Genomic DNA, 72,089 nt, shown 5'->3' on the forward strand with positions numbered 1-72,089 from the left:
CATTGTAATTGCTGGTGCATTGTTTTAAAATGGTCCTAACCATTTCAGTGCTACAATCTTTTCTTTGGTTTGAGTTTAAAGGCCAAGGTATACAAGTGACACAGGTAGGTTTTCTGTTTGTGACAAATATTGGTGACCTGCTATGTCAGCACAACCAATGTAAATTCCCTCGGCAGAAGAAAAGGCCGGCATCCGATGATGAGGTGCTCTAAATGAGGAGAACAGTCCGAATAAATAATCGCCACATCCGAGCACCAGTTATTGTTCACCATAAAGCACACACCTCCCTTACTTTTCCCTGAGTTTACAGTCCGGTTCTGGCGAGAAATAGTAAATCCGTCCGGGACAATGACGGAGTCCGGGATAGAGGAGTTGAATGCAAAACATGTGGCACAAAAAGCACAGGCAGCAATGCAAAGCAATGAATTTCCTGCGTATATGATTCAGTTGTTGTGATTTGATTCTGTGCACTGGAATCTGTATCTTGATTGATACACGGCTTGCAAAATGCTGGTAGTCATAATGTTGACTAGAAATATAGCCTTTATACTAAAAAACAACCAGAAAGGTATTCAGCTCCCTCTATATTTTCACTGATGGATGGCAGTAGTCTTGCAGCCAGAGATTAGGCGGACACCTGTGCCCTGTACTAAGAAGCAGGATTAGCGGTTAGCGAGGTGATTTCAGGGTCGGTCCTACAACGCTGGTTCACTTCTTACCGGGGTAGCTTATGCTGAACACACAGCAGGTTATGTTCCAGATAAGAGATCAGCGTATAAAAGCTCTGCCTATTGACCAATGAATTCTCTGTGTAAATGAGGTCACCATTTTGAGAGGCGCACTCAGGAGGGAGAGGATATTTAGGGACAGACAAAACCCTTTGGCTTTCTCTGATGAGTATTTGTATGAAAGATACAGGTTCTCGTCAGAAGGGCTGATTTATCTGTGTCAGCTCCTCGAGCCAAACATTGCTCATGCCACACGTCGGAGTCGTGCACGTGCCGCAGACTGGCTTGCTTTGCGTTACTTTGAAACCAGCAGTTTTCTGTATGCTGTGGGTGATGCAGAGAACCTAAGCAAGAATACAGTCTGCAGTGCTATTCTTGAGGTCGCACATGCTCTGACAGGGATCGCACACTCCTTTGTTGTCAGTGCCGTCCCTGGCCAACTTGAGGCCCCACGCAAAGTTAGATGATGAGGCCCTCTGTTTCGCGAGCGTCGTCGAAGGGGGGGGGGGGGGGGGGGAACCGTGCCGCGCCACACTAATTGCGCCGCATAAGCGCATAGGTGCGCCGCATTTGCGTCTCTGAGACTCCCTCCGCAAGATGAGCCCCCCCCCCCGACGAGGTGAGGCCCCTCGCAGTCTGCGTGATCGGCCTGTAGGTAGGGACGGCCCTGTTTGTTGTTTCCTGGCACATGTCCCATGCAGTCGATCAAAGAGGGATTTTACAACATAGCAGGTATTGATATCGTTATGTGACTATATCTTTACAGTGAATGTTGTTCCTATGACGTAATAATAATAATAATACATTTTATTTGGGGGGCGCCTTTCATAGCACACAAGGACACCTTACAGGGCAAAGGGTAATATAGGGACCATTTAAAACAGTGGATTTAATGCAATGTCTAAAACAAAACGTACACTGTTGTATAATAAATGCAGCCTACTATTTCATAGGGTTTACCAGGCTGCTTGGCTGTATAGACTGTACACACATACCCATATCTGCGTGTCTGGGCAACACACTCTCACTCCATAAACGTCCAGGAGCGACGCTTGGTCAGGGTCCCGAGGCGTGCAGTTGGGACGCTCCTAGGCTCCTTCAGCTTCATAAACAGACGCAAATAGCTTTCAACTGATTGCAATGTATTCCCATCTGCGGCGGGATTTGACGCTCATGGAAGCACGGCATTCGTTTGTGTCGGAGGCTGTTAAAGGCAATGTGAGCGTCCATTCCCATTGGATAACGGAGAATTGTACACCCGGAAGTAAGTATTCCCCTTACTGTCGATTGATTTGACAGTGATATCTCCACTACTCATCAACTCAAAAACACCAGATTATCCTTGTTAATTAAATGACATTGATAGGTTTTAGTGTGTGTACAATGCTTTTGTCACGTTTTCCCCTTCAATTCTGAGAAACAAGTAGTTTTCTATGAGTTTTGGATGGCCGAAGACATTACATTACCCACAATCCTCTGTAGCAACCATAGACTGTATAAAAAAAAATTAAATAATACATTATTCCGAGTGTGCTTGCTTTTCTCTTTGAAAGTCATCACATAACGGCATTGTAATACACGTTTCGGCTGCATTCAATATTACATATCTGCCGTAGTTAACTCTATTTATAGAGCCCTGATGACAAGACTTCTAGACAAACAGGAGCTGCCGCCAAAACTGAAAACTTGACGTGGATCTTAAATATATAAGCAATTAAACAACATCTTACATTTCTTTTCACACAATACGTCTCCTTGCAGTATCAACACTAATTCGGCGGACTTTTATATTTGATCCAATTGGTAGATAGGCTGTATTTACGCCATAACGGTGCACAGCTGATAGAAAGGGACACCTACTGGTTAAAGCACCTTATTGCATTTTATAATTTTATTATTAGATATTAATAGGAGGATGTGCAAAACAGACAAACTTTATTTAAACATTAAAGAATACTTTAGGTTAAGGTCTTCTTTTGAATAAGAAAAAAGCTTTGGGGGTATAGAAGATGAATATGGAGGGATGAAACCCTCTTTGATGGTCACACATGCAGAGCACACAGCACACACAGTGAAATTTGTATCTACAGATAAATATTAAGCCTGACAAAGTACTTAACGTCTAATATATTGCTTTCCTGGAATGTTAACTATGTTTAAGCACTTATTTTAAAGTGGACCTATCATGCTATATTTAAAATAAAAATTGGCATCAACAGCACAAAAACAAAATCGGAAGCAGCTATGTTGTCAAAGTAGCAGCAAAAAGCGCCAATCTAATATACTGCTCACTTGCGACACCTTTGGACAACTTGTTTTGGTTTTGTCCAAATAATTCCCCTTTATGGGAAGTGGCCAATCGAATGGGTGTGGTAGAGACATAAAAACCAGGTACTTCTCAAAGCCTGAGTATATTTGTGCAGACGTTTCATGATCAGCTGTATTAGGGAGCGACATCATTTGTGTCTTCTATCGTTAGTTAGACACAGAAAACATTGTCAATGGCGTCAGAAAACTATGGGGAAATGAACGGGGAGGATATGTGTGAGTACCTGAGAGAAAAAGTACTTGAAATGTGGGCAGATAAATGTAAAGGTAAGTTTCTGGCTTGGTCATTTAAATTGATGGTTAGGTTTTATATCATCGTTGGCCAAATTGAATAAGCTGATGAAAAAAAATGCTTTTGTTTTTTAAAATTCAACTTAGCTTATAAACTTGTCATAAAAAACTAAAATGTGATACAGGACTGTAATTCACTGCATCTTCTTTTACCCAGAAAAGTCTGTCATCAAGCTGTGGGAGCTCAATGATGATGATTTTATGTCTGGGATGGGCATACAGTGAGTATCATCCCTTGTCAAACCAGGTTGCGATTAAAAAACATATACAACATCATGAAAAGAAGGAAGTGTGGCACTAATTTGGTGCAACAACTTCCCCCTGGCTTGACTTTTAACTATAACTATGCTCCTTTTTCACGATTTCTTTAGTCAACCTGAGGTTCGTCAGAAAATCTTGGACAGTATCTTGAAGATCTTGCCATCAGCTCCCAAGGTGATATAATATTTTGTTTTATTTATTGCTTCACACTACATGTTCAGGGCCTTCAGAAAAAATAGAGCTTGTTTTCATTTGACAGGTCTTTTTGTTGTACGTATTCTGTTAGGTGTTTAATGACGGAGTTGCACCCTCTTCTTTTCAAAATTATCGACACGCCTCAGTTCCAGAGATTAAGATACCTCAAGCAGCTGGGAGCGGGCTATTTGGTTTATCCTGGAGCCTCCCACAACCGGTTTGAACACTCAATTGGGTATGTCCAATGAAGTGAAGACTTGTTTGCTGTAAATGGACTGTATTTACATATGGCAGCAATAAACTGTTTAAAACAAATTGCATATCCTGTTCTACAGCAGGACACTCAAGTGGTAATTGTGTGATGACTTTTTATTGGTGTTTGCTGTAGGCTTTGGTGAAGGGTGGGGTACTTAGCAGGAGAGCTTGTGAAAGCTCTGAAGGAAAAGCAGGATCTCAACATCACTGACAGAGACATCCTTTGTGTTCAGATCGCTGGGCTATGCCATGACCTGGGTGAGTGATACACACCTTGTCACGATCTGTCTGTGTTGTGTTTTGTCTTGTCTTTTTCTGTCTTTGGTTTCCTGTTTTATTTTGAAAAGTGTTCACCCCCCTGTCTTGCCTGTTGCTTTCTGTCTGTTTTCCCTCCTACCTGATTACCCGATTGTGTTCACCTTGTGCCCCTGTGTTTTCTCCTCCCTCCTCACCTGTGTCTTGTTTGTGTGATTAGTCTTGTGTGTATTTAAGTTCTGGTTTTTCTGTCTGTCTTTGTTAGTTCCTTGTTTGTCTTTGACTGTGTCACGGGGTAGTGTTCTGTTTTTGACAATTTAACCTTGGAATAAAGGAATTTTCTGTGAAATCTGCATTTGGGTCCTGCCTGCTTCACTCAACCCTGACAGAAGGAACTAACCAGAAATGGACCCAGCAGATGATCCATTTGAGGTGGAGTTACTTAATTTTACCTTTTCATTGGCTTGCTGCTATGGTAGGTGGAGGGGAGCGTCCAGTGTTCAGCAGAAAGAGGCTGCTCTGGCAGAGGCTCACCAGGTGGCAACAGAGGAGCCATGTTTAGTTAAGTTCTTACCTGACAGGATTTTGGACTTCCTCTCGACATGTGATTCCCGGCCTGCTAGCCCCCTGCCTCCGAATTCCCTACCTGACACCATACGTCTCGGTTTGTTCTGTCTGGAATCAGCCCCTGCTTCTTCCCCATTTCCTGCTCCTGTCCAGGATCCGTTCTCGGGTACTCGTCTGCCTTTTGGAGGTCCACGGAGCCTCCAAAAGGCTCCTAAGAGAAGGAGTCGCAAGTCCAGGCTAGCAGCCCGAGCCCCTGAAGCCATGCTTTGGGCTCCGGTACAGGCCCCAGCAGCCATGGTTCCGGCTCCAGTAACGGCCCCAGCAGCCATGGTTCCGTGCTCCAGTGCCGGCCCACATGGCCATGGTAGCGTGCTCCAGTACTATCCCACACAGCCATGGTTCCGTGTTCCGGTTCCGTGCCCAGCAGCCATGGCTCCGGCTCCAGAAACGGCCCACACAGCCATGGTTCCAGCCCCAGTTCTGGCCCCAGCAGCCATGGTTCCGGCCCCAGTTCTGGCCCCAGCAGCCATGGTTCCGGCCCCAGTTCTGGCCCCAGCAGCCATGGTTCCGGCCCCAGTTCTGGCCCCAGCAGCCATGGTTCCGGCCCCAGTTCTGGCCCCAGCACCATGGTTCCGGCCCCAGTCCTGGCCCCAGCAGCCATGGTTCCGGCCCCAGTTCCCGGCCCAGCAGCCATGGTTCCGGCTCCAGTTTCGGCTCCAGTACTGGCTCCCCGGCCGACGCCTGCCCCCCGTGTCATGTCAGTGGTTTGGCCCACTCCAGCCCCTCGTGTCCTGTTGACGTACCGGCCGACTCCAGCACCTCGTCTCCTGTTGGCTCTCCGGCCGACGCCAGCTCCCCGTGTCCTGTCGGCGTTCCGGCCAACTCCAGCTCCCCGTGTCCTGTCGGCGTACCGACCGACACGAGTCCCCTCTCAAGTCCCCTCTCGAGTCCCCTCTCAAGTCCCCTCTCGAGTCCCCTTTCTTTGAGAGCTCTATTTCTGTTCACAAAAATGTTCAGAAAGAGGTAACCACAAAGCGATATTTAACAGAAAATACTAGGGAAATGTTTACTCATAATTTCTCATCCACACTTGCCCCTGCTAACATCTCAGTAAATGAGCTAGTAGATCATTTTAATTCAAAAATTAAAAATGTTATAGATACCATTGCTCCAACTAAGGTAAAGGAAGTGATTAGCAAGAAAATATCTCCATGGAGAAAGGCCATGACCGTGAGAACAGAAAAAAGAGAGTGTCGAAAAGCTGAACGTAGGTGGCGAAAAACAAATCTCCAGGTTCACTTTGAAATCTATAAAGAGAGACTTGGCCTTTATAATTTGGAATTGAAAAACGCACGACAGTCTTTCTTCTCTGACATCATTACCAAAAACAAAAACAACGCACGTGCCTTGTTTGCTACCGTCGACAGACTAACTAACCCCCCAGTGTCAGTAGCCTCTGAATTTCTATCCACCAGGGTGTGCAATGATTTTGCCTCCTTCTTCACTGACAAAATTCAGAAAATTAGACAAGCAGTCAGTGCCTCTACATCAGGTACAGCAAATGTTTTGTCCCTATGTCCACCTAATATCAATTCAAACACCATGACACAATTCCATCAGATTAATGGTAAAAAACTTAGAGGACATTATTCAACTTCTGAAATCCTCCTCCTGCTGCCTTGATATTATTCCAACAGGATTTTTCAAAGATGTTTTTCCTTGCATGGCCTCAGATCTACTTCATATAGTAAACACATCTCTTCACTCAGGTATTTTTCCAGAGGCCCTGAAAACTGCAGTCATTAAACCGCTCTTAAAAAGAATAATCTAGATGCCTCAGTAATGAACAATTACAGGCCAATATCAAACCTGCCATTTCTAGGTAAAATCATTGAAAAAGTTGTATTTCAACAGTTGAGTAACTTCTTGCATTTAAATAACTGTTTGGATGTGTTCCAGTCAGGATTTCGTCCAAACCACAGCACTGAGACTGCTCTTGTAAAGGTCTTCAATGACATCCACTTAAACACAGACAGTGGCAGAACTTCAGTGTTAGTATTATTAGATCTCAGTGCTGCGTTTGACACTGTTGACCACAACATATTACTAGACCGACTAGAAAACTGGGTGGGACTTTCGGCAACAGTTCTAAATTGATTTGAGTCCTACTTAAAGGACAGAAAAAACTTTGTTTCTATAGGTAAATACACATCTGAGTTGACAAATATGACATGTGGGGTACCTCAAGGCTCCATCTTGGGGCCTCTTCTCTTTAACATCTACATGCTACCACTGGCTCAGATAATGAAAACAACAAAATAAGTTACCATAGCTATGCGGATGACACACAAATTTACGTAACAATTTCACAAGGAGATTATGCTCCAATTCAAACACTGAGTAAGTGCATTGAACAAATCAATGACTGGATGTGTCTAAACTTTCTCCAATTAAACAAAGATAAAACTGAGGTAATGGTTTTTGGAGCCAAGGCAGAACGTATAAAAGTTAGCGCTGAGCTTCAGTCTGCAATGTTCAAAACAACAGATAAAGCCAGAAATCTAGGTGTAGTCATGGACTCTGACCTGAGTTTCAACAGTCACATTAAACAGTTACTAAATCAGCCTACTATCACCTAAAGAACATATCTAGGATTAAAGGACTAATGTCACAGCAGGATTTGGAAAAACTTGTCCATGCTTTTATCTTCAGTAGACTCGACTACTGCAATGGTGTCTTTACAGGCCTCACTAAAAAATCTATTAGAAAGCTGCAGCTAATTCAGAACGCCGCTGCTCGAGTCCTCACTAACACTAAGAAAGTGGATCACATCACTCCTGTTCTGAAGTCCTTACACTGGCTTCCTGTGTGTCAAAGAATAGATTTCAAAATATTGTTGCTGGTTTATAAAGCTTTGAATGGTTTAGGCCCAAAATACATGTCTGACCTACTGCTAAATTATGAACCATCCAGAACTCTCAGGTCTTCAGGGACTGGTCAGCTTTCTGTCCCCAGAGTCAGAACTAAACATGGTAAAGCAGCATTCAGTTATTATGCTCCAAATATCTGGAACAAACTCCCAGAAACCTGCAGGTCCGCTGCAACTCTTACTACTTTTAAATCCAGGCTGAAGACTTTTCTTTTTGCCGCTGCTTTTAATTGAACTATTCACATCTTAAACTGCACTGTAACTTTTAACTTTTATCCATGTATTTTTTCTTTTAATGTTTATTTTATTATTTTTTCTTTTTAATGACTGATTTTAAATGCCATTTTTAAAATGTCTTCCATTTTTGTAAAGCACTTTGAATTACCTTGTGTTGAAAGGTGCTATATAAATAAACTTGCCTTGCCTTGCCTCTCAAGTCACCTCTCGTGTTCCCTCTCAAGTCCCCTCTCAAGCCCTATCTCTAGTCCCTTCTCGAGTCTCCTCTCGAGTCACCTCTCGAGTTCCCTCTCGAGTTCCCTATCAAGTCCCATCTCGAGTCCCTTCTCTAGTCCCTACTCAAGTCTGCCGGGGGTCCTGCCAACCCAATATCCTGGTCCATTGGGGGTTCCGCTGGGGGTCCTGCCAACTCTGTGTCCTGTTTCGTTGGGGGTTCCGCTGAGGGTCCTGCCAACTCTGTGTCCTGTCCTGTTGGGGGTCCCACCGACTACTGTTCTGCCGGGGGTCCTGCCAACCCAATGTCCTGGTCCGTTGGGGGTTCCGCTGGGGGTCCTGCCAACTCTGTGTCCTGTTCCGTTGGGGGTCCCGCCGTCACCTGTCTTGCCGGGGGTCCTGCCAACTCCATGTCCTGTTCCATTGGGGGTTCCGCTGAGGGTCCTGCCAACTCCGTGCCCTGTCCTGTTGGGGGTCCCGCCGACTACTGTCCCGCCGGGGGTCCCGCCAACACCTGTTTCGTTGGGGGTCCAGCCGACACCTGCTCCGCCGGATTTCCTGCCAACACCAGATCCTGTCCTGTTGGGGGTCCCGCCGACACCTGCTCCGCCGGGTTTCCTGCCAACACCATATCCTGTCCTGTTGGGGGTCCCGCCGACACGTGCTCCGCCGGGTTTCCTGCCAACACCATATCCTGTCCTGTTTGGGGTTCCGTTGACACCAGCCCTTGCTCCGTCCAGGGTCCCGTCTACGCCTGACCCGCCAGGGGTTCCACCAGCTCCTGCTCTTGATCCCAGTGCTCTGGCGATCCAGCTGACACTGGAGGGGTCCCATCGCGGCCTACGCCGTCTTCCTGCCCGTCCTCCGGAGCTGTCCCGGCGCTGCCTTCCTGCCCGTCCTCCGGAGCTGTCCCGTCGCCGCCTTCTTGCCCGTCCTTGTGCCCAGCCCCCTGAGTTCCCCAGCTGAGTACTGGAGCCGACTAGTCGAGGGCCGGACTGGTTCAATGTTTATTGCAAAACGTATTGAAATGAACTTATTGCATATATTAAACCTGGAACTAACAAAGCTTAAATTATTGCCTATAAAAACAACATTAAATAATCAGTTGCATTCATTTCTTATGGCTCTATCTGCAGAGTCATTTCTTATGATTACATTTTTCCACAGGCCAACAACAGCTTCAAAAAAACAATTTCCCTCAAAGAAAAAAACAAACATGCCCTGCTGTCGCAAGAAAAAAAGTGCAGAAGGAAACATCCATTGAAACTCAGTTTGCTGCTCTGTGATGCTAGTTTGAGCCAGATACTTGGCATCTCATCTTGGGTGTAAGTTCATCAATGTTTGGGGTCAGGCTCTGAGCTGAGGAAATCCTCAGGATTGAGTGAAGGTGTGCGTGCAATATACCGGCGGGCCAGATCTAATAGTAATTACAAATTATCCTGCGGGCCGAAATTAAAACCACCAAGGGCCTGATTTGGCCCCCGGGCCTTGAGTTTGACACATGTGCTCTAGAGCAGTGGTTCCCAACCTGGGGGGCGCAGGGGGGGGGAGCCAGGCCTCAGATGATTTGAGGCCAAATATCATATTTAGACTCTTTTTTTTTTTACATATAATTGTAACGCAATACATGATTGTCACTAAAAGCCTTGTCTCTACATTACAATCAAATATAAAAAATAATTGATTAATTAATTTGAATAAAAAGAAATTCATCTGCTGTATTAATAAAGTTGCCACATGTTTTCAAATTCAAGTTAAGGCACTATCTGTGCAGAACATTACAAATATTTTTCATTTGCAGTATTTTATTTTAAAAGTGTTCAGAAAGACTGCATCAATGATATGCTATATATATATATATATATATATATATATATATATATATATATATATAGAAAAACGTATATTGACTAAACCCTTTATAATAATTTGCTATAATTTAGAAAGGTTTTCGTGAGAAATCATTTCAAAAGTAAACTTTTTTTCATTTTATATTTTAATTTGAAATGTTTGCACACAACATTATGAATGTATACATTTGTATCCATTTTTTAAATTATGAACCCATTTATTTTATTGTATTTCCTTGAGGCTGGGGAAGATAATGTAGTTCAACATGCAAATGTTGTAATACAAGTAAGTATAAGTATAACGTGGAAAAGGAAATAAAATACTTTTAATAGGAGGATGAGGATTTTTTTTCTTTCACCTTGTAATTACACAATCAAACCATCTATAATTTAGCTCTGGCCTTCCCTCACAAAAAAATATTTTGTTGAATTGGACACATTTTTTGAAGCTCTATTGACTGAGATGCAATGACTGGGACTGATGGAAGAATCTGCGAGGATTGAACTAGGAGCAGAGAAATAATCCTATTTAAAAGACAGCAGCTTCATAAGAGGCCAACGAGAGTGACAGGGTGTGTCAGTGTGCTGAAGGAGTTGGGACCAGCTATCCAGGCTAGACTCTAAAGACTTTCCAAGGGGTAAAAATGCTGCTGCTGGAGTACTGACTGGAAGTATTGCCAGTGGCGACTGGTCATTAGGGGCAGGTGGGGCACAGCCCCACCTAGTGTCAGCAGAAAGTATTACAAACAATGATTACAAAAAATGCAAAAAAATAAATAAAAAAATATATAAAATATATTTTAAGATCATGTTTAATCATCTGATTCGTCTGTACATTGCTGTTTTAGTCTGTGTTCTTCTAATTAGTGTGTCTACAGTCACAGTGTGTGCCTATTGAGCTGTTTAGAGCCATGTGGGACAAAACCTGATCATGCCCCTTCCTCTCGCTGTGAAGTGAACGGTGACTGTAAAAACTACACTGCGCATGCTCAGAGTATTTTCCTATTTAATGTGTGTGGCAAAAAAATAATGACCAGAGGGGCACGGAGCTACCATCCCCACCATACGTCATCTCAAATCATTCAGAGCTGATTGGCTGTAAGTACGTGTGCCGCGAAAAGTGTGGTGCTTGAAGAGGAGACGAGAGAGCTGTAGTGACGCGTCCTAAAACCAGGAAGTAAGCACAAAAAAGCAATGAGGTTTCTCCATAGGATTTTAGAAAATAGCTCGAAATAAGATCTGTGGGAAACGTACCTGTTAGATAAATGCACGTTTTGTTCAGCCGGATAATATCCACATGTCTACCCTACTTTTATAATTTTTTTATCATAAATCTATCGATTAGATTTATGATAGACTTTTGAAACTACAAGAAGATAAGGAGGACTTTTACAAAAAAGTAATAGAAATGTTTGTCCAGAAGGATAGGCAAATGGACTTCATCTTCAAGTCAAGGTAAGACCGCAATTTTATTGAAAATGGGATCTTACTAAGAGAGAACAATTCAATATTTAAATGATAAAATTACATTTTTTGGGTATCCTTTTGTTGAACTGTCTGTTTAAAATTAATCGAAGCATCAGACAAAAAAAGCTTTTGAAAATAATATTATATTTTGGTTTAGGTCAAAATATAATATTTGTAAACCTGAAGAGTCAGTGCCAGTGCCTCACCAGCCATGAACCTCACTGCACGTCACTGCAGAAGCTTATATATAGACATCTAAGTTTTTTGTGCCCCACCACTTTTGTACATATAAAAACGCCACTGAGTATTGCTGATATGTCATATCCTCTTAAAATACTCTGTCCAATAATATAAGTCTCATGAAGAAAGGTGTTTTAACGCTGATTCAAAATAGGAGAGAAACATGCATTCTTGTTCTCAGGAGGGGACTATTGGCGCGTTCGCACCAAGTACTTTCCTGTACTTAGTTCCGGCACTCAGAGCCCCGGTGCTTTTTACCCCAGGGCACTTAGTACAGATCGCGTTCACACCGGAGTACTTTTCCCTGACGGGAAGATTACGCAAATGAGCCGCTGACGTCACTTCTTCTGCTTTGGCTTTACTGGCAGGCCACAAACCACTTCACGGCGAGTACAGTAGGTGGCGGTATGCACCTTAAAGTTGTTTGCAATCCGCTACAAAACGTCGGGTTACGTATTGTAACCCTTGTTATATAAACACAGGCGGAGCCCTCTACTGGACTCTATGGGTACTACCTTATCATGCAAGCATTCACCTACTGAGATTTCTATAGACGTAGCCGGCCCCGGGGCGGGCCTACCTGAATGCGTGCGCATCTCACTTCCCTATAAAAGGAGGCCTCGCCTCCTGACCACCATCCTACACCACTCTTCAGCGAGCGGTATAGGACAGACAGTGCCCCCAAGGTAGAGGGCTCCGCCTGTGTTTATATAACAATGGTTACAATACGTAACCCGACGTTATATCTCTCACAGGCTCCGCCCTCTACTGGACTCTATGGGTACAGTGGGCGGAGCCCCGATGTATGCACGCACTGTCGTCCAGCACACCGATCCACCTCACTGTCCCTGACCGGCTTTAGCAGCCACTGCGCCTCACTCACCTCTCCCTCGGTTGTAACCGTGGAGAAGTCCGGGCTGCGGCCGATAGAGCACACCCTGACGCGCTTGCCTCGCAAAAAAGTGTGCTCAAAAATAGTGCTGAGGACTCCCGTGCGTCTGCCCATAGGCAGACAGGGAAAGTCCGCAGCCCTGTATGGGTTCACTATGCACTCTCCCTCCTGAGTCCCTAAAGAGCACGGGGAGAACGCAAGTGCCCCCTACGTCCCCCCACTCAGCCACTGACCCTGTGCAGAGTGTGTAGGGACAATAATATGGAGGGCTCTCCCCCTCCTGCCCCCAGGCAGGTGAGGGGAGCCCTTCAGCCCTGTAAGGGCCCAGAGCGCATTACATCACCCCGCGACCCTCCAGGGGTCCGGGGAAATGTAAGCGCATTTACGCCCGGGGAGGGGGTCAGATGCCCACTGACCCACAGCCCCCCTCCTCCTCACCAGTCCTGTGTTGCCACAGCAAGCACAGACGATGAGAAAGAGCCAGACATATCCAAGAGATAAAACTTTATGAAGGGGCCTGGCGTTGACCAAGACGCCGCCGTGCATATATCCTCCACACTCACACCGCTGAATAAGGCTGTTGATGCAGCCACAGCTCGTGTGGAGTGCGCACGGACCCCCATGGGACAGGCTCTCCCTGCCTGCTTGTAGGCGTGTGCAATAGTTTCACAAAGCCAGCCTGCCAGGCGTTTCTTGGACAGAGCTTTTCCAGTCACCCCGCCCCCGAAGCACACAAACAACTGTTCAGTGCGTCTCAGGGTAGCTGTGCGCTCTACATAATATGCTAATGCGCGCACCGGGCAGAGGAGGTGTAATTTAGCTTCTCTAGCCCCCCCATGGGGTGGAAGACTAAAACCCCCCAACTGAATAGCCCTCGACCTGAACACACTCCTTAGGCTCTTGGGCACAAAGGAGGGGTTCGGTCTGAGTGTCGCCCCACTCTGGTCACCCCGAATCAATAAACAGCTCGGGTGCACCGACAGAGCGGTTAACTCGGACACTCTTTTGGCTGACGTTAAGGCAAGTAGCAACGCTGTCTTCCACGACAGTGCTTTCAGGGAGGAGAGCTCAAGAGGCTCAAATGGCCCCGTGACCGAGCACCAGCGGCAGGTCCCACTGTGGGGCGGAGGCGTGCACCACCGGGCGCAGCCTCCTGACCCCCTGTAAAAACCGCAACATCAGTGGATGAGAGAAGGCTGACCTGCCGTTGAACCCCTCATGACAGGACGAGATGGCTGCTGCATACACCTTCACTGTGGAATGAGCAAGCCCTCTGTCCACCAGTAACTGTAAGAAGGATAAAATAGAGCCCAACTCACAAGATAGGGGCTCTATTCCCCGCTCCTTACACCAATGCTGGAATCTCAGCCACTTTGGCCTGTAACAGGCTGTGGTGGATTCTGCTCTAGCTGCCTGGATAGACTGAATAACGCTGTCAGACAATCCACCCTGTCTCAGCCTGTCCCTCTCAGGAGCCAAGCCTGAAGAGGACGGCCCAGAGTGGGTAACGCCCCGATTGCACCTGCCTCTTGAGACATCGCCCCCCAGAACTGGGGGATCGCCCAGGGCTGGCCCACCTTCATCTGTGTCATTTCTGAGTACCACGGAGCCCCGACGCGATCCGGTGCCACCAGAATGACTGCCAGACGTTCTCGCCTCACTCTCCCCAGGAGAGGGAGAATGAGACGCAGCGGTGGAAAGGCGTATAGCAGCTTTTTTGGCCATGGCTCGTGTGCAAACGCGTCCACCCCCAAAGGCGGGTCGTCGCTCAGGGCCATGGAAAACCACAGGGCACAGTGGCTGTTGCGCCGGCTGGCGAACAGGTCCACTTCCGCTCTCCCGAACTGGGCCCAGATCTGCTTCACCACCTCCGGGTGAAGCGTCCATTCGCCTGGCAGGGGGCTGCCCCTCGACATGAGGTCGGCCCCCCTGTTCTCCAGTCCCGGGATATGGAGGGCTCTCAGAGATAATACCACCTCTGATGCCCATAACCACAGCCTCTCCGCTGTGGCCAACAAGGCGGCGGAGCGGACTCCGCCCTGCCTGTTGATATAAGCCACTGTGGTGCTGTTGTCGCTCCTGACCAATACATGTCTCCCTTGAATTAGGGGCATGAAATGCTGGAGGACTAACACTACCGCCCGTAGCTCTAGGAGGTTGCTGTGTCGTGTTTCTGTTAGAGACCAGCGCCCACCTATAGCCCTCTTCAGGCAGGTCCCTCCCCATCCTGTTCTGGATGCGTCCGTGAACACTGTGATGTAGGAGGTTACCCGCCCCAGTGGAGACCCCCTCCGGAGGTGCCCGGGAGACCCCCAGAACCGGAGGTTGCCCTCCACTGAGGGGGGGGATGGTCACCAGCCGCCGTTTGTGCCTCTTGGGATCCAAACGCAGACTGGAAAACCACCTCTGCAGGCGGCGCATATGCAGTAACCCCAATGGGACCACAACGTGAGCAGCCGCCATGAGACCCAGAGTCTGCATGACAGTTAAAGCTGTCACTGTTGCCCCCTGTCGCAGCCTGTACACCGCCCTGAGAAGGGACGTACGCCTGCTTTCTGACAGGGTGGCACGTAGCGCGTCTGCATCGAGCACCACTCCCAAATACAACGCCTGTTGGTGAGGTATGGGGGTGCTCTTTCCCCAATTGATCGCAAAGCCTAATTTGGTTAGGTGTGTGATCAATTGTGCTGTGCAAAACATTGCCTGTTCCCGGGACCCAGCCATGACTATGAGGTCGTCTATGTAAAAGAAAACTCTCATGCCCTGGGCGCGCAGCGGTTGAAGCGCTGTGGCCACACATTTGCTGAATGTGCGTGGGGATAGGGAATAGCCGAACGGGAGTCTGTTGTACTCGTAGGCTATCCCTTGAAAGGCAAAACGCAGATACTTCCTGTGCTCTGGCACAATCTCCACATGAAAGTATGCGTCTTTCAGGTCGATGGTGGTGAACCAATCGCCCGGCTGCACTAGCCCCATTAACTGTTTGATAGTTAACATGCGAAATTTCCTGCGGCAAATTTGAAGATTCAGGCTGCGCAAATCTAGAATAGGTCTGAATTCCCCTGTCTTCTTGAAAACCAGGAAGTACATGGAATAAAAACCCTTTTCCTTTTGCTGAGGATGCACCACAGACACTGCCTGTTTCTGCACCAAAGCCTGAATCTCTGTTGAGAGGAAACCCATCTCCTCCTGGGATGACAGAATTACCTCTCGCATGCCTCTGAATGGAGGTGGGACGCTGCAAAACTGGAGTGAATAACCCCGTTTCAGCGTCCTGTCCATCCACTCTGACAGTACACAGCTGAGTTTCCATTCCCCATAATATTGAGTTAATGGACAAGCCCTTAGCTGTGGGGCCGCAGCTATAAAGCTGTGATACTCTCTGGTGACCCGTTCCGCCGCAAAATCCCCCGTGAAAGGAAGATTTGCCCATGAAGGGTCGACACAGAAAGGGCCGATTTTTTATTGAGGTCCCTGAACACACCGTTGCGCGCTCTTGTGTGAGCGCGCGCTCCACCCTAACGCTGTTCTCATTACCATGGTAACCAGCATTAACCGGAGTTTTTGTTGACGTAATGTGTTCACCTGAGGTCCCTGAACACACCATGGGCTCTTGAGAGAGCGCGAGCTCCGCCATAATGCAGCTCTTACCACTACGGTAAACTGTATTAATTGGAGCCTTTATTCTAGGCGTAGTGTGTTCCCTAACCATAATGCGCCGACTAGCAAGCCCCTGCACCCGCATAGCGCTACTATAGCACTTCCTGCGGTTTATCTCTCTCATCTGCGCATTCCCACTAGCTATCTCCTTTACAGGAGAAATAACCGGGGTAGCGAGTGGGGAATATGTACAGTCAACAATGTGTGTGAGTGCAGGATTGTGAAAACAAATGACACTCAGACTTGGATACAGATCACCTTTTTCTTTATTAGTTTTCCTAATAAAAGGGACCTGGGCATTGAACAGGGAGGAGGTGGGATTCACCCTAGCGTCCTGGGTGGAGAGACCCGTTGAGACGCTTCCTCCCTCCGCCAGTCAGCTGCGTTTTGGCGGAGCTCCCCACCCGGCGGTTCTCTGCTGCTGCTGAGACTGCCGTGGCCGGGCAGCCCGCCCCCGTGAGTGCCGGTACGCTGGCCCCACGGGGCTGGTTGAAGAAGCCGAGGGTGCTACCGGCACGGGACCTTCGTACCGGCGTCTCTCCCTCCGTCTCACCGTTGCACTGCGCTCCGCCGCCCGCGGAGGACGCTGTGACACCTGGGGAGAAGCTAGCGGCAACATGCGGCTAAGCTGCAGCCTCTCTTCCTCCAGACGGCTGAAACGCTGGGTGACCGAGGCTATAGACCCAAAGAGCCCTTCCGTGGAAACGGGGGCTCCAAGGAGATCTGCTCGGTCCTTTTTGGGCAGCGCGGTGAGTCCCAGCCACACATGACGAGACGCCACTGTGGCTAAGGACATCACTCGCCCGGCTGCGGTGGCCACTCCATGGATCAGATTATTCATCTGACCTATGCAGCGGTCCGGATAATCCTCCCCGTCCTGAGACGGGAGAGCGGGGGCGTCTGCTCGAGGAGTAATCAAGGAGACGCCCAACACACCCAGATTATTAGCCGCAGCCGCCATCTGTGAACCGAGCCTGAACATTTTATCCAAATATTCTAAGGCTTCCCGGTCCCGCGGCAGCGGGGGCAGAGGTTTCTTCCCCTCCGCCCAACCAGCTGATCGTGGCAACAGATGGGCCGCCAGGCTCTCGTCGAGGGGGGGCACGCCAGAACACACCGTGTCTGATCGGCCCTGCACCCTGATAATGCCCGGCCTTCGTCCTCAATGGACGCCGCCATGTCGCCTCCACACACTGCCAGATGTCTGGCAATGGGGGCGAGACGAAAGCCGGCTGCGCCGGAAGCACCGGGCCGTAAAACCCCTGCCTAAGGCGGCTTACAGGCCTTGGTGGCAGCGGTGGGGGGAGCGGTAAGCCTACACGCTCCGCTGCCTGGGTCATCACCGCTGGGAAGTCCAGTCGCGCAGACCTGAGTGCTGGGCCCTCCTGGCTGTCGGACCCGGGGGTGTCGGACAAGGAGATGTCGTCATCCTCCTCCGCGAAGTCGACCACTCGGTCCCTCGGAAGAACGAACTCAAACGGCACGTCCTCCAGGTCGTCCATTTCCACCACCTCGAGGTCCACATCCTCTTCCTCTCCGTGCACCTGCGGGCCGAACTTCCTTGAGAAGTACTCCGCACGATGCCGGCGGTTTAGCATCGGGATCGAACAGCAGGAAACACAGGCCGGTGTCTGGCCTGCTCCCTGCTCAGCGTGATCCTGTCCCAGGCACTGGAAACATTGGCGATGCGGGTCTGCTCCCGCAATCAGTCCAGGACACGACGGGCAACTGCGATGCTCCAGGAGTGGCTCCATTTTCACAACAATATCTCTCTCTTTCTCTACTTCCTTTCTCCCATTTGTACGTCTCGGACTCAGTGCTAGGTTACCACCTCCGCTCGCTGAAGAGTAAAGGATGGTGGTCAGGAGGCGAGGCCTCCTTTTATAGGGAAGTGAGATGCGCACGCATTCAGGTAGGCCCGCCCCGGGGCCGGCTACGTCTATAGAAATCTCAGTAGGTGAATGCTTGCATGATAAGGTAGTACCCATAGAGTCCAGTAGAGGGCGGAGCCTGTGAGAGATATAACAAGAGAAGAAGAAGAAGAAAAACTTCCCGCGTATACTGCAACGCCCACCCACTCGCTGTACATTAGGCGTCTGTTGTTTACCTTCCGACCTCAGACATGATAGAGATGGAGTCGACTGAAGTTGTGCTGTTTGTGCTCATGTTATACAGCTCTGTAACGGAGTTAATGCAGCCTGAGCAACTTGCGTACAATAACAAAACAAGCCGAGCACGAGTGGTGGTGGAGAACGCTTTTGACAGACTGAAGGGCAGGTGGCGGTGCTTGATGAAAAGAAACGACTGCAAGATGGACAAGCTCAAAATCCAGGTGGCAGCATGTTGCATATTACATAACCTTTGTGAAAGTAATGATGAGTACAGGGACGAATGGACTGCCTTACCGGTGATCCAGCTTGATGGGCCAGCCATTGCCGAGGCTGGGGGGCAAGACACGCGCACAGCCCTTATGTGGCATCTGAACAGCGTGTAAATTGTACATTGTAAACATTTTGACAATAAAGCTGATCTTTTGTACAGTGCTTTTGTTTCTCTCTTTTATTTTCCAGTCAAGACAGGCAACATTACAATAGTGTACAGTGTGGCAATATAATAACAATAAACTGTGCCAGGTGTGTTGTATGCACAGTAAATAAGCTCAGCAGCAAACCCACCTTTATTATTTATTATATATCTTCCTGAGACCCACTGCATCCGTCTGCCATAAACACTATGGAAACATAAATGTTAGTTTTGGCGCATAGTGGACTCCATTTTGTGTTGTGTAAAATGGGGGGGGGAATTAAAAGTTTGCAAATCCCCATGTCCTCCTCAGAGGACAATCATAAAAACATTTAGTTTTAGGTCAAATAATATTTAAAATTATATAAATTATCATATTTGTGTATGTGCCCCTGCCATTCCTCCACAAGGTTGCAACATTGATGATAAATAAATGACAAATAAAGCTTCGCCAGTTTATAACCGATGAAATATGATGGTATCAGAATAATCACTTACATGTGATGTATAGGATGCTACACAGGTCACTAAAGATAAAGTGTCAGGAGAAATAAGCAAGATACAGGATCTGTTTAACAGTAAATAGAAGTTCACATTTAATGTAAATAAAATAGAAGTTGTACATGTAAATTAACATTATCAATATAAAATAAAGTGTCAGTTGTATCAAGACTATATAATAACAGTAATAACAATAATATAAAATGAACTGGTGAGCATCTTGTCCTCCGTTTCCTGGGCCTTGGTGAACAGCACCATCTGATCCCCGTGCATCGACTCTTTCACCACGGCACGCCGGTCCTCCAACGCCTGGACGGTGTCAAAGAAATTCGCATCCCGTGTCCGCTTTCCTAAGAGGGGAAAATAAGCAAGATACAAGATCTGTTTAGTCGCCATGTAGTTTTACAACATACTAGTGTGTGTGTGTGTGTAGCTGCCGCTCAAAGTGCCCTTCTTTATTGTTTTGTATTTTTGAAGAGTGCTTCATGTATGCTTGAACTTTGTTTAATGTTGTTGAGGCAGACATTTATACCAGATACAAAGGGAAGTAGGAACGGGAAGCACTTGGGGGAGTAGTAGAAGAGAACAGAGCATTAACAGCAGGATAACATTGGGTCACTCTGGATTAAACTCATCACTGCATCTGATTGGAAAACATCCAAATGGCAATTGTGATGGTTGCCAACAACCAGAGACAATACATCATGTATTTTTTAGCTGCCCGGATTATAACAGACAAAGACTCATTCTGAAAACTGCACTGGAGCAACTCAACATCAAGGACATGGATTTCAAGTCAATATATGAAAGTAAATCAAGAAATGAAGCAAACAAGCTGATCTTCAAATTCCTCAAAAGCACTGGTCTGAGGACAAGGATTTAATATAAACATTTAATAAATCAACAGTAGGTGGTGATATGCTCCAAGTGGAAGCGATTTCTTACCGGAAGTCATGTGACCTCTAGCCCGGATGTTTACAATGTTTGTGAGAGAGTAAAAAGGCGGGAAAATTTGTAAATGCCGGTCTAGGCGAATACGTTTTCACGCTGTTTCATAATTGTACCAAGAAGGAAATAAACATGATTGTGAACATCAGTTCCATGCGTAACGTTCTTTCAAGACAAAGTTACAGTGTGTGTACCTTTGCGTTTGGTTGCTGGTAAGGGAGATGAGCAAGCGCTTTGATCTTGAAGGCAAAGCTTGCTTGTTTCCAATCCCGAGAGTTGATTTTCCTCGCCTGAAACACACGATTACTGCCATGAGTTAGTGAAGCAAATTACAGAAGCACTGCACAGTTATTCACAAGTCAAAACGTTTTCATAGCAGCCGAGAATATCTAGCTAGCTAGATGTTATTAGCCAGCTCGGGGCCAGTTCAGCCTAGCATGGCTAGCTTGATCTACTGAGCAAATAAAAGTACATCTGAGACCATTATTGTGCAGATTAAAACCCCAGTGCATGTAGTTGATTTTACCTTCGTCGTGGTCGTCATCGTTGGCCACTGAATCCGCCGTTTGAGCGGCCTCCCACACCATCGGTCGATGCTGTCTGGGAGAAAAGGTCTGTGGCCTAGCAGAGCATCCAAGCGCTCGTACCATTTACTGGTCTTCCGGTCGTTACCACTCTTGTTATAATAGTCTTTAATTTGTTTGTAGTCCTGCCTGAGTTTCTTTATTTTTAGCCGGTATGCCGTGGGGCTGTGCACGATTCCCAGGTCGAGTGAAAGCTACTGAACTGGCTTCAGTAGCATTCCCTGGGTCGCGTCCTCGGCGTAGATCTCCAGAAGCGCCGACACCTCCTCATCACTCCACCGCTCCGATGATTTCTTGATGCTTGCCATAACTGCTTTCAAAAACAACCTACTCTCCGTCGGTGCGCTGGGTTTTTGTAGCGAGGAAAAACAATGGCGGCTCTACACAATATTTTCACAGTTGTACGGGGCGTGGTTTGCAATTCGCCCAGCCAATCAGCACTGGGGCACTTTTTTCCCACAGGAAAGTACGATCTCTCAGCGGGCACTAAAAATGGGGGTAAAAGTTCCAGAGATTAAGTACTCTTTTTGGTGTGAACGCGACATAAGGGGTACTAACGGAACTAAACGCGAAAAGTACGGTGAAAAGTACTCCGGTGTGAACGCGGAGGATTACTCAAAAAGTACACAGTAAGTACAGTAAGTACTTCATAGTACTTGTGGGAGTAGTTTCACTACTAGCCTACTGAGTCCAACAGTGTCAATCTCACGAAGAACTAATGGCAGAAAAAATAATAACAAACTCGAGAGACGGCTGAGTTGACCGCAGTGCAGAATCGCTGTATAGTTTAAATCTCCTAACAATGTTGTCCATTTTAGACACAGGCCTATTATATTTACAGCCCTTAATAACATTCATTTTCTGGGCTCAATATGTGTCTTGGCTGTTTTCGTTGTGAAGACAAATGGACCGTAGATACACGGATTGACCGTCCTCATCTGTGCTCTTATTTTGTAAGGTAACTTCCGGTAGCAGAATATGAAAAAACTGTAGTTTTTTTGTTTCTGTTTTCTAGTGATTTTATTTTTTGTTTTGAGAAGTAGAAAATGAAAATCCTCCCATTTTTTAAGTTTAGTAAATCCCTTTTTGACCATGATAAAGAAAAACGCCTTGTATTTCAATTTTGGTTTTTCAATTTTAAAACGAAAATTAAATATCCAGCTGTTTTTTGTTTTTGAATATCCATTTGTGAAAAGAAAATCCAATGACAAAAACATACACTGACCGTGCAATATACCGGCGGGCCAGATCTAATAGTAATTACAAATTATCCTGCGGGCCGAAATGAAATCCACCAAGGGCCTGATTTGGCCCCCGGGCCTTGAGTTTGACACATGTGGTTAGAGGATGCTATGCCGTATGAGCAAGAAAGATCATAGGATCACATATCACTTAGACTACATCCACAGTAAACCACTGCGTAAAAAAAAAAAAAATGGATTACGTCAGGAGCTGATTTATTTTTTATTGATCATGATCCCATTGAGAACATTGTATAAGTGAATGAGAATGTCACACATGATGCCAAGAGATATAATTATATTTTCCTGAAACTTTTAGACAAATGTATTGTCACATCTTAGAAAAAACCCAACAGCATGCAAGTACCGATTGTATTATGTTTAATCTTCTTTGTTGGGATACAAAACATTCTGAGAAAAAAGGTGATTGTGTTTAGAAAAAATGTAGACTTGTAGTTCTAATCTGATCACTAAATCAAACAGACCTCTAAATAATTGAGCAACAGTGTCATCTTGTGGTCTTTTGGTGTAGTTGGCCAAAAGCACCAATGAACAGATTCAAGATTCAAGGGTTTTATTATCATGTGCACAGTACAGTGTAGTTCTGCAATGAAAATCTTAGGTCCTGGACTCCTCCAACAATGCAACATATTATATAAAGGACATGAGACAAAATAAGAAAATAAAAATAGTGCAAAATGAAACAGAGTAGGATAAAATAGAATATAATGGTGCAGGTTATGTTGTTAGACCAGTCTACAAGTAGTGCAGATGAAGTGAACTGTATACATGTCAGAAAAATAAATTAATGCAATAAGCTAAATGACGCAGAGAATGTTGAAAGTGACCAAACAGTGTAAAAAAGCAACAAAAAATAAGTATGTGAACTGTTTAACATCAATATAACATAAATAAAGACACTATATTAACAATTGGAGAAAGGTATCAGAATCTGTAATAAGTGTTTCCTAACATTGTTACAGTTGTATTATTTTTAATAAATGCTCAATTTTACTGTTTAAACATTATCGCAAAACTCTAAGGACAGAACCCATTATTAATATCCCTATTACCTCTATATGCGTTTATTAAAAAACAATTGAGTTTGATATTCAATTCTCTATTGGTCATCTAGCAGCGCCTTGAATCCACACTACTGTGATGCAGTGGGGAAATAAGTATTCAGATGTTTCCAAAAGATGTTCCACAACATTTTTATTTCCTTATGCTAAATCGATAATTTACTACTTACATAATAAACACTTTGGACATTTATTAATCCTAGTTAATTTTGAGTCATCAATAACATGTGTGGTCAAATTTGTCAAAGAATCTTCAGAAATGTCCCTTTATTTGGATGCAAAATTTGCTAGGCAAACATTTTCCTCACTCTTAGTCCATCAACACACCAAAGACACATAGGAAAGAGGAAGAGGAAATATTTGTATCATCAGCAGATCAAAAAAACAGGCCATCCTATCGCTCACCTTTTTGCACGCATAGGATGGAAAGCTGGATGCAAATATTGATTATGCATATTTGTGACCGTGCCCTAAAGTTAGTGAATCAAATAGCAACGACACACACAGGTCATTGTTTAGAAGTCAAGGTCGCAGCAAAAAGAGCCAATGTGATGTACTGCTTGCTTGCTTGCTTGAGAGCTTGAATAACAACTGACAAGTGAAAAAAATGCATGGATGAAATGTTGATGTGTGGTTCAGTTGCCTCTATATGCATTGGGAGCACCTTGAATCTACTGTGATACAGAGCTGGAAGAAGTATTCAGATGTTTTACCTAAGTTAAAGTTACTAAACAGCAAAGTGAAAGCACTAATTTAGTATTCACAATATGAACTCAAACTGCCAAACTGCCACATATTTGTAAACAAATGGCCAATGATTTTTATATTATTATTTATAAAAATGTTGATGATTATTTGCGATGCATTTATGTGAATTATTGGTGTTGCTGGTTGAGATAAGTAAAGATGTAACTATTTTATAGACTAATATGTAGCTTTATCAATAATGCCGTCTCACATTTTATAAGCTATTTGTTTTGAATCTAAAGTAGTGAAGTGGGAGTTTAAAGTAACAGAGAATAGAAAAATAAATGGCAGAACAACTTCCTCGAAAAAATGTATTTAATTCGATTTCATAAGAAGAAGAAGAAGAGAAGAGAAGAAGAAGAAGAGAAGAAGAAGAAGAAGAAGAGAAGAGAAGAAGAAGAAGAAGAAGAAGAAGAAGAAGAAGAAGAAAGAAGAGAAGAAGAAGAAGAAGAAGAAGAAGAAGAAACACTTTATTAATCCTTACAGGGAAATTTCTTTCCCCACTCTGTTGTGTTTACACACATTACACACACAGGGGAGGATATACATGCACAAACACAGAGGATATACATGCACACACACACAACCACATGCAGATAGGAGAGGTGGCAGAGCAGAGAGGCTGCCAGGTACCCGGTGCCAAGGGAGCAGTTTTGAGGTTAGGTGCCTTGCTCAAGGGCAGCTCGGCAGTGGCCTTGGAGGTGAACTGGCACCTCTCCAGCTACCAGCTCACTCCAACTTTTTTTGGTCCGATCGGGACATGAACCGGCGACCCTTCGGTTCCAAGACCAAGTCCCTACAGACTAAGCAACTTCCTTATGCCCGGGCAGCCTAAACTTTGTCGGTTCTCAATTCAATTCAATTCAATTCAAAGGGGCTTTATTGGCATGAAAGTTGAAAGAAACAATGTTGCCAAAGCATCAAAATACAAACTAATTACACAATAATATGACATACAAAGAACATTAACATACATTTCAAATTGTTACATATTAATGATATATATATAGATATATATATATATATATCTATATATACAGTGATACAATTACACTTCAACACACGTGTTCTCTCTCTCTCTCTCTCTCTCTCTCCCTCTCTCTCTCTCTCTCTCTCTCTCTCTCTCTCTCTCTCTCTCTCTCTCTCTCTCTCTCTCTCTCTCTCTCTCTCTCTCTCTCTCTCTCTACTTTTTATTAGTGTCTACACACAATAACATACAAGGAGCAAGTCAAGTTTATTTTTTCATTGTTTATGATGAGCGAGCATTCTGGTGCACTTTCTAAAATAAAATCAAAGCTCTACTGCCAGGAAGATTGAGTATGAAATGAAGACAAACTAGTTCACTGATCAGTAATGTTTTTAGATAAACAAAACCTAGGTGCATCTTGTTCTTGTTCTATCAGATGTTTAATGATTCAACATGTTTTTACACTTTCCTGTTTAGATTCTGCCTCATGTTTGTTCTCATTGGGCCTTATGAAACAACATTTTCAATTTCTTATGCTAAATCGATCATTTACTACTTACCTAATTGACACTTTGGACATGTATTCATCGTAGTTGATTTTGAGTCATCACTAATACATTTTAGTCAACTTTGTCTAAAATGTATTTAGAAATGGTGCTTCATTTGGATGGAAAATTTGCTAGGCAAAAATCTACCTTTGTCTTTGTTCATCAAAAACACCAAATCAACACACAGACATTTTTTTAAATTGGCATCAACAGCACGAAATCAAAACCGGTAGCAACCATGTTGTCAAAGTAGCAGCAAAAAGAGCCAATAGCCGCGTTCACACCAAGTATTTTCCTGTACTTAGTTCCGGCACTAAGAGCCCTGGCGCTTTTAACCCCAGGGTACTTAGTACAGATCGCGTTCACACCGGAGTACTTTTCCCTGAGGGAAGATTACAAGTACAGTAGGTGGCGGTAAGCACCTTAAAGTTGTTTGCAACCCGCTACAAAACAAGAGAAGAAGAAAAACTGATACAGGATCTGTTTAATCGCCATGTCGGTTTTCTTTATTGCACTCTCAAGACATAACATTAAATAGAAATATTTTAAATGTAACTAAAGTGTCAGTTGTACATGTCAGTAAACATTGTCAATATAAAATAAAGTGTCAGTTGTACTATATAATAACAGTAATAACAATATAATATAAACTCCCAGGTGTAGGGAGTCTCAGCAGCAAACCCACCTTTATTATATATCTTCCTGAGACCCACTGCATCCGTCTGCCATAAACACTATGCAAACATACATGTTAGTTTTGGCCCATAGTGGACTCCATGTTGTGTTGTGTGAAATGGGGGGGAATTAAAAGTTTAGGTCAAATAATATTTAAAATGATATAAATTGTCATATTTGTGTATGTGCCCCTGCCATTCCCCCACAAGGTTGCAACATTGATGATAAATAAATGACAAATAAAGCTTTGCCAGTTTATAACCGATGAAACATGATGGTATCAGAATAATCACTTACATGTGATGTATAGGATGCTACACAGGTCACAAAAGATAAAGTGTCAGGAGAAATAAGCTTAATCGCCATGTCGGTTTTCTTTATTGCACTCTCAAGACATAACATTAAATAGAACAATTTTAAATGTAAATAAAGTGTCAGTTGTACATGTCAGTAAACATTATATATAAAATAAAGTCATAACAGTAATAACAATATAAAATAAACTGTCCCAGGTGTAGGGATAGTCTCAGCAGCATACACACCTTAGTGCAACGTTGTGTGTCGTGTGTCAGTATTTACAAAAACTATACCAAATAAACTGTTATTAAATGCAGTTTGTCGCTCATCCTGCCGCTGCGCGGACGCTTCCTCATGGCGCAGCGCCCACACTTCATCCTGGTGCTGCTGGCGCTCCATCTGCTGCTTGAACACTTCTGCCTGGCGCTCCATCGAGGTGAGCATCTTGTCCTCCGTTTCCTGGGCCTTGGTGAACAGCACCATCTGATCTCCACGCAGCGACTCATTCACCACGGCACGCCGGTCCTCCAACGCCTGGGCGGTGTCAAAGAAATTCGCATCCCGTGTCCGCTTTCCTAAGAGGGGAAAATAAGCAATATACAAGATCTTAGTCGCCATGTAGTTTTACAACATACTAGGAATGTGTTTTTTGTATTTTCACAAATAGAATTAAGGTTTCACAAATCTGAAACTGTGTTATAAAGAATCTTTTGACTCTCTGGGATAATCCAGTCCAGATTTGATGAGTGTAGGTATAGTAGTTTTAGATCAGGACCTGGTCTAATGTGGTCTACATGTAAAAAAAGCACTGAAATCTCCCTTTTTTGTATTTTCACAAATAGAATTAAGGTTTCACAAATCTGAAACTGTGTTATAAAGAATGTTTGGCCTCTCTGGGATAATCCAGTCCAAATAAATCGGCTATGCAGCGATTCAAGAGGTTCAAACACGGAGGATTGTTCCTTTTTGAAGAGTGCTTCATGTATGCTTGAACTTTGTTTAATGTTGTTGAGGCAAGTTAAACATAAAATATGATGAATATTATGAAATAAACATGATTGTGAACATCAGTTCGATGCGTAACGTTCTTTCAAGACAAAGTTACAGTGTGTGTACCTTTGCGTTTGGTTGCTGGTAAGGAGGACGACAAAGCGCTGTGATCTAGAATGCAAAGCTCACTTGTTTCCAATCCCGAGAGTTGTCCATCCTCGCCTGAAACAGACGATTAGTGCCATGAGTTAGTGAAGCAAATTACAGAAACACTGCACAGTTATTCACAAGTCAAAACGTTTTCATACAGCGGAGAATATCTAGCTAGCTAGATGTAGCTAGCCGGGGCCGGTGTTAGCCTATTATGGCTAGCATGGCTAGCTTGATCTACTGAGCAAATAAAAGTACATCTGAGACCATTATTGTGCAGATTAAAACCCCAGTGCATGTAGTTGATTTTACCTTCATCGTGGTAGTCATCGTTGGCCACTGAATCCGCCGTTTGTAGTCCTGAGTTTCTTTATATTTAGCCGGCTGTGCACAATTCCCAGGTCGAGTGAAAGCTACCGAACTGGCTTCAGTAGCATTCCTTGGGTCGCGTCCTCGGCGTAGATCTCCAGAAGCGCCGACACCTCCTCATCATTTCTTGATGCTTGCCATAACTGCTTTCAAAAACAAACACAACGCACGGAGCGTTGTGTTTTTGTAGCGAGGAAAAACAATGGCGTCTCCACACAACATTTTCAGAGTTGTACGGGCGTGGTTTGCAATTCGCCCAGCCAATCAGCACTGGGGAACTTTTGGAGCACTTTTCACCCACAGAAAAGTACGCTCTCTGAGCTGGCTCTAAAAATGGGGGTAAAAGTACCCGAGATTAAGTACGATTTTTGGTGTGAACGCGACATAAGGGGTACTCACGGAACTAAAACGCGAAAAGTACGGTGAAAGTACTCCGGTGTGAACGCGGCTAATGTGATGTACTGCCCGCTTGTTTGGTGCCCTAGGCGAGATTATGATTTGGTGCCCCCCCTCCAAGTAATACACAATAGAATATATAAAGAATAAATTAAAAATCTCTACAAAAGACCAATACACTACAAAAACTGAAACGTATTGACATGTTGGTTATATACATAAAGAAGGTTTTAAATGTATTCATTATTGTATGAACATGTTTTAATTGGGGGGTGGACGTCACATCCTCTAGGGGGGTCCAGGGGTATGCCCAGGGGTTAAGTTGGGATTTGATATGTGGGGGGGCTCTGTGTGGAGGTGCGAGAGGAGGGCGGAGGTCGAGGATCTCATTATTTGACCTTAAGGGATATAGGCCTACACTGTGGCCCTAAAGCAACTGCTCCATTATCTGTATCAAATGCACACATTGAAGCCACCAAATGTCACAATAAAAATAGAAAGTACTACAAATAAACTGGAATTCATTTACATCTTAAATTATTAATATATATACACAAAAAAAGGTTTACAAATATCCAACCTTCAAATTGCTTTTTTAAATCAACACTGCTCTGCACACTTGCTAAAGAACATTTGTGTGGAAATCCCAATTCATTAGGGCTGCTTGAGTATGGCCAAAAGTATGGGAGTAAATCTCACTGTAAACTATTTAATCATCACCAAATTCTGTGTTATTTTTGACTGTTTGCGCTCATCCTAATTTTCAGCCTTGATGTAACAACATTCACAATTAAGTAAAGGTAACACCCTTTTCACCCTGGTTACACTTTTAATTTGCCCTGTACGATGGGCGCTGTAAGTGATGAAAGTGGGGGGTGTTGGCTTATCAGGCGTCCGCAGCTCACAGCCAAAGTGGGCGTGGGAGCGAGCGAGAGAGATAAATGCAATTTATGTAAACAAATATTTCCAAGGCACTCCTTTATAATTATTTGGATAAACAGGTTTGAAATCATTTCAATGTATACTATAGGACAGTAAACCAAAAATATCGTTTACAACTTGAGAGATATACAAATATGCATAAATAAATGTTAACTAGGTAAAATAAGATATGAATGAACTACAAAAATAAAATAAGTTATATTTATTTGTTATTGGCTGTGGTATGTTATTGGTTTTGTTCACATATTTGGTTATTAAAATGTAAACCGGTCTTTTTCATATGGGTGTTTAGAGTTGTACCCCCTAGATCTAGTCTCTAGTAATATGTGCTTTTAGTGCACCAGATTGAAGCATTTTACTTTACATTTTCAAACATTTCTTCCCGGGGGGGGGGCATACCCCCGGACCCCCCTAGAGGATGTGACGTCCACACCCCAATTAAAACATGTTCATACAATACTGAATACATTTGAAGCCTTTTTGATGTGTATTACCTATGTCAATACGTTTCTGTTTTTGTAGTGTATTGGTCTTTGGTAGAGATTTTTCATTTATTCTTTATATATTCTATTGTGTATTCCTTGGATACTTTTATCTTTTCTACTGTACGATTGAAGTAAATGTGGGAAGCGTTTAACAACAGCCATTTACTTCAAAGATTTTTCTCAATGTTATTCTTATTTTTGTTAATCCTGGAAGAATGCCAGAAAAAAAGACATTCTCTTCAACAATAAAAAAAAACATGACATTAGTAATTGTGATAACAAATTAAATAAGTTGTTAGGTTAAGTCAGGGCCGGTTTTTGGCATAGGCGACATAGGCGGTCGCCTAGGGTGCCAGATCTGGGGGGGGGCGCTGCGCTGGCAGCTCTGGGAGGGAAAAAAACTATATATATATATATATATACTATAGGACAGTAAACCAAAAATATCGTTTAACACTTGAGAGATATAAAAATATGCATAAATAAATGTTAACTAGGTAAAATAAGATATGAATGAACAACAAAAATAGCTAAAATCTCGCCTAGGGCAGCAAATTGGTCACTGCCAGTGACCAATCGGATGGGTGTGGTAGAGACATAAAAGCCAGGTACTTCTCAAAGCCTGAGTATATTTGTGCAGACGTTTCATGATCAGCTGTTTTAGGGAGCGACATCATTTGTGTCTTCTATCGTTAGTTAGACACAGAAAACATTGTCAATGGCGTCAGAAGACTATGGGGAAATGAGCGGGGAGGATATGTGTGAGTACCTGAAAGAAAAAGGACTTGGAAGGTGGGCAGATAAATTTAAAGGTAAGTTTCTGGTTTGGTCATTTAAATTGATGGTTAGGTTTTATATCATCGTTGGCCAAATTGAATAAACTGATGAAAAAAAAATGCTTTTGTTTTTTTAAATTCAACTTAGTTTATAAACTTGTCATAAAAAACTACAATGTGATACAGGACTGTAATTCACTGCATCTTCTTTTACCCAGGAAAGTCTGTTATCAAGAGGCTGAAGCTCAATCATGATTATCTGACTAAGATGGGCATAGAGTGAGTATCATCCCTTGTCAAACCAGGTTGCAATTAAAAAATAATATATAACATCATGAAAAGAAGGAAGTGTGTTGCAACTGTTCCTGAAGCATTGGCCCTAATTTGGTGCAACAACTTCCCCCTGGCTTGACTTTTAATTTATAATATACTATGATTTTTTTTCACGATTTCTTTAGTAAAGTTGAGGATCGTCAGAAAATCTTGGACAGTATCTTGAAGATCTGGCCAGCAGCTCCCAAGGTGATATAATATTTTGTTTTATGTATTGCTTCACACTACATGTTCAGGGCCTCAGAAGGAATGGAGCTTGTTTTAGTTGTACTCTTTAGGGTCATCATTTGACAGGTTTTTTGTTGTACGTATTCTGTTAGGTGTTTAATGATCCAATCCACGGACATATGGAGTTGCACCCTCTTCTTGTCAACATCATCGACACGCCTCAGTTCAGTTATTAAGATACCTCAAGCAGCTGGGAGCGGGCTATTTTGTTTATCCTGGAGCCTCCCACAACCGGTTTGAACACTCAATTGGGTATGTCCAATGTGTGTTAATGTTATCCAAAATCAATATTAAGTGAAGACTTGTTTGCTGTAAATGGACTGTATTTACATATGGCAGCAATAAACTGTTTAAAACAAATTGCATATCCTGTTCTGCAGCAGGACACTCAAGTGGTAATTGTGTGATGACTTGTTATTGTTGTGTGCTCTATGCTTTGGTGAAGGGTGGGGTACTTAGCAGGAGAGCTTGTGAAAGCTCTGAAGGAAAAGCAGGATCTCGACATCACTGACAGAGACATCCTTTGTGTTCAGATCGCTGGGCTATGCCATGACCTGGGTGAGTGATACACACCTTTCACTTTAATATGTGATAGGGTTTAAAAGAATAATTCATCAACAAAATGACGATTTGTATACAACAATTTCTTACCCTGTATTACCTGTTTAGTTATTTAAGTTTTTTTCACATACACTTTGAACAGAGAACAAGAATAAAAATGCAAAATATATACAAAATGTTAAAATGTCTCACTTTTTTGTTTGTTTTATAGTTTATATATATATATACCATTTGCTTAAAATATTTATTTTTCTCCGTATATAGGACATGGACCCTTTTCCCATCTGTTTGATAAAATGTTCATCCCCAAAGCAACACTCCCACCTGGTCCAGGTGAACAAATAAGAACCTGGAAGGTGAGCAGTTATTATTCCTATTGTCTGTATTGTGTGACATTATACCCAACAACAGAAATAAAACACATTTATAAAACCCAGCCAGCAGCTGCATGTCATGATCTGATCATGTTTTTTCAATCTGTGATTTTGACTGTTCTACCGTATTGCAATACTACATGGTACAAGTGTTTGTCTTCCGCCTTAAAGTTAAAACAGTTGAAAATCTTCTCAAAGATTATAGGTCACAACTGTGAGAAATTCTATGAATCAACCATAATACCGTAGTGAGGCTGGCCATCAACATCTCTGATCCCCAACATGTTCTGAACAGTGAATATGAATTGTTACCATCAAGTCGGAGGTACAGGGTCCCAAGATTTAATAGAGTTAGACTGAAGCACTCCTTTGTGCACCAGTCCATCCTCAAATTAAATACAGAGCTCAATCCCAGGTCAAATGTGCGCTTGAGGGTCTTAAGCATGTTTTCTCTTCAGTGATTGTTATGTTAAATGTTTGTTTCCTTGTATCGTGTCTTAATATTTGTTCCTGGTTGATGTTGCAAATGGAGCTGCTATGATGCAGGAAAAATGTCAGATTTGATCTGACAATAAATAATATCGTATCTTATTACACATGCAATATTTTACATTCAATGCGGCATTGCCTTTAATTAATTAGTTGTATTTTGTTGCTTTTTTCAGTCAAAAGCAATAAAGCATAATCCTTTCCAAAATGATGCACTATTCCTTTAAGCACAATTAGTTGTGGCATTCATGGTATTATGAGACACATGCATGTACTCTGATATTATAACTACCTTTGTCTGCTTTCTTCCAGGAACTTCTTGAAAAGTTTTCATATATATATATGTACTCTTAATTCAGGTGTTTCAGTTTAATAAAAGTTCAAATAGAAAACATTATCAATTTAACTTATCAACATGAAATATACATTCTTATTGATTGCATAATGTATTGGCTTAAGAATAATGACACGCCTCACATTTATTGGATATTAATTGATGTTATTCTGACTTATTCAGTTTACAGTTACAGCAATAACTTAAACATGTATGAGAATAGTGGGAGTGGTGAAATATCTGGTATAGGGGGAGCGGTGCAAACAGGCTGTTGCTTTACAGAGCTCCCTGTCGTTATGTACGTTTTGGCAACAGACCTGTCATCTGGTAAACATATACTGTCATGTTTTCAGCAAAGCCAGGCCCTTTCTATTTAAACAGTGAGTCATTGTTCATTTTTATCACTTTGAATTCTCATACTAATATATCAATGAATTTGTGTACCTTGCAGCATGAGGACGCCTCTGTAGAAATGTTCAACCACATGGTGGAATCCAATGAGGATCTGAAGTGGAGGATGAAGGCATGTGGCCTGAAGCTGTCCGAAGACTTGGACTTCATCAAAGAGATGATTAAACCCCCGGCAGCTCAAGAGGAAGTTAGTCATGCAATTTGAATTTCATGATATCAGTTTTATCATAGCCAATGTCTAATGCCAGCCACTCTGTGCTGTCATCTCCACAGTGGCCATATGAAGGCCGTCCAGAGGAGAAGTCCTTCCTCTATGAGATTGTAAACAACAAAAGAAACGGCATTGATGTGGACAAGTTTGACTACTTTGCCAGGTGGGGCTTGGTTCAACAGCTAGAGCAGTTCACTTTTTAATGCAATAAAACAAATGTGTATTATACAAAGAAATAATTCACATTAAGAACATAGTCCTGGTTATTTAAAGAACATGTAGCATTCTCCTGGTGTCTTAGATGAGTTTTTGGTAATAAGCACATTTTCTTTACTTGTCTTGCCTTTGTCTCATCAGGGACAGCTACCACCTGGGCATCAAGAACAACTTTGACCATGGCCGCTTCATAAAGTTTGCCAGGGTGTGTGACGTGGACGACCAGAAGGGGGATGGGCTGAAGGTGGACGGGCAGAAGGTGGACGGGCAGAAGGTGGATGGGCAGAAGCACATCTGCACTAGAGACAAGGTGCTGACTTTGTTACATCTGCTTTTTGATCAGCTTTTTTAACAGCAATCAATGTAAATTATTAGTGGTAACGTTTGGATAATTCTGTTAACAGGAGGTGAACAATCTCGATGACTTGTTCCACACGAGGTACTCTCTCCACAGAAGAGCCTACCAGCACAACGTGGTTAAGATCATAGAGTATATGTGAGTATATTCCCTTCTCACGTTGGTACTCTGATTTTAATAATTGAATTTGCTTCATAATCAAATCTTTTGTATGGTATGCATAAAGTGATAAAATATTTCTTTCATCCAGGATCACAGAGGCCTTTTTAAAGGCAGACGAGCACATCCAGATTGAAGGCTCAGGAGGGGATATGTTCACCCTCTCCACAGCAATAACTGACATGGAGGCCTACACCAAGCTGACAGGTCAGCAGAAACCACTGTGTGCTGTGAGCTTGTGTTTTAACAATAAAGCAAAGCATTATTCATAATCCAACATTTCTTTGGGGGGGAAGCTTACTACTGTATTTAAAACACTTCTGCAAAATCAGTAGCACTGTAGTTCCCCAGTGTAGTTCTGTTTATGCAGAAATTATTATTTTGGTGGTACCTATTTCTTTTATCTTGTTAGTATGTTTAACAACACAACAAAATAAACTCACCAGTGTGTTTAGTACTTACTGTCACTGGGGTAACGAGTTTGGCCAGGGCATGCCACAAGGACATGCTAATGACAACAGGCACATTAGAGCAGATAGGGTTAACTCACCATTTCATATTTTCCTTACACCTTTACACTTATGTTTTTGGTTTTGTAAAGGTTACATTTAGACACAACCATTGGCACATTTTCAAAGTAATGCTCTTCGGCTCATGGAGAAACAAAAACTTGCCGTTCTGGTTACAGATTATATTAACAGACAATTTGGTTTAGCAAATGCAATTGGCTGAAATTTGGTCATGGAGTGTTTTTCATAATTTTAAGAACAAATTAAAGTAGAACAAATGTTATCACAAAGGTGTACTGCTTAGATGTTGTGAGTTATGCTTCTCAGTTTACAGTGTCAGTGACTTAGTTTTTACCTTCTTTCTTCTAACCTGCTCTTCTGTCCCGTTTGTCTTAGATTGTGTATTTTACCAAATACTCAACTCCACAGAGGGTGATCTCAGAGAGGCAAGGGAGATTCTAAAAAAAGTTGTCAATCGTAAACACTACAGGTTTCTGGGTGAAATCAAGCCTGAAGGAAACCCAACCGAGGTGTGCAGTAATGCATTTTGTTCCTGTATTACATTCAATATTTGTAATCATTTATCTCCAGGGATCGCACAGCAGGAAAAAAGACGAGTAATCTGTTCATCAAAAGAGATTAATGCAGGAGGGGGAAAAAGCATAACCTTATTTTTTTTTAAATAACAGTTATTTTATTAGTGTATTTTAAACATTAAACTCAGGAAAGCTTGATTCATTTATGTTTCATGACAAATATCTATCTCAATTTGAGCAGACACGCCTTCGGTTACCATCAATTATTTTACTTCAAATGTATGCATAATAACTTATTTAATTACATGCAATTATCAGATGTTCACTAACGCTTTTTGCTTGCCAACCTTTGCTGGTGATCGAGAATTACACTATATATTTTTGCCTTATTTGCAAAGGTTTAGCATTAGCAAAAGCGGTGCAGTCTTCTTTTGAATTTGTCCCTGATTATTCCAAAATTAAAGTTTGTTAAAACAAAGCTGAATGCTATTGTGGTTGAAGCACATGCTTGTTTCTGTTGTCTCTATCGCTTTACATTGCCTTATGACTTATGACTACATCCACAGTAAACCACTGCGTAAAAAAGCCTCACGTTCACAGTAGCTATTCTGGGTGTTTTTATAGAGACCGACGCCAGCAGTGAACAATAAAAGAGATGGCATCATTTTATTTTGAAATTAGCAAATCTGCGCCTCAAAGCCAACATCTGGTGAGGTGTGAGTCAGGTCCCTGAATAATAATGATGTCAACAGTATGACATAATCAATGATAACATGAACTTATTATTGTGTTGGGTGAAACAAAACAATTTTTAATACTGATATCTGATGAAAACAATCTCTGTTTGATATGACCTGCTAAACTGACATTTAAATGAGATAACTTTAGGAGCAACATAAACTTTTAATAAACTGCAACACAGACTAATGCACTGTAAAGGGTTTGCATCAAGAATACGTTATAATCAGGGGTGCACATAACTTTTTTAGTGAGTTACTCAGATGAGTACCAAGAGACAGCGTTTGGTACTCACCCCACACGAAGCGTGGTCCTCCTCAGTGTCTCCTTCACTGTCCTCAATTTACACTTCTTGCATGCTAGATGATGAAGATGATGAAGATGCACCTCCCTGTCTCTTTTAAGCCTCCGATTTGCTTTCTCCAAAACTTGTTGCCAAAACTGTGAAGTCCTTGCATTTCCTGAGGCCAAGTTGAAGGATCAAATACTAAGAAATGATCACATGACTTGAAGTCATATCTGATTTCAAATGTGGGAAGTAACAAAGCACACTTATTTACTCAAGTACAATTTTGAGATACTTGTAGTTGCAGTGGCGACTGGTCATTAGGGGCAGGTGGGGCACAGCCCCACCTAGTGTCAGCAGAAAGTATTACAAATAATGATTACAAAAATGCAAAAAAATAAATAAAAAAATATATAAAATATATTTTAAGATCATGTTTAATCATCTGATTCGTCTGTACATTGCTGTTTTAGTCTGTGTTCTTCTAATTAGTGTGTCTACAGTCACAGTGTGTGCCTATTGAGCTGTTTAGAGCCATGTGGGACAAAACCTGATTATGCCCCTTCCTCTCGCTGTGAAGTCAACGGTGACTGTAAAAACTACACTGCGCATGCTCAGAGTATTTTGTAATGAAATGTGTGTGGCAAAAAAATAATGACCAGAGGGGCATGGAGCTACCATCCCCACCATACGTCATCTCAAATCATTCAGAGCTGATTGGCTGTAAGTACGTGTGCCGCGAAAAGTGTGCTGTGTGAAGAGGAGACGAGAGAGCTGCAGTGGCGCGTCCTAAAACCAGGAAGTAAGCACAAAAAGCAATGAGATTTCTCCAGAGGATTTTAGAAAATAGCTCGAAATAAGATCTGTGGGAAACGTACCTGTTAGATAAATGCACGTTTTGATTAGCCGGATAACATCCACATGTCTACCCTACTTATATAATTTTTTTATCATAAATCTATGGATTAGATTTATGATAGACTTTTGAAACTACAAGAACATAAGGAGGACTTTTACAAAAAAGTAATAGAAATGTTTGTCCAGAAGGATAGGCAAATGGACTTCATCTTCAAGTCAAGGTAAGACCGCCATTTTATTGAAAATGGGATCTTACTAAGAGAGAACAATTCAATATTTAAATGATAAAATGACATTTTTTGGGTATCCTTTTGTTGAACTGTCTGTTTAAAATTAATCGAAGCATCAGACAAAAAAAGCTTTTGAAAATAATATTATATTTTGGTTTAGGTCAAAATATAATATTTGTAAACCTGAAGAGTCAGTGCCAGTGCCTCACCAGCCATGAACCTCACTGCACGTCACTGCAGAAGCTTATATATAGACATCTAAGTTTTTTGTGCCCCACCACTTTTGTACATATAAAAACGCCACTGTGTAGTTGACTTGAGTATTTCTATTTTATGCTACTTTGTACTTCTACTTTTACTCCACTACATGTATTTAATACCTTTAGTTACTTTACAGATGTGGATGAATGATGTGAAATCTAATCAAGTGTTAAATCAGACTTTAGTTCCACCTGGAGTAAATTCACAAGCTACCCTGCAGTATACAAAGTCATTCAAACTAGCTGCTCCTTTACCAGCTTTGAGAACACTTTCATGATCAATCATTATAAAACATATCATATATATTATTCTGAAATGGACCAATCTGCACAATGAATACTTTTACTGTCTCTACTTTCACTATATTTTGATAATACTTTTCTAATTTTACTTGAGTAACATTTTGAATGCAGGACTTTTACTGTAACAGAGTATTCCTACACAAGATCTGAGTACTTCTTCCACCTCTGTCTGATTTCAAACTCTTCCATAACACCCTGAGTAAGTTTGCAGCTGTGTGTTTCACTCCACTTTGGTGTAAATAAAACTGCAGCAGCTTGACCACAGAGCGTGAACGTTGTGATCAGATGATTTTGCGCAGTTCTCCAGTGTGTGCGCGGGGCACAGAATGTGCACAGGGGAGTCTCCCACCGCAGCCAGTTGGCGGACTTTTGGCACAATTCTGTTGTTTATACCGACGTTAACCCTGTCTGTGCACACGGCGACCAACTCTGTCGTCCAGTGATCTAAGCCTCTGCCTCCTGGAAAGCTTCACAGGTCCGTCGGTTATGTCCTGCGCGGCTCACCCAGCTCCAGTTCAATCAGTCATAGAAAGATTTTTTGCAGGGAGCGAAACGGCAACGTAGCTGCTTAATGTCTTTGGGTTTTTTGACATGCCTAGTAGTTTACTCCATTGAGTGTTGACAAGAAACACGTGTAGACGAAATATGTGTTTTGTTTTGATGTTTTGAGGTACGCAAAGGCGCGTAGTGACACAAGTGACGTTACGCAATTCAGATTTGTGCCGCGCATGCGTACCTGCGTACCAGTTATGTGCACCCCTGGTTATAATACAACTTTTGAAAAGGCCTGTTGTCGGGTGAGAGCAAATCTTTAGTTTGAGTTTTGACGGACAGCCGAAACTGAGAAACAAAGATGTTTGTTTTTAATGTACCTGCTTAATGTGGACCTCCTCTTACTGTGTTTTATCACGATGGAAAGAACTGCAAATGTATTTCATCTCTCACTTCTCAACCTTTGTCCTTCCTACTTAAGGAGGAGATATCTCAGTTGAGAGAGGACCTGACTGCAGCCCTCCCACTCCCACGAGAGGGAGCTCCGGCTGACGGGCTGACAAACGAGGACTTTGTAGTTTTAGTGAGTTTTTCGTTTACTTACTTTTGCTTCGCCAATCCATTGATTTACTTTTGAATAAAGAACAGGCTTCTGTCTCAACCTTCTCTTCTAGGCTGTTACTTTGGACTATGGGGAGAAGGAAAATGACCCCATCAATAGTATGGACTTCTACAGCAAGAAAGACCCTACCCAAGTAAACAAAAAGAAAGAACAGGTCAGAACAATGACGACAAAAATCTCAATCTTAATCTTTTTTTTTGTGAGCTTTTGTGTATTTCTTTGTAGGGAAACCTTGGTTATGTATTTTTTATTATATTTATGCTGCTATCATTCTTGTCAGGTGTACAAGCTTCTCCCAGAGTACTTATCTGAGACGCTCGTCAGGGTTTACAGCAGGAAGATTGATCCTGAAAGACTGGAAGCTGCCAGGGAGCACTTGAAACATTGGATCGAAGGGAGGAATGACAATCTTCCAGGTAATATTGATATCTAAGATATTAAAAATAGAATGTATCGAACTGCCTATAGCCGAGTAGTTAGTTGTCAAATCGAAGTCAAATGCCCTGAGCAGCAAATCTTAGTTTGTTTCCTAGTTGGCTGGACCACTTGAGGTGTAAGAAAAACGCTTTAGTTTGATTTGAAAGTCTGGAAAAGGAGATGGCCCGCCTTCTGCAAGTCATTCCGTACTCTCTTTACAAACATATCTGTCTCCACTACAACTGTCAAATAAAGGCATATTGCACCACCATTTTTTAAATAGGTCGTTTTATTAAATGGCAGTGATATTATATCATAGTAGTACAGTATAAAATATGTACAGTATGAGTATTAGTATATGGACATGAGCAGGTAAGGAGGAATAATTACTTTCGTTACATCTTGTCAGATCTCAACGATACAATTGCAGTTTAATTGCACTTTGATCTTGCCTCTGGAGTTAAAACCATCTATGCCTGCTGCTTAATGATTATTTTAATCATTGATTAAGTAGCAATTACTTCCTCAATTAGTTTACTTTTATAATTTGGTCAGTACATGTAAGAAAATGGGGGGAAATGCCTGTAATATGTAGTAAAGACAAAGGTTACGTCTTTAAGTAAAGTGAGAAGCTGGATCTATTTTTCTGTGGAGCTACTAATAATGTAGCTCCACTGTAGACTAGCACCATGCTTCAGTAAAGATAGTTGCAGCTCTGCTCTTGGTAATGCTGATACACTTTTCTTTCTTTATTTACATGCAGTGGAGAGCCACTGTCTCCTCACACAATATTGATGAATCTGAAGTTTTGGAAAATGGAAGTTAAACCTGAAAAAATAAAGAAAACACTTCCTGGCTCTCCTTGGTTCATACTGATTGAAGGTGATCGAGAAATTTGATCAAGTGAGTATGTGACTTAACGACTTAAAAGTGAATGAGGATGCATTATGCATAATTGGGCCACATATGCAGTTTTTAGAGCCCTGTTTAATATTATAAACTAATCTAAGTGCAAATGTGATCATTTTAAATCAGCTTTAATTAAGAATCATTGTTTAATACCATATTATGGCTATTTGAAATGTAATTTTAGGTGTGATTTAGGGATTTTAAATATTTAGTGGTGTTTGTTTAAGATATCCAGCGTGTGAATTAATGTGGTAACCTGATTATATATTCTTTTTTAATTTGATTCATGTTTGATTAAAGATTGTTTTGGGTGTATGTATTTGTTTTTAATCTATCAATATGAAATCAATATCGTTACTATTACCATTATATATTACTATTCATACTGTACTGTAGTTATACAATATAGCTTGCTTCCTTCAATGTAACCATCTGTATGAATGTGGTTAACTTGGGGTATATTTCTGTTTATGGTCATGGTGTGAAAATGTTGTGATTTGTCATCATGGGACTTTTGAGGAAAACCTACAACAATGTTTCAACTTTGTTGCTGTTGAGATTGGGTTAATAAAAAAGTGTTTCTTCTTAATTTGAAATCAATTAAATGTTGTGTTTATTGTGCGTCATTGTGCCATTTTACTCATCCAACATAATAATTCAGCAGCGATTTGAATTCAGTTAGATATAGAGTTGCTTATTCAATTCTTCAACAAGTATCACTAGTACAGATTCTTTTTTTTTTGCACAACCCTGAGGTAATTCATCTAAGGGAATATTTGAAGAAGCGTATCTCACACAGTCTCCATTTAGTACCAAAAATCTACTGATACATAACTCACTCTATTAGAGCTGCAACTATTAACCAAAGTGTAGCTAGCATTTACAATTTCCCTGAAGCCCTTTTCATTTATTGCACTTATTTTTCCTAAATCTTGCCTGTTTGCTTCCTCAACGTGTCTATATTGCAAAACTACCTCTGCTTTATTTCTATACAGGATGCTCATTGCAGGGTTGGGCTATATGACAATATATGTAAAATGTAGCGTGAGACGATGTTAATCTTCCTGCCGTATTGTTTTATGATATTTCCCTTGATTATGACAGTGTGATAATCCTGGATTTAAACCTTACTATGTTATTCATTTCACTGGATGTGTCAAAACAGATGATCCTAACTATTTTATCATTAAACAATTTATAGAATGTATATCATATATTATAAAAAATACAAACCAAAAGAATAGTGTCAATATTGCCTACCCATATTGTACTGCCTTACTTCTACTGTTTTGTTGTTAGTTTGTAGTTTTCCCTTATACAAAATAAGGGCCTAGAGACGATAAGGGAGTATTATGCATGTTACCTTCAAACCAGGTTATGCAGTATGAGCAGTGTATTTCAATGTCATGTTACTTTATACTTCATTACATTTTTAAATCAAATACTGAATTTTTTACTCCTCAACATTTTTCGACAGCTTTAGTTGCTAGTAACTTTGCAGATTCAGAAAATTAAAACAAAATATATAAAATAAACTAGTAAATGATAATGGATTACGTCAACTGGCAATACATAAAGCACAGTTTCCAGCTGCAACATTAATCATCCCATAATCCCCTCTGTTTCAGCCCTCTTACTTTGTCTGTTACTTTAGATGAAAATAAGGAGCCACTCCCCACGCCCCTCTGAGAGATATTTGGTTAAAAAGAACACAATAGTGCTCTAGGAGGAGATTCAGGTGATAAGGTGGGGGGGGGGGGGGGGGGGGGTTACCTTGGATGGTTATTGGCTAATGGTTACACAAGCCAAAAAAATCGTTATGACATCATAAAGTGGCCAAAATCTGATCAGCTTATTTTCAGACAGGTTTTTTTATATAAATGGATCAGGGCAAAAAGAGAGCAAATCTTTTTTCCTGAAACTTTCAGAATCTCTTTACACAGAGGGGACACATGTTTATGTATAAAAGACCTCAAGAAGTGGATTTTTCCTAATAGGTGACCTTTAACTTGGCGATTTACCACTGGATCCCGTCGCGTGTCGATGCTCCTCGCTCCCTCAACACGTGTGTTTCAATGATCCCTCCATTCATACTTTATCACAATAGTTCTACACAGGAATATCGTTTTTAAAAACGCCGGCACTGCATGTCCTCCATCGTCGTCACTGAACGTAATCCGGGGTTTTGGCATCACTTCTCTGGCCTCATTCGCTGCACTATATTTGGCTCCACCTTCCGCGTGCTACGCGTCAAGTTCTCTACAAGCAGCGAACAATTTACCGGAAGCGAAGTGTTGAAATAAAATCATAAAACAGATTCAGGTTCTCAAGCTGATCAACAGCACATTTTTATAAAAGCAAAAAAAGTCCAAAAATAAAAATAGTGCAAAGAGGGAGTATTATGTATGTATAATATAAGTAAACGTATGAAGCTTAATGTAATAGTTTAACTACTTTAATGATATATGGTCACTTTAAAAGAAAAACAAATACACTGCTACTTTTTTACCATGATGTTCTTATCTGCTATTAGTGGGGGTTTTTTTACCGATGGTGTTCTTTTATTATTAATTACGTGTGCATACTTAGTTAATTTTGAATGTGTAACGTCTTTCTCCTCACTTTATCTGCACTTTCTGTTGTAATAATGTATATTCCGGGACAAATAAAGGAATTCTGATTCTGATTTAATCACGGTTCCAAAGGCTTTTATTTTGGAATTATCAAGCGGAAACCGTTTCTGTGTTTCAGTTTTTGTTGACGCCCCCGGTGTAGAAACAAAACCCGGGTATTTTTCACCGCCAGACTGTCTTCTGTGCAGATCTACTCGATCAGCTGGTGGAGTCGACAAGGGAAAGATTACCGGCTGTAATCTTTCAGGGTTTTACTCTTCTGACTAAAGCAATTCGCCGCGAGTCTATCGGACCAATATGGAGAACCGAAAACGGCAGTTGGAGGCAGTTGTGACCGACAACCACTGCTTCAAAACGCCGGAGAAAAGGGTGTCATTGGTCCGGCTGCTGGACTCCGACTACATGCGATGGGGAGTGGAAGATACATGTCAGTACCTGCGAAGAGAAGATCTCGTAGAGTGGGAAGATATATTTAAAGGTTAGTTTCTGGGTTCTTTAATAAACGGTTGTTCACCTTGTTGTTGATATTAATACAGTAGATCAGTTGATAGCTGCTTCTAAATTATGCTAACTTGCTGTCCTGTGTGCAGTCAGTGGTGTAAAGTAACTAAGAAGATGTACTGTACTCGAGTTCAATGTTGAGGGGACCACCACTATTCATTTAATACCTTGTCGTTACTTGGCAGATTTGGATTAATAATTTGAAATATAATCAACACATAAATAAGACTTTAATTACACCTGGAGTAACATCTAGCTACCCTGCAGTATACACAGTCATTAAAACTAGCTGCACCTTTACCAGCTTTGATAAACACATTAATGCATCAATAATTATAATCAAAACGTATCATATATATTATTCTAAAATGGACCAATCTGCATAAGGAGTACATTTAACTTGTGTTACTTTAAGTATATTTTGATGCAAATACTTTTTGTAATTTTACTTGAGTAAGATTTTGAATACAGGCCTTTTGTAACATAGTATTCCTACACTCTGGTAGTTCTACTTTTACTTAAGTCCAAGATCTGAATACTTCTCCCACCACTGTTAAAGCTTTATTTGTATAGCATTTTTCATACACCAGGTGCAGCTCTAAGTGCTTTTACAACATGGCGGCCCACATCATAAATTAAAACAAAAAAAAGAAATTATCTTCCCGTCAAACGTTAAAACCCTTTTGCACACACGCAGCATAACAAGATAATACAACAGTTCAAGGGACACATGGAGGTAAACGGTGTGATAATACAATACAATAAATGATCCCTCTCTGCAAAATAAAGGAAGACATTAGACAAAATGAATAAATAAATAAATACAATAAAATATTAAAACATTAATTGTGTTTCCCCTGTGTTTTCTAGCACAAAAGATCACAGGTGTTGGGCTGCGGTATCTCAGTGACTCTGATCTGGAGAAGATTGGTATAAAGTAAGTGTGTGTTTGTGTTAATTTGTGGGATTTGTGAAAATTGTCATGGGCACAGTGAGAAATGGGACCAAAAGGCCACTAACACTTGTGTCAAAGTAAACATAAATTACTTCTCTAATAACGATGCTGTTTCTTTCTCAATTGTTGATCCGGTGTTGCCCAGGTGCCTTGGTGACCGTCTGAAGATCCTTCATAGCTTCAGGAAGCTGTGGCAGATAGGAGCAGAGCCAAATAAGGTAACTACCAGCTGAATTGTGCTGAATTTGCTACATTTCAAGGCCAAAGGGATAAAGAAGACATAATAAGAAAAAAGAGAAGCACTTGTAGGATAAACAGAAAGGAAGTGTGAAAAGACACAAGGGTGCACAAAATACTTCCTCCTAGCCCATATTTGTTCTCAACCCATACCTCAAAAACAGAATGTGAAAATAACACAAGCTGCAAATAAGCTTAAGGGGAACATTGTGAAATGAAAACCGACCGGTTTGTCCCTTTTTTTGGAAATGTCAGACACACCTTACTTCCTGCTATTTAAACCATCGTTATACCTTGTCAATAGATTTTTACATTGTAAAGACTTCTTTTAACTTTAGTTTGTGAAATCTATTTATATATTTATATCATTTTCTGTCCATGTGTTTTGTTGAAAAATGGCTTCAAACCATCGTACCACCCTAAGATAAACACACAGACTGGCTATATATTTTGATTAGGAATGGTATCGTTCGGTCTTCTTTCAGGTGTTTAATGATCCTATTCACGGGCATGTGGAGTTGCACCCTCTTCTCGTCAAAATCATCGACACGCCTCAGTTCCAGAGACTACGAAACCTCAAGCAGCTCGGAGGGACCTATTATGTTTTCCCCGGAGCATCCCACAACCGGTTTGAACACAGCATTGGGTACGTGTTTGGTGGGTTTATTTAATAGGGTTTATAATGAGGCATCAATAAAACTCGTATCATAGAATCATAGGCTCATATAAAACCACATTAACTGGCAAAGCATTGAGTCACCAAAGTGACAAATAGAGATAATAAAAGGAAACTGACGAATATAAAACACAATATTTCTCTCAGTAATCTTTTAATCTGGATTTATATTAGGGACATTGCCCTCATCGGATATTATATTGCACTGGCCAAGAGTGCATGTCATGGGGAAAATACCCGCCTTCTGTCCCTTCCCCTCCTATTGGGAATAGGCTTTCTATACACTTGTATTGTGAAAAAGATACCTGCCAATATGTTGACAAGAGATGTTGTCTATGTTAGAAAGGATAGGCTGACATTAGAATCAGTTTTCCGTTATTAGTCCCACAGCAGGGAAATCAGTGTTACAACCCAACATGGCATGGCAGACAAAAAGGCAAGCAATAATAAACAGAGAAGCAAAGCACACATTAATAATACAATTAAATAAAGGCAAGTTAGTACACTGCCAGGGCTAAAAAGGGACTAGCAGCAATTTTAAAAAAATTACTAAATAACATACTGTATTAAAGTATTGAGACTTTCTAAAAAGGAAATGTTGGTACTTTTATAAAAATGTGTGATGAATGATATGAATATATTTCAACATACAATCGTTAAAAATCGTTACAATTGTGTTTAATTTGTAGTTTTTTTTTTAAGGTGCTACATGCATGAAAATTGTGTAACCAAATGTTACATAAGGTTTCACTAACATGTCTTTATCTTTATATAGTTAATTTTTAGTTATGGTTTGTTGAACTCTTACTGTAAATCTGCATTGTTTTATTGTGTGCTGCTACAGAGTGGGACACTTGGCAGGGCGGCTCGTAGAAGCTCTGAACGAGAGGCAGCCAGAGCTCCTCATCTCTCGCAGAGACATCCTTTGTGTGCAGATCGCTGGGCTCTGCCATGACCTGGGTGAGTGATGTTCAGGTGCTCACATAATTCAGGTTTAAGTTGGGCATGAGGGAGAATGCAAGTTAAACTCTTCCCTTTTCCTGTCTATTCCCCTCGGAATAACACACAAGAAGCTTAGTGCAAAGTTCACACATGTCACATTCAATAGCTTTTTAATGTAACCCCCCATTCCAACCCCTATCCAGGTCATGGGCCATTCTCCCATATGTTCGACAGCAAGTTCATCCCCAGAGCACGTCCAGGAATTTCCTGGAAGGTAAGAAACAATCAGATTTATTTTTCTCTTTTCTTTTGCCGTATGCATTGAGGGTAAAGAAAACAATGAGGCAAAATAAGAACACTTCTCTGGATTAGTTTTGTACAAGCCTTCATATTTTTATTTCCAGTTATTACTGACAAAGGCAGATTGTCTAAATCCACTTTTTCGCAGTTTAAGAAAATGCAGACCGTCTGGGGAAGTCACTTCTAGACATCTTAATAACTCAAATCTGAATTTCTGAGGTTTAAAACCTGTGTTGTGATTTGTCAGAAAATGATTTGGCACTCAAGTATAAAATAAAAACCCTTTAAATCACAGTTTCAACTTACAAGTCCAGCCGCGCTTATCAACTGAACTGAGCTACCACAAAGAATCTTAAAAAAAACCTTGTTTGGTCACATCTCGAAACAGAACATTCCTTGCTTTTAAAATAGGTTGGTTGAAAATAGGAACAAATGGAAGAGTCAGACTGCAGATAATAACTACCTTCTGTGCAATTTAACACAATCTACTGCAAAGTAAGGAATTCTTTACATCAAAATAAACTTGAGTCTGATAGATTTTTGTCTAAGTCTAAAATAAGTGATAGGTAAAACCCTAAACTCCTTTGTTGGCACTAACTCCAAGGACACTGTCTCCCCAGTTTCATTCTTACTTTATTTTGGTTGATTGGTTTATAGTTATAGTAGTAAAATAAAGTTAACAATGGCATGAAGATACAGCAATCAAAAGCTTGTTTTTCAGTGGCTTATTGTAAGCCGTTACAATGTCATTTGTCTTCAGTAGGCCATTTGAGGGCTTAGATATCGATAGCACTTCTGCCCTTTCACACCAACGCGTTTTCAGCGCCGGCTCGGAGCTAGAGCCTAAAAAGTACCGGTTTTTCCTGTTCACACCCCAGCGGCGCCGCCTCTTAGCTCCGGAATCCGGTTCACTTCCAGCTCCAAAAAATTGTCGGCCTAGAAGCAAGAGCTTCGGAGCTAAGAGGCGGCGTCGCTTACGTCTCTCTTACGTCGAGGCGTGCAGGAAACTAAACCCACCTCCCCCTGAACATGGGTCGACTGAAGAGTGAGAGTCTCGTCATGCCTGCCTACAAGCAGTAGCGCTGAGCAAAGTGACTAGAAGGCAACCACACACTTATAAAAAAAAACACACTTTATAAAGTCAGGCAACACTAACCAGGCTTCGTGTGATTCTGTTTATTTGTACCTTACTTTGACCATCCGTTCGCTGTTATTGATCATTGTGGAGAGCAGGCAGACGTTTTGTTTTTTATTATAGCAGCTATCGGATGGAATCAATACATGGGCTGCACAGGTTGTCATGTCCGACTATCACAAGTAGAATCATAATGAAAAATACGCCGGTAAAATGTGCCTGTAGAAAACGGCTTGGCAAGTAGTCAGTTTAGCTTCGGTTGCTATGCTAACATCACCCATGTTATACCAGAGAAACTTTCATAACAGCGTTGTGATGCCAAACAGCGTCAATTCAGACTGACACCAAACAGCGTCAATTCAGACTGACACACATTCACTTAAGGGGAACTGGGGATATGTATCAGCTGCTTGTGTGACAGTCAGACAGTGAATACTTTAGAGCCGTGTGAGCTAACCCGGAGCTAACGGGAGAATAAACTCCCGTGGAAGAGCAGCCAGCACTGCAGCGGTCGGTAAATGCCGCTGAAACACATTAATAAACAATGAACCACGGCACTCTGGAGAAAAGTATAAGGTTGGAGAAGTCGTTATTTAATTTAATCTGGCTTCGTATGATTAAAAGCAACACGATCATCGACCCGACGCAGTCCCCCGTTGTTGTTGTTGTTGTTGTGAGCTCCGTTGGGGAGAAAATCAGCGATGTAAACGGTGACATCATGACGCAGCAGCGGCAGCTCTGGGCGGTGTGAACAGAGCGAGAGCAGAAAAGGGAAACCGGAGCTGAACCAGAAAAGCTCTAGCTAGGAGCTAGAAAGGGAAAAGCGCTGGTGTGAAAGCCGCAACAGAGTGAGAAGTCTTATCACTGATAAGAACTAGAAGGCACACTTGTTATTATGTAAGTTATGACCACACACCTGGCATCCAGCAACCGTGAGATTAGATAAGTGTCCTGTCATGTTTTAGTTGCGATAAGCTCTTTCGATGTGAGTAATGAGTCATGTGCTTTCACTTTCAAAGTGAGACCATGCACATTTCCATATTAACAACAGCCTGTTTGTGTTACAGCATGAGAACGCCTCTCTGAGCATGTTCGACTACCTGGTGAAGGATAATGGCCTGAAGCCGGTGATGGAGCAGCACGGCCTGGTGCTGCCCGAGGACCTGGACTTCATTAAGGAACAGATTGCTGGACCACCGAACTCTGTTTCAGTTCAAGACCAGAAGGTAGTTCCACTTCTGCCCGTGTGAAATAAGCCAATGAAACAGCCACTGTGTATAAAGCAGGGGTGTCCAAACTACGGCCCACGGACCATTTTGAATCGGCCCTCAGCAAATTAAAAAAGCATAATAGAATATGGACCACAAATGAAACTTGTGCTTGTCTTATATTGTGCTTCTTAAATATAAATGTAAAAATATATTACACAGTAGTATTCATGTGTTAATAAAACCACTTTTCAAATAAATTCAGTCAATTAAAGTTGGAAACATTTTCTAACGTATCTCAGTTGATAAGAAAAAAAGCCCAATGACTTATTTACATATCAAGCTTGAAATACACCCTTCCTATTTCTCCTTATTATAATCAATCTGAGGTTTCTGTTTCTAAGGGATGAGCTGTCAACACTCACAATCATAATTTACCTACATTTGATTGATTTTGCTAATTTATGAGGCAATATACCTCTAGGGAGTGGCCCAGCCGTGTGTGTGTGTGTGTGTGTGTGTGTGTGTGTGTGTGTGTGTGTGTGTGTGTGTGTGTGTGTGTGTGTGTGTGTGTGTGTGTGTGTGTGTGTGTGTGTGTGTGTGTGTGTGTGTGTGTGTGTGTGTGTGTGTGTGTGTGTGTGTGTGTGTGTGTGTGTGTGTGTGTGTGTGTGTGTGTGTGTGTGTGTGTGTGTGTGTGTGTGTGTGTGTGTGTGTGTGTGTGTGTTGTGTGTGTGTGTGTGTGTGTGTGTGTGTGTGTGTGTGTGTGTGTGTGTGTGTGTGTGTGTGTGTGGTGTGTGTTGTGTGTGTGTGTGTGTGTGTGTGTGTGTGTGTGTGTGTTGCTCATTCATCTTAACCTCATAGTAGGAGCTACGTGATACATGTGTTTATCTTCTATTTTCTTAGCGCTGCGTACAAACAATGAAAGCCAGTTGGAACCAGAGTTAAATATGTGTACGGTTAAACATACTTGGGAAAATAAAGCTGGTTCTGATGTCACTTTTATCTGATCTCTCCACAGTGGCCATATAAAGGCCGTCCAGAAGACAAGTCCTTCCTTTATGAAATCGTGGCCAACAAAAGGAACGGCATTGATGTGGACAAATGGGATTACTTTGCCAGGTGGGGCTTGCTGAGCTGTTAGTTCCTTTAATAATAATGTTCCAAGTGATACATCAATATTCTTTTTTTTGTATTTTAACTAATCAACTTTTTTGTACACATTCCTGACCTCTGTTTCCTTAGGGACTGCTACCACCTGGGCATCAAGAACAACTTTGACCATGGCCGCTTCATAAAGTTTGCCAGGGTGTGTGAGGTGGACGGGCAGAAGCACATCTGCACTAGAGACAAGGTGCTGACTTTGTAACATCTGCTTTTTGATCAACTGCAATCCATTTAGACGATTAGTTGTAACGTGCAGGTCATTCTTTTAACAGGAGGTGGGCAATCTGTATGACATGTTCCACACGAGGAACTGTCTCCACAGAAGAGCCTACCAGCACAAAGTGGGCAACATCATAGAGACTATGTGAGTAGCTAATCGCTCTGATGTAGATTGCTGTCTTTGCTTGACAATTTAGTTGTTTTTACGGATAATTGTGGTGGAAATTTGAATCGATCTCAAATGCAGGAACAGAGCAACTTCGTCCTCAGAGGATGAAGAGGTTCTGCACCACGAACACAGCTAACAGTCCCACCATAAAGAAGAAAGGAAGCAGCCAACTAAACCTTACCATAAATTCCCTTAGACATTATCTAAACATTCCCACCATTAAACCATAAAACCCTCCAGTCCTTAACCATTTGCAAATCCACCTCTCACCCACCTCTAACCCTTCTGGCATGTCCATTCTAAACAAATGTCTATGGTCCACACACATAGGACATACATTCAATTTAACAGAGTAAAAGGCAATCAGAGTGTAAGACATAATATATATACTTACTTACTCACTTGTCCACATCAATGCCTTTCCTTTTGTTGGCCACGATTTCATAAAGGAAGGATTTATCTTCTGGACCGCCTTTTTATATGGCCACTGTGGAGAGATCAGATAAAAGTGACACCAGAACCAGCTTTATATTATGTCTTATAAATGATTATATGATCATTTGACACAACAATAATATGTTGGGTATGGTTATCCAGGATCACAGAAGCCTTTTTAAAGGCAGACAAGCACATCCAGATTGAAGGCTCCGGAGGGAGGAAGTTCACCCTCTCCACAGCCATAGATGACATGGAGGCCTACACCAAGCTGACAGGTCAGCAGAAACCACTGTGTGCACATTTAAAATATAGCTGCAGTATATTAAGAGCTGCAGGATCAAGTCCTAAAGCTCAGTGGGCTTTCGGAGGCCTGGAATCCAATCTGTTGTTAAGTTTACAAGAGTTTTACGTTTTGTTCTAGTCATGCAACCGTGGGGTTTTTCAATTACAATGTTCATTTCTGACAAATATCTTGCTGATCAAAACTTGTTTTTTATTATGTTATTGCATTATGGTGCATTGTGTTCTTCAATTAAGTATCTACCCATTAACTTACTTACTTACTTTCTTAGTGTTTATGTTTCACTATATTTGACTACACACTCTACACTCCCTGTTTTGTGACATCCACATTCATAAAGTATAAATAAAGAACTAGTGACTTTTGTGTCTTAGGTTTGCTTTATGTTACCTGTCATATTCTTCTGTTTGGCCTGTAGATCATGTGTTTGAAAGAATTCTCCACTCTTCCTCTCCGGAGCTGGCTGAGTCGAGGCAGATTCTACGCAACATCGTCTGTCGACGCCTCTATAAATGTCTGGGCCAAACTCAGGCAGAGCAACCCTTGAGTGTCACCCCGGTGTGTGTATATATAGCATTTAGGAGCTAGTTGTTTTGTGAGTGTTCTGAGATGCTTTTCAGTTGCCATGTAGGGCTGCAGCTAACAATATTTCCATTATTGATTCATCCATCATACGTATGTTTGAGGTATGATCTTTTTAATTAGTTCATTATAGGGTCTAAAACAATGTCAGAATATGTGGGAAAATGCACTTTCACAGAGGCAGAGGTCTTCAAACTTCAAGCTTCATTTGTCCAACAAAATAAATAAAAGATAAAAAAAGAGAGCAGCATTTTATCCTTGCTTTTGAGAAGCTGCAACCAGCAAATTTAAAGACATTACAACAATAAACTGTTTATCAAAAATGTTGACAATTAATTGTCACGAACTTGGATACACAAGGGAAAAGGACTCAAATGCACAACCCGGGAGCCAGAGGTAAAGTATAAGTAATATACTTTATTTTCCAAAAAGGTATACAAAAAGAAAATAACACTCTTAACGAGGTGACAGAAAGGCTCCAATAAGGCACAACAAAAATCGCTCACAACGTGAGGAACAAAACTTACAAAAAGTTTCAGGAGCATAAATCAGGCTTGTGACAAGATAAGCATTCGCTGATGAGCAGAGTACTGGCATGAGGACAGGACAAGACGAACTGACAAACAACAAGGGGAGACTAGGGAATTTAAGCAAGAGGTAATTGGGCACAGGTGGAAACAATCAGGGGCTGGCGCTGATGAGCGCGGGAGACACACACAAGGGTAGGGAGTCAAGGAACCTGGAATGAAATGTAACAGTTGAGTGTCAAAACAGGAAGTGGGAGGCAATACAAGAATTGACTAAACAACATGAAACGTGACTGACTCAACACTTTTGACGGTACTCAACAGTAATGATCTCTTGAATGGTAAATTAACTAATAATTTCAGATGATCTTCCGTAAAAGTACTACAAAAGTACTAGATTTTGTTGATGGATACTGCAAAATAGATTACAAAGATTAGATTCGAGCTCAGAAGTTGTGCATCTAATGGTTGAATTTATATAATTTGAAATAGCCTTCATTGATATGATACCGTTATTATATATGTCCAAGGGTAATGTAATGTTATGTCCCTGCTAATATAAAATATGTATTATTCTTCACTTATCTACTTTTTGCTCCCCTTCAGGAGACAATTCGCAAATGGGAAGAAGATCTGGCTAAATCCCTCCGTCAGAGCTGCTCTAAGGATGGCAGGCTGCAGCCGGAGGACTTTGTAGTTAGTGTATGTTTTTGATCTAATTTCTAACATTCTTTATTTATATACTATTGTTATGAATTGTAGCTACTTTGTATATATCTTAAGATGTGAGTCTTTCTACACGTTAAGAAGATATAACCCTCCTTTTCCCTTTAGGTCATCTATATGGACTATGGCATGAAGGATAAGAACCCCATCAACAATGTGCGTTTTTATTGCAAAGATGACTCGTCCAAAGCCATCCAGATCCGCAAGAACCAGGTCAGAACTGTAGGAAGTACCTCAGAATTCAAATCTTGAACCGTCTTTGCCTGTGTTTTGTTTTTTTGTCATAGGTGTTTGTCATTGCTTCTGTCTGAAATGTATGTCTCGAAGTAAACTGTCATTCTTGCCAGGTGTCTAAACTTCTCCCAGAGCAGTTTGCTGAGCAGCTCATCAGGGTTTACTGCAAGAAGACCGACGACAGGAGTCTAGAGGCTGCCAAGAAACACTTTGTCCAGTGGTGCATCAACATGAACCTCTCAAAGCCTCAGGTACTATTTAATCGGACGTGATAATAAATGTGTATGTTGGTTGTTGAACATGAGTTAGGTAGTTTGCCTATACCATAAACTGAAAGGACAAACAATTATAATAAGATAAGATATACCTATAATAGTGTTAGGCACAAGTAGCCCTTAGCCCTGTTAAGCTGCATTGTGAATACATTATGTTAAGCTGCTGTATGACACTGCAGACTGAAGAGGGAGCAACAACAGTTGGTGGTCATGTGCTGATTTAAGAGATGGTTTTCAAAGCACTGAGAAATGTTTTATGTGGTAGGAAATACATCTAGCATGTTGTATGAGGCCTTAAATATATGTTATGTAAAGAACTGCACAGGTTAATTATTCATGTAGAAGTAGTGTTTGTTTCAATTTCATTTTGTAATTTTTTGCATGGACTTTTTTCATGATTTGTAGGCCGGGACTTCTCTGCAGCACTCAAATTACTTATTTAAGAACAGTATTTGAAGGTATTATTTGCCTTAAACAAATATTGTACCTCCTGCAATTTGGATATTGCACTACTTTTTACCAATTCCAATCAAATACAGTTTATCCAGGGCTCACCTAAAGAAGGGCATTAGGAAGGCCAAGCACTGCCACAAACTGAGGATTGAGGAGCACTTCAATAACTCCGACCCCTGAAGAATGTGGCAGGGCATTCAGGCCATCACTGACTACAAACCCACCACCCCCTCTCTTCCGTCAAACGACGTCTCCTTCCTCAACGAGCTGAATCCTTTCTATGCTCTCTTCGACAGGGACAACTAGGAGACAGCCACTAATGGCGCGTTTCCACTACAGCGCGGAGCACGGTTTAAGAGGGCTGTGACGTCAGCGGCCCGTCTTTGGTTGCGTTTCCACTTGGCCTAGTACCGGCCGGCGGGTCCTAATTCACAGTTTTTCTGGCCTCATAAAATCGCGGGTCCAGGGCCAGAGACAACGAGGCTGAGTCGGGCTGAGTATGCTAAACTAGAGAGAGGAGCGCTGGCAACGGGGCTACAACTACAACAAGATGGACATATTTGACCGTGATTTAATTGTAATACACGTTTCTAAATGATGCCGAAGTAACAACATACTGATACCGGTTAGTAAAAACCATGAATTAATGCTTTGTCAAGTCTGCAGACAGACGGCAGGCGAAAAACCTTTTAAAATGCGTGTGTTCTAAATGGAGATTGGCTAAGCTAACGCAGTATATGCTCCGACCGTCCACACTCACAACAACGGCCTATACAGACATAAATAAAGCAGCGACTGTATTCGCCATGACACAGGCAGTCTGTGGTTTGTACTTGTTTAACTTTTGTCTAGTTTCTGAACATATATGAGAAGCTGTGAGCTCTGAGTGCTAACAGCTAACGGCTGTGTTGTTTTTCTGGGGTTTTCTGAAGATCACGTCACGGCTCCGCCTACACTGCGTTACTATAGATACTACCCCAGTTCCTAAACTGTAATGGAAATGCGCCATAAAGTGAGCCAGTCCTAACGAGGCCCAGCCATACCGAGCGGGGCCGAGCGAGGCCGTGTAGTGGAAACGCGCCATAAGGCTGTTCCCCCTGCAGACCACTAGCCCCTCACACTCTCACCTTCTGACGTCTTCACCACACTGAGCAGGATTAATGCACGCAAGGCTGCTGGACCCGATGGCATCCCAGGCCGCGTTCTCAGGGCCTGTGCTGGGCAACTGACTGAGGTCATGACGGACATTTTCAACCTGTCCCTAGCCCAAACTGTTGTCCCCACGTGCTTTAAAACCACCGCCATAGTGCCAGTGCCCAAACACTCTGCTGCAGCAGGCCTGAATGACTTCCATCCCGTTGCACTTACACCCATTCTCATGAAGTGCTTCGAGAAGTTGGTCCTAGCACAGCTTAAATCCCACCTATCACCGACACTGGACCCCCATCAATTTGCATACCGGACTAATAGGAGCACGGAAGATGCTGTTTCCATAACACTTCACACCGTCCTCTCACATCTGGAAAAAACCAACTCCTATGCAAGACTGCTGTTCATCGACTTCAGTTCAGCCTTCAACGCCGTCATCCCCTCCAAACTAATCACAAAACTCAACGACCTGGGCATCGACGCCCCCCTTTGTAATTGGATTTTAGACTTTCTAACCAACAGACCCCAGCATGTCAGGTTGGATAATCTCTCTTCCATGACCCTCAGCCTAAATACCGGTGTCCCACAAGGCTGCGTGCTGAGCCCCCTCCTCTACTCCATCATCACCCACGACTGTACACCTGTACATGATTCAAACACCCTCATCAAGTATGCAGATGACACAACGATGATCGGCCTCATCCACAACAACGATGAGACGGCCTACAGGGAGGAAGTTCAGCATCTGACTGAGTGGTGTGCCGACAATAACCTGGCCCTCAACACAACAAAAACAAAATAACTCATTGTGGACTTCTGGAAATCGAAAGGCAACACACACACTCCCATCCACATAAATGGAACGGCGGTGGAGCGTGTGTCTAGCTTCAAATTCCTGGGGGTCCACATATCCGATGACCTCTCATGGTCCAACAATACCACCAACATAGTAAAGAAGGCTCACCAGCGTCTCTTCTTCCTGAGGAGACTAAAGAAAGATCACCTCTCTCCTCAGATTCTGGTGAACTTTTATCGCTGCACCATTGAGAGCATCCTGACCAGCTGCATCACAGCCTGGTATGGGAACTGCACAATGCTCAACAGGAAGGCATTGCAGAGGGTGACGAAAATCGCCCAACGCATCATCGGTGTCCCACTCCCTGCCATCGAGGACATCCAGGGGATACGGTGTTTGCAGAGGGCGCACAACATCTTCAAAGACACCTCTCATCCTGCAAACCATCTGTTTGTCCTCCTACCCTCGGGGAGGTGCCTCAGGAGCCTCCGGTCCAAGACCAGCAGGTTCAGGGTCAGCTTCTTCCCCAGGGCTGTTACCCTGCTGAACTCTGCTCCCTGATAGACTCAAGCCCATACCCACCACCCACCTGTTTTATATATTTTACTGTCAATGCCGTTTACACTGTATATATTCATCTGTTTATAGCCTATTTATAATTATTCTATTTATAATAATTCCATGTATAATTATTCTCATTATGTAGACTCCTGCACTGCTATTTTGCACTTCTGGTCAGATGCCGATACTTACATTTCGTCACTAGTACATGTACTACGTAATGACAATAAAGTTGAATCTGAATCTGAAATGATCAGAATCAGAATTCCTTTATTCGTCCCGCAAAGAGGAGATTTACATTGTTACTGCAAAGTATAGATACAGATACAGAACACTATTATATAACAAGGCATGCACATCATATTTAAAGAAAATTATGACACAGTAGAGTGCTGGTGTCTGACATTAGTACAATTATTATTGCACATAGTTACGTAAAGATTCCTGTTACAGTAATGGGTGGACTAACTAGGAGTTACTAGCATTATAATTAATTGTTAAGCATTGTGTTTTCTTGCAAGGCCAAATTGGATGGAAGGAGGCGGCAGGCTTAGATGGAAATGCTTCAAATTTACATTTCCTTTTGAGAATGCAGTATTTGGTATCCAATATGTTTTCTCTTCTTCTTCTCCTTCGCAGGATGGAGACATAATAGCACCTGAGCTGACGCCTCAGAAACCCAGCTGGTCGAACAACAATGAGGGCGAGGGCAGTGAGAGTGGCGGCTCCACGGAGGTAAACTGTGCTACTGTGAATGGACAGAAGAAAGCCAAAGTTCAGCTGTTTAAATGAGTTTCTACGACCAAATAAATTGTTTCCAACTATAAAGATAGTTGTTACATACTAAGGGCCTTTACTCAGGGTTTTTACACAGATCACTCAATATCATACACATCTTTGTTTTAGTTTGATCATTTTTAATCAGGTTTTTATTTTGGACTCTTAACATTTGAAACTTGGGGTCAAGTTTTAAATTGGTTTATTGTTTTCTACTATCATGCCTGTGTGTTATGATCAATAAATCATGGTCAATTTGAATGTTTTACTCTGAACATGCGCACAGTATATTTCAGGGCAGCATTTGATTACAGCATCCAACAACATTGTGTTTTCTTTTCACAAAACTACCAGGGTTGAGTACGTTACAGCTGCTGTCAGAGGTTTCTGTGAGCACACAGATTCTGACATCTAAAGTGAGCATTTGTTTTAACCTCACTTTGGTTTGACCTTTCTTTGAAATATATGTATTTAAGTTCTGGTTGAGTGTGTTGTGCCGTGCTTTATTTATTATTCTTACAGTAAGTAGCTAAAGTTGTTCATTAGGGTTTTTTTCAAGTTATTGATCTGTGTAACATTTACATAAATGGGATTTTTGATACCATCTAAACATGTTTCCCCCTTCAAAATGTGATGTGATCTTTCCTCATAGCTGGTTGTTTTATTTTGCTGATTGTGTAAAAAAAAAAAACAGTGCTAGTGGGAAATTTACCAAGGGAAAAAAAAAAAAACATTTGTATTCCTATTGAAAGGAGTTGAAAAGTGAAAGTGAAAATAAAACTCTTTCTCTCAGATGTTTTCTCATGCAAGTACATTTTTTGAACACCAGAGGGCATCATGTTCCAGTATTTAGTAAGCATTGACATTTATGTCATCAACGTGTTTCCGTAAAGTTGAGAATACAGGTGCACTCTCATTTTAGGGGTGCGTAAATTTGCCCTGCAGCTTGGCAATGCATGGCAGATATTCATAACCTTAAATGAAATAAACAGATTTTTTTATTTAAAAAATGTGTTTATATTCCAAATCTTACTTAAGTAATGGTACAGCACTAGGAGTATGCATTGTAAAGAAAACTGTCCACATAAGTGTACATTATATTATCATTCCTCACTGTTTAATTTTACTGTTGTTCTATAGTTTTTGGTTGAGTTTTTGGCGGAGGTGGAAAGTAACAGTGCATTACCTTGAGTACTGAGGTAACTTTTTTGAGGTTATTTTACTTTACTTGAGTATTTCCATTTAATGCTACTTTATACTTATATTCACTACATTTAAAAGGGAAACAATGTACTTGTACATTTATTAAACAGCTTTAGCTACTTTAAACAAAATGCATCTCTAATAATAAAACTACTATATGTAAGTTACTAAACAGTACAATTATTTAACTATATTACAAAAAGTCTCAAAACTTAAATGCTACTTGATGCAACAATATGATTTAATATGTAATGTATATAGTTCAATATTACACCTGAAAGCCAGTAAAATGTATTACTACTTTTACTTTAAAATGTAAGACTGCCACTAGTTTTTCATGTAAAGTCTTAAACTAAAATGTTCCACTTAAGCTTCAAATCAAAGAGTGTGTGTATATATACACATTGATATTTTCTTATATGCGCATATGATTTTTGTGTTAAGTATACTTAAAACAAAAAGTAAGGCAATTTGTGTTTGGTAGATGATTTCTATAACAATGCTTTTTGGCAATAAATCTTATACCGTTGGAAAGCCTGTTTTCTTACCCTTCCAATGGTTCTTCCACACGCTACTGAGGCTGCTTGTTAAATGAATCAATTGTTAATAAATCAATTGTTACCAATATGTCTTTATTTATCAGACTTCAATCCACCAAACAACACCCAACTAGAGTCGGCAGCAAAAAAAGCTGTTTGGCATTGGCAGAGGAGATCTGTCAGATTTGTCATGGGCGCACCCCACATACTCAGCTCTGCTGCTCATCCCACAAATGCTTGTTCCTCACAAATGTGGTACCATTGGAAAGGTAAGAAAACAGGCTTTGCAACGGTATAAGATGTATTGCCAAAAAGCATTGTTACAAGATAGAAATCATCTACCAAACACAAATTGCCTTACTTTTTGTGTTAAGTTTATATATATATATAAATATTTCCTTTTTTAAATGTTGTGTCCCAAAAATTGGAAGGAATGTTTAAAGGGTTTGTTAAGAGTAAATGTTACAATGCTGCAAAAAACTAATTTAACGATTTCCAATAATGTAAATCCAATGAGAAGCTTGTTCTTGTTCAGTTAGGACAGGGGTGTCCAAGCTATGGCCCGGGGGCCAAATGCGGCCCGCAGGCCATTTTGAATCGGCCCTCAGCTAATTAAAAAAGTGTAATGAAATATGGCCCACAAATGAAACTTGTGCTTGTTTTATATTGTACTTCCTAAATGTATATGTACAAATATATTGCACAGTATTCATGTCATCCCACTTTCCAAATAAATTCAGACAATTCAAGTTGAAAACATTTTCTAACAAATCTAAGTTTGCCCAATAACTTATTTACATAACAAGCTTGAAATAAACCTTTCATATTTCCTCTTATAAGCAATCTGAGGCTTCTGTTTTAAGGAATGAACTGCAAACAAGATAAATGAAACCCGATGGTGAGCTGTGTAGGCCGTTTTTTAAAGCATATTCAAGTATCAATCACAATTTTCCAAAATGTGATTGATTGTGCTAACTTATAACTTAACCTGATAAGGCGATATACCTCACCTCTAGTCAGCCCTTCGTATATTTTTCTGGATGTGGCCCTCGGTGAAAAAAGTTTGGACACCCCTGAGTTAGAGAATGAGACTGATTCTCAGATAGTAATCCTGTAATAACACTTCTTCCACACCAGAGGGCGTCATACACTTGTGTTGTCCACTACTTTAGAGATGGACCAGGGACTGAGACACAGCTCGAATCTGGTGAAAGATGATGGATAACTTAATGATGCAATTAAAATGCCACCTGCAAAAACTGCAGGTTTGTTGCTTCAATTTTGGAAAAAAATCCAATGTTTATCTGTCAAAACTTTATATTATTATTGTAAATACATTTCATTAAGGGGTTTGTGGGAGAACAGGAACTTGTTTTACTGGGATTTTCTTCATTTGTTTCATTATTTTGATAATTGTACCTTTTAAAATGATGTATGTGATCTGTCAGCTACATATTATACTCTAAAATATACATTGATATTTTCTTATATGCGCATATGATTGATAAAAACACATGGGATGAGTCCATGTTACTCAACCAGAAAAGTTCTGACAGGATGTATGCAGAAGCTCAGCACCCCAATGCAATGCAGGCACATACACACACACACTCAGTCATTCACATCCTGTGGCACAGTGGCAGGCATGGATTTCCAGCACACACACTCACACTGTGCGCCGGCAGGACCAAGGCCAACTGCCTGCTAGTATTTTTATAATCTTCATCCTCCCTGACCTGTTGCTCCCCTCCTGGCGCCAGTGGTCTCAGCCCTCCCCCTGCGATGCCTCAACCTTACAGACACACACACACACACACACACACACACACACACACACACACACTTGCAAACACACATGCTCCTGTACACTCAGCAGCCCCTCCACGGATAATTGAGACCAGCTGTTGCAAGGTGCCTCTTCCCTCGACCCTGCACCCCTCCCTCACCCTGCCGCTGCTGCACTTGCCTTTCTGGCAGAAAGCTATCCCAAAGCCCCCCCTTTTCATTCCTGACTCACACCCTCTCCCTCCCACATGCCTCAGTGTGTGTGCCTCTTCCCATCAGTTGTGTTGATTGACAGAAAGGTGTGTTTTAGTTTTTTCTCTTTATCTGTCACTAGTCAATGATACCTCACGAACGCTAAATCTATCTAATTGTCTCTTTATCTCAGCTCCAAAACACAAGAGAAGACAAACTACTGGATTCTTTTCCAGCTGTAAAAAATCAAACATTTGTATTAATTGTGACACTTCATAGTGGTCTGAGCATAAGCCGCAAGGGAAAAGAATCCCCTTCAAACGTGATCTTGACAATTGATCGTCAACACCAAATTGAGTTCAATATTTGTCATTAAATTAGAAACAGTCAGAAAATGTGTCAGCAACAATTTTGAATTAATTATGGTTTGTTTAACACAAATGTTTAAGTACTGAACATTTGTTTTTTAACTTGTAAGGATTTGCAGCCTTTCTTTTGAATGTAGAATGCTGATTATTGTTTTTAAGAAACAAGCAATGTAAAGACTTAACATTTTATAGGCCAAAAATCTAATCATGAAAATGGGAAGATATTTGGCTGATACATTTATAATGATGATAAGCATTATTTACTTTCTCTCCTTCTGGGTTCCCTGTCTAGATTTAGGTGTATTTGGTGCGACATGAGCCGGCCAGTGGTGACTACAAGCTGCTGCTCTGTGGCTGGAATTTGTGGAGTTAGGGAGAGGACTGGATGAGGGGAGTGGGAGGGGGGGAGAGGAGGGTTAGGACAGGCATGTCAGACTCTCTTTTCCAGCTGGTCCTGAGGGGTCAAACTGTGTGTAGATGTGTGCATGTCATGGCCTCTCATTAGGGGGTGAGACGCTGCGGCTCCAGACCCCCATGGTAGGATTGCCGGGCCAGTCGGCAGTGATCCTGCCACTTTGATGCCCTCTGACCCCCCCCCCCAACCCCCCTCTCCCCCCTGCTAGGAGGTTAATGAGCCACAGTGAGCTCTGTAGGCATGCTGTGTATGGTGGGGGCTTCAAGACGTGGTGCAAGGAACCTCTGGACCCCTGATATGGTCCCTTGCAGATCGGGTGATTTGTTGTGCATGTTTGGGTGTGGAGAACAATGTAAAGTAATTCTGAAATAAAGCAGATTATGTTCTATTGCACATCCCTGCACTTTAAACAACTTTAATGAAGAAGGAATCTTTACATTTTCAGAGAGTAAATCAGCGTTGAAGACAATATGGGACTGGTGCATTATATTGGGTTAGTGCCATTCAGCTAATTCTCCCTTTATACTGTCTGTCTGGTCCCGCGGTGGAGATTTAGCAAGTTCTGTAAACCATTATTATATCTGGTGAATGCTGTTTTCATTTGTATAAAAAACATACACATTTGAGCTTGTACCAGGCGTGTCTGACCACTTAAGGTGACACAAAATCTCTCGCATTTCAATTAGATTTACTACCTGCTATCCGTAATTATTGACCATATAATCACTGGTCTTCTTTGATTTGTTCCTCCCTCATTCCTGTTTACCTCTAACCTCTGAAAATTGACCCAGTAGTACTTCACATAGCTGAACAGGCAGTCCGACTGTAATGTGTTGTTTTGGACAAGCCTTGGCCTGCAATAAGGGAGGCATGGAAGTCCAAAACAGGTGCTCAGACTCTCTTTCTTTTTTTGTTTCTTTTCATCATTCACTCCCTTTCTCTCTTACTTCTCCCCACACCTGTTGAAGTGTGAGGACTCATGCTGGTTCAGCCAAGCAACTTAGCCCAACCTGAGCTAAGGTGGGGGAGAATTGAGTTGTGGGTAATTACTCAACTAGTATATACTTTATCTCCTTTGCCACCCCCTTCTGCCGACCCCCAGCCAGCTTTCCCTTGATGTAAAGGTGTTACTTTGGGCTTGATTGGTTGTGTGTGTTTTAGCACTGCAGCTAGTCCAAAAGGGACAGAGTGGGAGTGTGACATGGCATGTTTATAGAGCAAATGGGGAATCCCGTAATTAAACTTTTCTCTGGAATAAAAATATTACTTAAGGGTCAAATCTAAATGAGACACAAACTGTTATATTGTGGCAACAGACCTCCAGTGATAGGTTTCTGGTCTGACTGATGGCTCCGGGGGTGACGGGTGGTCTTTGCCCCCTGGTGGAGCACCTTACTGGGCCCACACTAAGCCCTCGCCCCCCGTCTGTTGTCACCATGCCGGGAATCAAGATTTACCCAGCTGTTTGGGATCTGTGTGTGTGAGTGTATGAGTTTGTCGTTAAAGTTTACTCTGCAAAAAAGCAGCTCTGTCCATTTAAAACCACATCTTTTTTAATTTACTGAAAGACATGGTTCTCGACAGGTCAAGAAAATCTAGAGATTTTTTTGTCACACCAGTGGGTAAAAAATAGAATTTCCCTGCATCCACAGGACAGCTCTTGAAAGTATTATATTCATGTCTGAGGGTTTACAGTAAATGAGTACAAGTGGTCCACAGAGAAATATAAATCTATTTTTTTAATTGATTGGTGGGTCAAGACAGACAAGGAAAAAGTCTGGACAGAGAAAGAATTCAGAGTTTGACTTCGATGATAGGCATGATACTGTAGACCAACATCAGCAGACCACATACCCTTATTATTGGCACGGGTCAAAAAAACAATTGACAACCTATTTTGAAAAAAGACAAATGAATGAATCAAGTTTGATCTCTCATTGTCTTGAATATATGATTATATTGTATATTCACAATAATAAATGGTATAATTTGAAATATTGTTGTTTTACATTTTGGCTTATTGCACTTTGATTATTCTGCAAATAACAACATTAACTGCAGCAGTTTTATTTACTTTACAGAAATAAATGTGCACATATCCAGCTGTGAATAACAGTCGAGTGATATCTTTCCAGTTAAACTGAGTATGATACATCTGCTTTAAGGTAAGATTCCAGTGTGTGTGTGTGTGTGTGTGTGTGTGTGTGTGTGTGTGTGTGTGTGTGTGTGTGTGTGTGTGTGTGTGTGTGTGTGTGTGTGTGTGTGTGTGTGTGTGTGTGTGTGTGTGTGTGTGTGTGTGTGTGTGTGTGTGTGTGTGTGTGTGTGTGTGTGTGTGTGTGTGTGTGTGTGTGTGTTATTGGGTGGCTGTCATGTGGGAATCCTCTCAGAATTCTCTGCAGGGTGTTGTTTTCTTTGGGTTTAGAAAAAAAACAAGCTTTCAGGTAATGACTTCAGTGTGTTTTTATTTCATTTGTGTGTCACCAAGATCCGTTTCAAACTATATAGATTTACCAGGTGGAACTGCTGTCTTCCATGAATGCTAGGTAGCATCCAAAGTGTACTGCAGTGATTTTCAATAGATGTCGCCTGTCTGTAAAGCTGGTGTATGTGTGTGTTTGTGCTTGTTTGGGCACATGTGCGTGCATGCATGCCACCCGGGACTCCTCTCATCTGGTCGGGCCCTCTAGCTGGTAATCTGAGCATAGAGATTAGAAAGAAAAACAGCAGAGAAGAATGTCTTTGGTTGAGCCAGCGAGGAATTTACAATGGCCTTCAGGCTGCTTTGACCTCACCCTCCCACTCTCTCTCTCTCTCTCTCTCTGTCTCTCTCACACACACACAAATACCCAAAGGAAAATTAATATTTCTATAACTCAGGTCTCATTTCATAGTTTGGGACATTCTCTTTACCTGTTATGAAATAATCTTACAATAGTTAAGATCTAAGGATGTAGTCTGGAAAAGAAGCCCAAAAACCAGAGCACCAGTCTATATGATCTGAAAAGTTATAAACAAACCCTAAAGTTAAAACATAGTATATACTGTATATTTGTTTGAACTTTATCAAAGGTGGCAGATCTGCCGTGTTGTAATCTTTATGTTAGAATTATTTAAAAGCTCATAATGAAATCTGAGGAATGTTTTCAATAGCATTTTTGTGAATTTAAATTGTTTGTTTGTAAAGCTTTCTTCTTTCTTTGTTACTCATTTATAGTTTACTGTTTTATTTTATCATTTGCTGCATTAAAAGCAAATGTAATTCTAAAGAAAAAAGTAAAATAAAATTCAGGGCGGTATGGATTTCAGTGATATTTTAATACAGACACATTTATTTCGTTTTTTGTTTGTATTGTTAAACAGTGTTTTATTTTTCAACAATGTAAATGTCTGTGCTATGTTTTAAATATTTTTTTGAACAAAATATTGAATGACAATACGTCATTGTATCTTGAATAAAGGTAAAGGAGTAACATATCAGAATTATTCTTGCAATAGATACAATAAATACTACCCAAATATCATGCAATGACAAAGTAGATAATAAAATAAGATGATGTGTTTCAGATACTCTTGGCTTTTTCACTTGTAACTACAGTACTTTAAAATACTTCTGTAAAGAGAAATAAAAAAGGCTCAAAATTGGAAGGATATAAAAAAAAAAAGTGAATTCATTATTTGAACATTTCTCTAGCTATGTGATTTCATTAATAGTTTTCTTGTGTAAGAGTTAAATAATCCTAAAATATGTATATGTATGTACAGCTATTATAAAAGTGTCCATCACATGCTACTGAGATACATTTTGTGAAATCTTAACCTTTGTTTTGCTCTTTTTTGAATGTAGTGATTATTACATCTCTGACATCTTGGTGGGATTGGTGAGTGAAATCCTCATGAGGAATATTGAGCCTAAACTTCAGAAAAAAGAATCTGTTGTTGTTGGACATGGAGAGAAGAAGTACCTTTGATACTTTCCCATCTGTTGCCACAGGGATGCACTTGTCTGAAGCGGCTGTCCAACAGCTTGCAGCGATGTCACCGTGTGGGCAGAGATGTTGCAAGATAGGAAGTATGGAGCGGACGCTTCGATGGAGTTTTAGTTTCAGAGGGACAGCTGTGTGATTATTCAAGACAAACTGGCTGCCAGACCACCTGATCTGATCCCCTCTCGCTCCGTCACAGCCCAGCAACCTGCCTTCCTCCCAGACAAACCTTAGCCAGTGTGTGTGTGTGTGTGAGAGAGAGAGAGATACAGGGAGAGGAGGGGTATCCAGGCCTTTGCACAGACGAAGGGGACAGGTGTTAGGGACAGGAGGTGCCGTGTAGCCCGGGGGCGTGGTCAGGTGGTGACACACCTGTCCCTACTTGCACAAGAGGGTCTAGTTTCACACACACACCGACACACACACACACAGCATGCACATCAGCTTGACCATGTGTTCTGATATGCAACCAACTAGCCTCTTGTGCAATGTGAATCTGCTCTCCATGACAAATGAAGGCCGATTTTTGTTATGCCAAAAAAAACATTGCTAAGCTCAACTCTGTAGCAAAGTAATGTGATCATGATGTGAGAGGTGAGGGGACAGTCAGCAGTAGACATGCAATACAAGGCTCAACGTGGCAATTTGATTACCGTGAAATATTTTGTGTGACAAAGAGAAAGTGGCAGCGAGTCTGTGGATTTGATTATTTATTGTTCTCAATGCAAGGTGGCTTAAGTGTCTTCATGCATTCTGTGGATCGTTGTGATTTTCAATGGAAGAAATAGGAAAATAGTTCCACAGCAAGTCAACAGTTTGCTCTCTTTGCAGACTCCTCTAGAACGTTTTTGGATTGAAGAGACCACAAATGAAACAGCTGCTTCTGTGTTGTTTATTCCAGCAGAACATTAAGTATACTCAATCGATGAAGCAATCCTTTAAAACTGTAAATATAGAGGTCAAAATCAATGCAGAAACGGCAGAGATATTGTAGTTTTTTATTCCATTATACTTCTTCTCGTCACGCAACCCCAGATTTGAGTAGTTCTTCACCAGACTTTCATGTATATCTGCTCAATATCTGCATTAATCCAATCTCAGTTTTATATTAATTTTCTAAGAGTCCAATACAATTGAAGGTCCCTTTAGAAGAGTGTAAGTGGACACCAGTGTGGCACATGCAGTGTTTCTGTAAAACCTTTGAGATGGGGGAGATAGGCGTCTGGCCCTGGGGGGTGTGGATTTCAGGCAGGTGCATTCGCCTGCCCTGCAGCTCCTCAAGGGACAGGACGGGACAAGACGGGAGGAGGAGGAGGAGAGGGGAGGCAATCTGTGCTCTCTGCAGTCACCCTCGCACAAACTCTAGATCCCCAGCTCAAAGACTGATCCCCACCCGTCTTGGCCCCCTTTACCCGACGCCTCCTCCCTCACTCCCTACAATATCCTTCATTGACTGGAATGCGTCGGAACAATAGAACTGTCCCGGTCCTTTGGCTGGCGCCCCCCTGGGCCCACACAGGCCCTGACAGGATGACAAAAGTGCACCTTGCACCTCTCCGCACCACCAGCAGCACCCTGGGGGCGAATACCTGAATACCTGAGGTAAATAAGAGGGAGAGAAAGAATGACACAACATGAGGCAAGAGAGAGAAATATGAGGGATAACTGAAGAGTGCAACACGGACTCATTTAGAGGTCCAAGCTAAACAGCAGCACTCTCCTCTCATATTATTACAGTTCACAGTGTCACTCTTTTTTGTCTTTTTTGACGCCTGCTTTATTAGCGACATCTCCCCCTAGTATGTACTCTTCACATGTTGCTCTGTCAGTACTCATGTCATGACTTGCTGGCCACTGCCTAGCTCCCTCTGTGTGTGGTTTGTGCACATTCGGCACTGACACTCCCTTTACTGCACTGTATTTAGCCCTAGTTAGCTTAGAGTAGATGCCAATGACATTTCTTAGTTTGCAGGATATCACTGACTGAATTGTATTAACCAACAGCTCTCTGTAAATCAAAGCCATGAGAGTTTGCTTCCAAGCAATCCGTATATTTCACAGACTCACCCCTCTCTCTGTCTCTCATGGGGGAAGGTGTGCTAATCTGTGAAATCAAATGTGGTAAGCGTCACATTACGACTGATGCAACCACAGTTACTTTGCTCTGCGCAACAAATGTGTGCTGTAAGGTCATGATACTGGAACAAAGGCTCTGGAAAGTAAAACAACTTTTAACCTCAAACTGCTGTAACCCCATGGGAAACAAACAGCTAAAGAGTTGATAAAATAGCAACTTTGTGGAAAATGTATGTCCTCCAGTGTACCACAACACAGTAGACCACACAGTCTCACTTTCTGTTGCACTGTATAACATTAATCAGATAAAGCATCCTTTTACAAGATGGCAGGACCCTGCAAGATCATATTCCGAGATTTGTGATATTCCAATGACATGTAGTACCTCTATTTGTACACATGTGTATGATTTTAAGTGTGGATTTTGAAAAAGAAATCCGATCATTTAATTAAGAAATAAATGTAGAGGCCACAACCATTGCAAATACTCCATTACAAGTTAAAATCCTGCATTCAAATTTAGATCTCACTTGTTTAGGAAATACTGGTTTTAATATGTGAAATTAAAACAATTTAAAGTAACTAAATCTGTCAGATAAATGTGGTGGAACTGTAGTATTTTCTTGGAAATGTGGTTAAGTAAATGTATAAAGTATTGTTAAATGTTACATTACACTCAAGTTAAAATGCATACATTCAAGTTGTAAGTTGTATGCTGACTGATCTTAACAGTAATGTGATGAAATACAACATCTTTCACCTTTTTAACATATACCCCAGCATTTTTATCCAAGCATGGCCTGCTTCTCCATTCATGAGAAAATATTTATCATATTTATTAAACAGTCTCCATATCCCTTTTTAAAACAGTTTGCAAGGTTCATTATGGGAAGACCGCATTTAAACTGTCCCTTAATGCACCGGAAACCTGCATGTATGCAGCTCTGAATGGTGCTAGCATGGAAACCTCTGTTACACACAACACATCTCATCTGTTTACCCTCCTGTCCCTTTATGGCTCATCCTCTACCCTCTGACCCTGTGGGACAGAGAGGGTCTGTGTTTAGGAGGAAACACAGCACCAGCCACATAACACACACAGTCACACACACACACACACACACACACACACACACACACACACACACACACACACACACACACACACACACACACACACACACACACACACACACACACACACACACACACACACACACACACACACACACACACACACACCCTTAAAGAGGGACAGCAGGAGTGGGAGGTGGGCAGGAAATGCCGTGTACCCCCTCCTAGAGACCATATCCTGTCCTTGGGTGAAACTAGTTTATTTGTCCAGAGATGTGAGGTCTTTGTGCATCCATGTTGGCGTGCATGTGATAGGACTTTATGAAGACTTCCAGAGTTGGGGAAAAAGTGCAGTGACCGTATGTCTCAGCCTTCAAATGCCATTGATGAAGTCTACATTGCAACATGTGGCATTCCTCAGCTAATTCTACTCCCTACTGATTTGATAAATGTCCTGCGAACAGAAACATTCATTTTTCACCAGACACCAGTCTCCCTGATTGCTTCGTCTTCTCCTCCTCCCATTATCATCTTCTTATCCCCAGTTCACCCTTTCCCTCAAACAGCTATGCTATTAGTTTGTGTGGTCATTTCATACGCGCTGGAGAAATGTTGTCAGCCTTTATCGGTTTCTGTGAGTTTTTCTTTTAAAATGTATTTTAAAGGATGAGTAAGTCCAGCCCCAGCAGAGGATGTTTGTGATGAAGCTTTGGGCAGTGACAATGTCTAAGAGGGTTTGAAACTTTAACCCAGTGACTTCACCTTCTTGGCTCTAATTTGTGATTCAGCTCTGCATCTCTGCCAGCTCTGATTTCAGCAACGTACTGTACCCTCTCTACTCCACAACGTGGAGCACTATGAACCACTCAGAGACACCCACTAACACACTCATACATCCGTGTACACACAAACAGCTGTAGCCCCAGATGCTTCATATCAGCACTTTTTTGGAAGAGCTGTGTTTATACAAGACTTCCAGTCAACTTCCTGCATCCCAAACATTACCTCAGATGCATACACTGAGAGCTGAGAAAACTGCAATTTCAGGAAAAAAATGGTTTCATTGTTGACATGCAGCACTTCTTCCTATTGCTATAAATGAAGAGGAAAGTTTATGCTGTCCTGTAATCTGTTCTGTTACACACATGCGAAGCCCCACTTACCACTCTTCACAGGATCAATGTTTAGAGAGAGGCTTATATTTTCTGTTTCCAAGATGACGGCACTCTAAAACAAAATAAAACTCATCCGGCTGCAAACTGTCAAACATCAGCTTTTCTGTACACAAAACCAAAGTAGAATTAATGAAGCTAGCTCCAAGGGCAGAGTTCACTGGAATATCTGCAAAAATATATTTTTCATTGTTTCCGTTTACTACAGTGAGGCAATAATGCTTAGCCTATACATTCTTTCCATGGGAATAACTTGTCAGCAATTGAAACAAATGGCAATCCCCTTTTCTTTATAATAAGGTCAGCATAACATTATTTCCTGTTGCAGGAAAATGACATTGTTACTTTGACTGAAGAGCGGAGTGCAAGGACAGCAGACAGAGCGGCCACTCTGTTAGATGGCAGTATTGTATGTCTGTCACTAATGGCTCAGGAATGTTACATTAGTCAGGGGCTGCATGCGTGACGCTGCGAACATTAAAACACTTTGAGGGGACCAATATGATATCAGACACGCACACACACACATACACTATAAAAGAAAGGTGACAGGTCCAGTGATCTCATTGCCTCAAAGCTACAGAGTGATCGAGGGCCTCCTCCTCCGCAAACCAGAAAAATGTCCCCCCTGAAAGGTGTCAGAGTTAAATTTCAAAGGGCCGAAACATCAGAAATATCTGTTTAGTTGCATGTTTTTGTATGAATTTGTGCAAGTTGAGTTTAGAGAGAATTGAATAGAACCTAACTCCATGGCAGTATTTGACACTTGTGTCTTCTCCATCTTTTAAATCATCCAGCCCTGCTGCCCCTTCTCTGTGCCCAGCATATCTGCCACTGTCGGCAGTTCAAACAAAGCTCAGTCGCCCGTGGCCTGCTTCTCTGACTCACTGACTGCGTAGGTGTTCAGCAGCTAAATGACTCTCATCTCTCACTTCAGATCACCTATAGGCAAATAAATGAAAAATCCCCCATGATCAAAGTGAAACTCTTTATTCAACATGTCTATGTGTGTGTGGCTGTCATGCAGCCTTTCGGGTGCCGTTTACATTGGGCAAGCTAAGTCATGCAATCTGATCCCAGGCTTTCTGAGAGCCCCGTCTAACCCCCCTCACAAACACACACGGGCATCCACCTCTCATCACAGGAAACGTGTTGTTACCTCACTAAGACATGCTGGCGTCAGTGTGTGTGTGTGGGTCAGGAGGGCAGTGGGGGATTGTAGACACATTGCTGCCATATGTGCACCCTGCACCCTCAGCTGGGCTCATGAGCACAGACTTCCTCCTACAAGTTCCTACAAGGTAACAAGAGTGTAACCATTACAGAGCAGATGGCTGCACAGTGAGTGGATCAGTGTCAGTCCTAAAGTTCTGCTATAGCTGACTCTCTGGGGTCTATTAGTTGGTCTTGAGCCTGAGATTTCGGCTCACACAACAGAACGAATTTCCAAAGACAATTTTATTCTGTGAGATTTGCCCTCTGGGGATTTATTTTTTGCTCAGCATCCTCGCCTTCTATATGTCTGATCCCTATAACCCACCTGCAGTCGCTCCCTGCCCCCTCCTCACCTCTCTAGCATGTGTTGTCCGTGTGTTTCTGTCTGTGCGCTGACAGCCCGGCAGGTGTGTGCAGGTGTTCCCCCGATCACTCACCATCACACACACCTGTCCCCGCTCCACCTAACACACACACACTCACACAGCTCCATCTTCCCATTCAGAAACTGTCATGTCTGTCCTGATGAACTCATTTAGAGTTGTGAGTTAATACAATGCCCGTTGAAACACTAATTCATCAGTACGTCCACAGCAGGTTTTTTTTAAACAAAGCTTTTATTTACATGTGGCAGAAAAAGGCACAGTATTAACATTTTGCATGTTGAAGAAAATAGTTGATAAAAA

General features: G+C 41.8%; 3 protein-coding genes across 3 annotated transcripts in view; 2 read left to right on the forward strand and 1 right to left on the reverse strand.

The window, feature by feature from the left end:
- The first annotated feature begins 3,119 nt into the window (after positions 1-3,119).
- LOC117479411 (deoxynucleoside triphosphate triphosphohydrolase SAMHD1-like) lies at positions 3,120-41,031 on the forward strand. The gene is given in 18 exon segments (XM_034126362.1): positions 3,120-3,323; positions 3,505-3,568; positions 3,719-3,728; positions 31,058-31,111; positions 31,243-31,318; positions 31,321-31,402; positions 31,596-31,708; positions 31,976-32,067; positions 33,360-33,506; positions 33,593-33,693; positions 33,888-34,056; positions 34,151-34,242; positions 34,355-34,470; positions 35,169-35,302; positions 38,957-39,058; positions 39,150-39,251; positions 39,378-39,513; positions 40,278-41,031. Coding segments are annotated over 18 exon segments (1,716 nt in total). The 5' UTR covers positions 3,120-3,229; the 3' UTR covers positions 40,310-41,031.
- Positions 41,032-43,217: 2,186 nt separating this feature from the next.
- Positions 43,218-58,173, forward strand: samhd1 (SAM domain and HD domain 1). Its single transcript, XM_034126361.1, has 16 exons — positions 43,218-43,534; positions 44,428-44,494; positions 44,658-44,730; positions 45,235-45,395; positions 46,270-46,385; positions 46,571-46,641; positions 48,870-49,028; positions 50,029-50,129; positions 50,253-50,361; positions 50,447-50,538; positions 51,160-51,275; positions 51,720-51,859; positions 53,017-53,112; positions 53,245-53,349; positions 53,484-53,621; positions 57,244-58,173. Exons 1-16 carry the CDS (start codon positions 43,354-43,356, stop codon positions 57,394-57,396), a joined length of 1,878 nt encoding a protein of 625 aa, XP_033982252.1. The 5' UTR covers positions 43,218-43,353; the 3' UTR covers positions 57,397-58,173.
- Positions 58,174-72,007: 13,834 nt separating this feature from the next.
- Positions 72,008-72,089, reverse strand: part of snai1b (snail family zinc finger 1b) — a 2,412-nt gene continuing 2,330 nt past the window's right edge. Inside the window, exon 3 of the mRNA XM_034126392.1 lies at positions 72,008-72,089. This exon is cut by the window's right edge and continues 844 nt beyond it. The gene's annotated coding sequence lies outside the window, so the exon portion shown is untranslated.

This window comes from Trematomus bernacchii, unplaced genomic scaffold (assembly GCF_902827165.1).
Source record: "Trematomus bernacchii unplaced genomic scaffold, fTreBer1.1, whole genome shotgun sequence".
Taxonomy (NCBI): Eukaryota; Metazoa; Chordata; class Actinopteri; order Perciformes; family Nototheniidae; genus Trematomus; species Trematomus bernacchii.

Bases quoted from the DNA above. Each gene is read 5' to 3' on its own strand.
- samhd1 (XM_034126361.1), top strand. From the start codon at position 43,354: ATGGAGAACCGAAAACGGCAGTTGGAGGCAGTTGTGACCGACAACCAC. The intron at 46,386-46,570 runs GTGAGTGATGTT...ACCCCTATCCAG, and splicing joins TGGGCTCTGCCATGACCTGG to GTCATGGGCCATTCTCCCAT. The intron at 53,350-53,483 runs GTCAGAACTGTA...CATTCTTGCCAG, and splicing joins TCCAGATCCGCAAGAACCAG to GTGTCTAAACTTCTCCCAGA.